This window comes from Littorina saxatilis, linkage group LG14 (genome assembly GCF_037325665.1).
Source record: "Littorina saxatilis isolate snail1 linkage group LG14, US_GU_Lsax_2.0, whole genome shotgun sequence".
NCBI classification, from domain to species: domain Eukaryota; kingdom Metazoa; phylum Mollusca; class Gastropoda; order Littorinimorpha; family Littorinidae; genus Littorina; species Littorina saxatilis.
The window spans coordinates 24,088,351-24,160,439 of NC_090258.1; the positions used below are offsets into that span (position 1 = coordinate 24,088,351).

The 72,089-nt window shown below is 41.1% G+C and overlaps 1 protein-coding gene and 3 long non-coding RNA genes across 9 annotated transcripts in view; 1 reads left to right on the forward strand and 3 right to left on the reverse strand.

Annotated features, from left to right (window-relative positions):
• Positions 1–1,798: 1,798 nt before the first annotated feature.
• LOC138947389 (uncharacterized) lies at positions 1,799–10,495 on the reverse strand. Its single transcript, XR_011449649.1, has 6 exons — positions 9,844–10,495; positions 9,189–9,257; positions 8,460–8,553; positions 7,309–7,479; positions 6,756–6,855; positions 1,799–3,225 (listed from the first exon to the last, which is right to left on the reverse strand). It is a non-coding gene; the product is annotated as an uncharacterized lncRNA (long non-coding RNA).
• A 6,863-nt stretch (positions 10,496–17,358) lies between these two features.
• Positions 17,359–20,371, forward strand: LOC138947391 (uncharacterized). The gene is made up of 2 exons (XR_011449650.1): positions 17,359–17,523; positions 18,582–20,371. It is a non-coding gene; the product is annotated as an uncharacterized lncRNA (long non-coding RNA).
• Positions 20,372–23,091: 2,720 nt separating this feature from the next.
• Positions 23,092–42,448, reverse strand: LOC138947390 (uncharacterized). Of its 6 annotated transcripts, none has more exons than XM_070318843.1 (5): positions 42,346–42,448; positions 38,249–38,357; positions 33,769–33,835; positions 32,529–32,696; positions 23,092–27,352 (listed from the first exon to the last, which is right to left on the reverse strand). In XM_070318843.1, the coding sequence occupies exon 5, from the start codon at positions 25,617–25,619 to the stop codon at positions 24,846–24,848; it is 774 nt and encodes a 257-aa protein (XP_070174944.1). In that variant the 5' UTR covers positions 25,620–27,352; positions 32,529–32,696; positions 33,769–33,835; positions 38,249–38,357; positions 42,346–42,448; the 3' UTR covers positions 23,092–24,845. The 6 variants fall into 6 exon arrangements, with proteins under 6 accessions (XP_070174944.1, XP_070174947.1, XP_070174942.1 ...); XM_070318846.1 differs by having other exon boundaries at positions 32,606–32,696; positions 38,245–38,357; XM_070318841.1 differs by having other exon boundaries at positions 38,245–38,357.
• Positions 42,449–68,547: 26,099 nt separating this feature from the next.
• Positions 68,548–72,089, reverse strand: part of LOC138947419 (uncharacterized) — a 9,073-nt gene continuing 5,531 nt past the window's right edge. Inside the window, exon 5 of the long non-coding RNA XR_011449654.1 lies at positions 68,548–72,089. This exon is cut by the window's right edge and continues 212 nt beyond it. This is a non-coding gene — a long non-coding RNA (uncharacterized lncRNA).

Below are 72,089 nucleotides of genomic sequence, written 5' to 3' on the forward strand. Positions count from 1 at the left end.
AACCGGCTTTGTACAGCGGGACCACCTTATTTTGTCATGTATTTTTATTCATTCTGGAGCTTTATTAAATAAACTGCCCATTTCAATCACAACTCTGGTCTGGTCTTATTGTCAGTGTTGCATAAATGATTGTATGTGAGCTTGTGAACATACAAAGAAAAAAGAAAGAAACATTCTGTGTCGAAATATCTTGACTAAAAATCAGGCGGAAGACTACACCTGTTGCATTTCCTATTATGCTCAGGCAATTATAACTGAGGGCGGAAGCGACAATGATTCGTTTTCCCCCCAGATAACATTAATTTGTAGAGACGGAAAAGGAACACGCACATTCTGGAACTGATTTGTGTAAATAACTGAGAGGGTGTTTTGTCTGTTTTGTGAAACGGTCCTCACACATTTGCAAAGTTCCACAGTTAGGCAGCTGAATTAAAGCATTACATAATGCATAGTGTAAACTCTAGGCCTACTTCAAGGTCTTATTACTTCAAGATGCATACACGTGCTGTTGTATCTGTTAGTGCTTGCCGGACACCAGTGCTGATTAAAATGGCTTAGATTGTTACTAATTTGAAACTACAGTATGTCCTTTTACGCGTTGTGGCAACTGAATTTTGTTGGTACCGATGATTTATACAAAGACTTTTATCACAGGTTTCTTCCATATCAAACATTTATACTTACCTTCAAGTTCGAGTTTACCTTTACTTTCACGAGGAGAGTCTGTGTGTGTGTGTGTGTGTGTGTGTGTGTGTGTGTGTGTGTGCGCGTGCGTGTGTGCACGCTTAAATATTCTTGATTTTTGAACATAAGCAGTTTATCTGTCATGGAGTTGTGTGTGTTTTCATGTCTGCGTGTTCTTTTCCCCCTCCTTCCTCCTCTCGGCAGTCCGGCTTCAGTCATTTTATTCCTCCCCTCAAAGCAGACAGCAGCATTGTGTTAATGTTCAGAACTTTGCCAGGTTTTTTGTTTGTTTGTTGTGCTTCTTTAATTTAGGTTTGTTGTTTGTTTAAAACACTCAAACATACGCACACATCCACACGCACACTTTTACTTTTTAAGTTATAATAAGTATTGCATTCAGCCACGGTTTTTTTTCTCAGTTGATATTCTGATTTTTGCCATTTTTTTGTGTAATTTGTTTTTGTTGTGCTTGTTTGATGTAGGTTTGGTGTTGTTTGTCGTTGTTTGTTTAACACACACTCAAACACACACTAACCAGACACACACACACACCACCACCACCACCACCACCACAAGAATAGGTTTACACTCACTTTTTCCTCCACGTTTTAATTTTGGCAATATCATTAACCCAGGATTGCAAAGCAGGGATCATTTGTCAATTTCATAACAACGTACATACAATTTCAGCTGGTCACTTCAATAAAATGTGCATCATCACAGGTTTCTGCTGGAATGACAGTGTCTTATCTGTCAACACAAAATACACACACACAAAATGAGTGTGATGCTGTATGCCTCCTAACAGATCCTAACTTCACCCTCCAAACCTCCCTGCAGATGTATGTTCTGTGCACAAAAATAACCTTTTAAAATATACAAAATGCAGACGACATTTCTACATTTGTAGTTGTGCTGCAGACCTGTTTACCCCCATAAGTGTTTTGGAGTAATGCTCAGCCCCAAAAATAGTAATCCTGGCACAAAAATAGTAATCCTGGTACAAAAATAGTAATCATCCAGCATTCGTCGCCAATTACAACGCACATGACAACTGTGTCTGCGAAACGCAATCATGCACATATATCCATCATTCACAAACAAAACACATCAGTCAGTTTTTGTAGTCATCATAATGTCAAAGAAGATTACATCAAAAGCACATGCATCACTGATTCTTTTTCTTTTGCTCGTAGTAGGCCTTTTTCAGTGTGTCAAGCGCTTCTCTACTGTACTTGCGCTTGCTGAAGGTACTGAACTTGTCAAATTCAGGTGCACGGAGCCCCTGGGGCTTTTAGTCATACCTCGGGCAGCTATCTATTAGAAGAACTACCAAGTTTCATTGACTTGCACCCAAAGAGTCAAGAACTGCGATTTTTTTACGAATCAATTTCGTACTCGGACCCGGCTGGTCTTGACCTATTTTTGGATCTAAATTTAGATCAGGTAGATCACCACATCATGCACAAAAAGACACGTCACTAGCAAACTATGTCAGACATCATCATGAGTTTGTATAAAACAAAATGGAGGCCGGAATCACTCAGTTGAATCGAACTCCGACCAAACACCACGTAATAACTAGGTTAATTTATGCACTCGCGTGAACAAGAAACTGTCGAGCTTCACAGATGTCGTCGTTGGGTAGTTTTACTACCATAGGAGGATTTTTGAACTGTAAATGCACTCAGCTGCAACAAAAACGCAAAACGAAGGCTGTAAGCTGCACTGTGCCTTTAAGTAGCTCAACACAATGATCGCAGCCCAGGGTGCTAACACAGTTTGGAAGGTCAAGGTTTTATAGTATGCTTCACTAACGGGATCTTATAAAAAAAGCTAAAACATTTACCACTGAAGAAAAACCATCTCTGAACAATTCAAAATTGTCACACTACTAGTTTTACATTTTAAGGATCTTGCCTAGTGCACATCTTTTTATTATGAAACATTTGTATTGTAAACAAAAGAAAACACAATGTCTTGTGATCTGTAAATGTTCTTAATACAGGGAACTTTATACATTGTTCAAGTGAAGTACTGTACAGCCTATTTAGCTTGTTCATTTTCTCCCTATAATCTGCTACAATTCAATAAACTGCTGTAAACTTGTGTGCCCTTAAAGTAGATTTATGTCCTTCTGTGTGGGCACCTTCTTCTTCTTCTTCCTCTTCAGTGTTCAGTGTTTGCATTTGGATGTGTGCTCTCTGGCCAAGTCTTGTTGCACAGGGGTACGGGTGGCAAGAAAAGGCCACCCTCTCAGAACGTGTTGCAGAGTCTGTTCTTCCTACCCTAGCCACAGTCGCACGCTGTAGGTGCAAAACCTATCCTTTTGATGTGTACCTTCAGACAGCAGTGTTCTGTGCAAAGGCGAAAGATGGCTGTCTGTTCTGCGTGAGTAAGATGGGGCTATGGTCTTGAATGAGCTGGTAGCTGTCTGTCTTTAAAAAAAAAAAAAATAGACATCAAAGAAGCTGCAGCACCAGCCAAGTGTTGACTGTTTTCTTTATGCGTAACCTGGTCCTGGCAGTAGCTGTTGTCCATCTGTAAACAAGCAAGATCATTATTATAATATATTGATGGTGTATTTGTTTTACCCAAAAGACGATTAAAATAACATTTAATTTTTGTTTTAGTTATGTGGCATACATGCAGTGGAACGATCATATCTTGTGATATCTTCCCTCTGAGAAAAAAACTACTATTCAAAATGTACTTTTACATACTTTTTTGTTAACTTAGGCTTTTGAAGATCCACATCCAATCCTGCCACAATGTAGGCACAATCATAGGCTAAAATTGTCAGGGTTATTTACCATCGAACTGTCCTCAACATTCTATGCTGACACACACACATGCACACACACACTGGCACAGACACATAACTTGACTTCACTTAGGAAGGTTATGTGATGCTTAAATCATTTGTCTTGCCACTAGTTCATCACAAGTAACCACTGTGTTTATTGCTGGTATGTGCTTAAATGGAGGGATAGTCTTATCCCATGGTAAAACATTTTTTTTTTTTAAAAAGCCTGGCAGGTGATGTGAGATGTGAGCCAAACTGTGTTCACGAAAAGCAGCCGGCCTTTAATAACACAAAGCTGCCTCTGTACACAATTCTGCTTTTACACATGCTATCCCTTAACTTGGATTCATACCAAAAATCAAGCCTGGTTTCATAGGAAACAGTCAGAATGTTGATTCAGCATTTAGAATGATAATCTTATTTCATGTACACGCCTTGGCAAATCTGACAATTAAGTAAGCAGAAGTTTTCTTCACGGGACGGATTTGCTCATTTTATTATGTAGCAATGCACTTCACTTGGTCACATACACCCCCCCCCCCCCCCCTCTGTGCACAGTGATAGTTTTAAACAAGGAATTCTGTAAACACAGGGGTGGTCAAATACACCCCCCCCTTCCCTCTGTGCACAGTGATAGTTTTAAACAAGGAATTCTGTAAACACAGGGGTGGTCAAATACACCCCCCCCCTTCCCTCTGTGCACAGTGATAGTTTTAAACAAGGAATTCTGTAAACACAGGGGTGGTCAAATACACCCCACCCCCCCCCCCCCTTCCCTCTGTGCACAGTGATAGTTTTAAACAAGGAATACTGTAAACACAGGGGTGGTCAAATACACCCCCCCCTTCCCTCTGTGCACAGTGATAGTTTCAAACAAGGAATTCTGTAAACACAGGGGTGGTCAAATACACCCCCCCCCCCCTTCCCTCTGTGCACAGTGATAGTTTTAAACAAGGAATTCTGTAAACACAGGGGTGGTCAAATACACCCCCCCCCCCTTTCCCTCTGTGCACAGTGATAGTTTTAAACAAGGAATTCTGTAAACACAGGGGTGGTCAAATACACCCCCCCCCCTTCCCTCTGTGCACAGTGATAGTTTTAAACAAGGAATTCTGCTGTAAACACAGGGGTGGTCAAATCCACCCCCCCCCCCTTCTCTCTGTGCACAGTGATAGTTTTAAACAAGGAATTCTGTAAACACAGGGGTGGTCAAATACACACCCCCCCCCCCCTTCCCTCTGTGAACAGTGATAGTTTTAAACAAGGAATTCTGTAAACACAGGGGTGGTCAAATACACCCCCCCCCCTTCCCTCTGTGCACAGTGATAGTTTTAAACAAGGAATTCTGTAAACACAGGGGTGGTCAAATACACCCCCCCCCTTCTTCCCTCTGTGCACAATGATAGTTTTAAACAAGGAATTCTGTAAACACAGGGGTGGTCAAATACACCCCCCCCTTCTTCCCTCTGTGCACAATGATAGTTTTAAACAAGGAATTCTGTAAACACAGGGGTGGTCAAATACACCCCCCCCTTCTTCCCTCTGTGCACAGTGATAGTTTTAAACAAGGAATTCTGTAAACACAGGGGTGGTCAAATACACCCCCCCCCCCCTTCCCTCTGTGCATAGTGATAGTTTTAAACAAGGAATTCTGTAAACGCAGGGGTGGTCAAATACACCCCCCCCCCTTCCCTCTGTGCACAGTGATAGTTTTAAACAAGGAATTCTGTAAACACAGGGGTGGGACTCTCTTGTGATGAAAAAGGAGGAAATCCCTTTTTTTCCAGGGGGTTCGGGGGCATGTTACCCCGAATTTTGGTTAAATGGTACATTAAAATCTGTGCAATCTGACAAAAAAGACATTCTCCACACTCCCCAACCTCCCCCCCCCCCCCCCTCAAAATTACTATTAGTTATCAGGAGTTTTCAGTCAGCACAATTTAACTCTCAAGCCTCCAGTGTTCTGTTTCATCTCCACGTCACTCCAAATCATTCAGTCAACAAGTCATAGATATTGTAATGAAATGTGACGCGGAAAAATAGATTACTCCAGCAGAATTCGTAAGTTGTGTCCGCGGAAATCCGCGGAAAAGTCCCACCCCTGAAACAGCACTGCATGGTGCCTTTTCCAGAAATAAATTCATCAAAAAATGTCAACTCACAACAGCAAGAGTCAGTGTGTCGATTGTTCATATGTGACAAAGTTGAGGGATGAGCTTATCCTATCTTAAAGCCTGGCCAGAACTGAGACGGTGACGAGAAGTAGTGTGCCTATAATGACACAATGCTTTCTTCGTAACCAATTAGATTCAACATCTCAGATCTGGTCAGGCCTATACAAATGCCATCTCTCAACTTGGTCCATACAAAAATCATGAACCTGGCTTAATTCTGTACAGAGTGGGAATTTGTTTTTCTCTTTTTCGAAATCCAAAATAAGCAAAATCAGGTCTTAAAATCAATCAATCAATATGAGGTTTATATCGCGCGTATTCCGTGGGTACAGTTCTAAGAGCAGGGATTTATTTTATCTTTTTATTTTATGCAATTTATATCGTGCACATATTCAAGGCGCAGGGATTTATTTATGCCGTGTGAGATGGATTTTTTTTTTACACAATACATCACGCATTCACATCGGCCAGAAGATCGCAGCCATTTCAGCGCATATCCTACTTTTCACGGCCTATTATTCCAAGTCACACGGGTATTTTGGTGGACATTTTTATCTATGCCTATACAATTTTGCCAGGAAAGACCCTTTTGTCAATCGTGAGATCTTTAACGTGCACACCCCAATGTAGTGTACATGAAGGGACCTCGGTTTTTCGTCTCATCCGAAAGACTAGCACTTGAACCCACCACCTAGGTTAGGGAAGGTGGGAGAAAATTGCTAACGCCCTGACCCAGGGTCGAACTCGCAACCTCTCGCTTCCGAGCGCAATTGCGTTACCACTCGGCCACCCAGTCCAAGTCCAAATGGAGCAAGTCTTAAAATGGGAGTGAATTTACAGATGTTATGAACAAGAAGTCTGCGAAAACAGGGTCATTAATAGGAAGGAGTCTTAGATTGGGGTGTCTTAAAAGGGGCAGGGGTGGAGGCCACTGTAATGACCATGAAATAATCAAAATAATACTATCAGTCATCTTATTCTCTACCAAATTTCTAGAGGTCAAGACAATGATACAGATTATTTACTTGTGTCACTGTTAGTGTCATTCTATGAATAACAGACCGATAGAAAGAGAGCTCTGTGTCTTGTACCTGGGTTCGTGCTCAGTTGCTTGAAAATTGACTTGTCAGAGGTTCTTCTTCAGCCTTACACCAGCCTACAGCGGTAGCTTCTACTTCACCAAACTTTGTTCTGAAACAAAACAAATAAAACACATCTTCAGGGTCAAGCATATGTATCAAATCATGATCACACAATTAAACCTTCTTCTTTGGTCAGTACTATTGAAGATTTGTGAATTGTTTCTTGTTCACAAAAGCACTAATCAAAAAATTGCTCCAGGGGCTTGCAACGCAGTACAATATATTACCTTACTGGGAGAATGCAAGTTTCCAGTACAAAGGACTTAACATTTCTTACATACTGCTTGACTAAAATCTTTACAAACATTGACTATATTCTATACAAGAAACACTTAACAAGGGTAAAAGGAGAAACAGAATCCGTTAGTCGCCTCTTACGACATGCTGGGGGGCATCGGGTAAATTCTTCCCCCTAACCCGCGGGGGGTTGTACAAGATAATGAAATAGAGTGAATTTTGAAGTGCATTCATAATTAAAGCCCAATCATGTGGTTTAACCTACCTAGTCTTGAAAAGCCTGTCCGAGGAAACAGATCAAGCACCCTTCCGCAGACCTTCCTGACGGAAGAGTCTTGGTTGTAACCGCTCACTTTCTAAAGTAGTCCATAAGCAGTTCCATGTGCCTATGTTATCACTGTAACCAGCTCCTTTGTGTACCTGTGATCTGGATGAGCTGCAACACATAAAACTTTCATATGAACACTATGTCAAGTATACCAGTTAGCATCCATCAAACACTGACTGACTGAGGAGCATCACAAGATCTGTTCTAAGGAGGTAACAACTATTGTCACAAAGTGTTTATGATACAGCTGCAGGCACATGGCACTGAGTGGTCAATTGGTGAGGGGGGGGGGGGGGGGGCAGAAGTTCTGCTCAGTCTTGTCTGCTGATACTACACTTTGTGGTGGTGTAAGGCAGGGAATCACACCCCAACCACTGGCCCCGCCCACCTGGTGTCGAGTGCCTGTGGATACATCAGTCCCAGTCATGGCTGGCCCCCGGTTGACAACTGCCATGTACGTCATGTACGGGTACATTTACTTTGCAGTACAGATTAGTTTTCAATAGCAATGACATCATGGACGCACACCTGCCCAACGCAGACAAGGACAGCAAAATCAGGGACCAAACGTGATAAAGAGTAACTAATCGTCACAAACATCAAAATGCTTTGCATTTCTTGACCAGATAACAATCATTTCTGGGCAATTGAAGATTATTATTCCACCTACAGGCTATCACCCCCATGGCTGTTACTTGTAACACATTTCATTTCTTAAAATATGTTTTGTAAAGTAATACTGTAGTTAATAGATTTCTCTGAAAGGCACATTCCTTCTCATGAAAACAATTTGGCTCACCGTCTAAGATCTGGTCAGGCTTTAAAATGGGATAAGACATGATCTCTTAACTTGTTCACATACCCACAATGAACGGTCTGGTTGCTCTCTGCGCCAAGTGCGATTGTGTTATGAATAAATGCTGTAAAAGCTACAACTGTACTAGCTCATTTAAAAAAAAAAATCACAAAATGTCATTTCACCACAGCAAGCAAACAGTGTGTTTATTTCTGGTATAGAACAGACACACACATACACACACACACACACACATACACCAAAGCAACACAAAAGCCCAAAACATGCCTACCATCTAAATGAGGAATCCAGTTCCAACTGTCTTCTGCCAATATAACACTGCCAGAGACACCATGGTGTAGAAAGTCAGTTTAAAGAGAGACTACCTGAAAGAAAAATGATACAATAATAATAAAACACCCAGTGCAATAGACATACTTGCTCGTTAAAGGCTTACTTTACCATGTAAAAACATTTTGCTTCACAGTCTCAGATCTTGTCAGGCTTTTACTTGGGATAAGATCATCCCTCTACTTGGACGAATAGCAACATAGATCAGCTTGAATGCTCTCTGTGCAGAGTGGTTTTTGTTTGTTTGTTAAAGAATTAGTTTTGTTAACAACACTGGTACCTTTTTGTGAAAATATTTCATCACACATTTTAACTCACCACAGCAAGCAGTCACTGAATATATAATTTTTTGTATGTGGCCAAGATGAGGGATTCCAGAGCATAATATAACATTGATTTCTTCATGCCATCTGATTTGCAGTTGAATTCACAGGGCGAGAAAAATTCTAGACTGTCCTCAACATTCTATGCTGACTGTAAATTGTAATTATATAATACATCCACCCTAGCTAACTGGTACACTAATCACTTGCTCTGGCTTACTTCTTTTTCCAACATAATAAATCTGTTATTTGTACTTTAGCCTTTTGTGGTAAAATATTCTCATTACCACCAGTTGCACTCACAAGCTATTGCACTAGTGTATTTTGGAAATGATCAAAGGACTTACTTGTGTTCTACAACAGCACCATGTCAGTGTTGCGGGAAGAATGAGGCAGGGCTTGGTAATAACTGAGACCTGCAAGTAAACAGAACATATTTAGAATCCCAGCATGTGTTATAATTTGTGTATATTTATATTATAAGGTCTTACATTGCAATAACAAACACACACACACACATGCACACACTCATTCAATGTGCTCTATGTGCTAAGAATAAGAGTGATTGTTTAATGAATTAACGCTGAAGAAGCTACTAGTTGCTTAAACACATTCATAGCAAAATGTCACTTGATCACCACATCAAGCACACTGTATCTTCATTTCTGGTTGTATACATTGTATGCAAGTGGAGGGATGATCTTATTCCATGTAAAATCCTAGCTCAGCTGATCTCTCTCAACTTGGATTCATACCAAAAATCAGGAGCCTGGGTGTTTCTGTTCAGTGGGCATTTCCCTATTTGTTTTATTTGAATGCATTTCTTAAAAAGAACACTTCCTCTGCATAGCCGTCAGGATGTTGGTTCCACCTTTAGGAATGTGTCTTAGTGGACGGACAATCTTATTCCATGTACATGTTCCATTCCTTCGTGCATTATGTGATTCTACTGTATTTTAGTCATAAACAATGACCTTCATTCTAATAAGAAGAGACTATTACCTTTCACCTCGGACGTGTCAACTCATATTTTGCCGCTGAGTCGGTGGACAGTTGCTGGAAACCGAGTCCGTCGTCACACTTCGGGCTTTGGCAACTAAGTTCACTTTGCGGGTCTTTCCCCTTGTAACACCATACTTGTTCGATCACAGTTTCTTTGTTCATCGGCCGAAGCAGGCCCCTCCTTCGCTCCCGTCTCGGCCACAGTTTCCTCAGTGCAGTCGCTGAGTCGGGCATGAGAGCCCGCCCTTGAACGCACTCTCCCCTGTACCGCATAGTTTTAAACCTCCCCACCTTTTTAATCTCCCTGTTTGCCGGAGCTAACCACTATCGGTAACAGTGACTCAACCGCAGGACTCTGAGACGTTCGCAAGAACCCAGTCCTCTTCGGAAGAAGATGATGATCAAAGATGCATTGCCGACGCCGGCCATGTTGAATTAGTGAAAACCGAAACGTGGAAGCGAAACTAACTTATCTTCGGGAATCAATTAGGAAAACTATATGTGTAGTAGGTAGAAAAATGGCATTTAATGAGACAGATAAAACTCGGATCAAATGAGAAAGAAAGAACTATCCAAACTTGCAAGCACAGCCGCGGTAGTCCTAAGTACGTACTGAAGTTCCCGATCCATGTTTTAGTCTAACCAGCGCTGTCTCTAGATGCGCAACAGGATAAGAGATACCCTGAGGTTATAAGTGATACTCCCACATACGTTGCACAAGCATAGTTTAACGTTACCTTATGTACGGTCCAACCGGTGTGCAATGGGTGGTGAGAGAGAGAGAGAGACAGAGAGAGATGGCGAAAGAGAGAGAGAGAGAGAGAGAGAGAGAGAGAGAGAGAGGGGGGGGGGGGGGACGAGGAAATTACAGAACGGGTGTTTGTATGTGTGTGTTTGTTTTTTGTATCCCTGTCGGTTTGTCTGACTCAGTCTCTGTCTGTTTGAAGCTTAAACCCATCAGCAACCAGTAAGGGTGGAGTTCGCTGTTAGACACAAGGTACTTGGCTTTCTTGCTCAATGTTGGGCCTTTACGATGCAATCACGGTATACCAATAAAACACATAAGCACAAAACAAATAACAACATTAAAAAAAAAACATTCTCATGTAATCCGCAACACAGGTTAGGTTTTTGTACTGCTAAAATCAAGGGCAACATTTTAACTCTTTTTACATTTAGTCAAGTTTTGACTAAATGTTTTAACATAGAGGGGGAATCGAGACGAGAGTCGTGGTGTATGTGTGTGTGTGTGTGTATGTGTGCGTGTCTGTGCGTGTGTGTGTGTGTAGAGCGATTCAGACCAAACTACTGGACCGATCTTTATGAAATTTTACATGAGAGTTCCTGGAAATGATATCCCCGGAATTGTTTTTCATTTTTTCGATAAATGTCTTTGATGACGTCATATCCGGCTTTTTGTAAAAGTTGAGGCGGCACTGTCACACCCTCATTTTTCAATCAAATTGATTGAAAATTTGGCAAAGCAATTTTCGACGAAAGCCGGACTTCGGTATTGCATTTCAGTTTGGTGGCTTAAAAATTAATAAATGACTTTGGTCATTAAAAATCTGAAAATTGTAAAAAAAATATTTTTTTTATAAAACGGTCCAAATTTACGTTTATCTTATTCTTCATCATTTTCTGATTCCAAAAACATATAAATATGTTATATTTGGATTAAAAACAAGCTCTGAAAATTAAAAATATAAAAATTATGATTAAAATCAAATTTCTGAAATCGTTTCAAAAACTATTTCATCTTATTCCTTGTCGGCTGGGACAGGCTGATCTTTCTTAACCCAGTGTGGGATTTTCAGTGGGGCGACCACCCCCAACCCAGCGCGTCCCCGGGTGGCGGATAGGGGAACGGTCTTCAGATATGGAGATCAGCCGCTTGCGGCCGCGGACCAAACTGGCTCCGGGTGGGATCCCGGAAAATCCTCCCCCCTGTGCTCTCAGGGTAGGACGTACGGGCCATGAGCTAAGGGTGAGGTAACCCCGACAGAAAACCCCGAATGCTGAAGACGGAGGACCCGGGCCGCACGGCGCATTCTAACAAACCACGGGTACACGCACTTACGCAAATGATGACACAATCAACCAGCACAGATGGAAATGGCGCTCGCCCATTGAGGACCCCCCAGGGTGGAGCAGCGTCGGGTCCCATGCCTCAAAGGGACCCAGCCCCAACTACTGGAGGTCCCTCCCGTCCGTCTTGTCACGCCAGGGGACGCGGGAGGAAAGTGACTGGCACCACCACAACCAGGAAGAAACCCAGTCAGCAGCGACCTTTTCAGGTCATGCACTGGAACGCAGAAAGTATCCTGAACAAGAAGACAGAGTTGGAGCATATCCTGCATGAGAAGAACATCAACATCTGCTGTATTCAGGAGACGCACCTGACACCCCAAAAGTCCTTCAAAGTGAGAGGCTACCAATGCTTTAGGTCCGACAGAACAGACCGAAGCAAAGGAGGAATCCTGACCCTCATCAGGAACAACATCAATGCCTGTTTGATAGAAACGCACATGGAGGACTCCGAATATCAGGTGATTCGAATCCAGACGAAGACATCAGAATTCCATCTTGTCAACTTCTACTGCCCCAATGATAGACACCTCGCCCTTGACACGATCCCCGCAAAGGCCTCCAACTTCATCGTGGTGGGTGACTTCAACAGTCATTCACAGAGTTGGGGATATGACCACCTGGATCGGAGAGGAGAAGAGGTGGAGAACTGGCAGGACGACAAAGGTCTCATCCTTTTGAACAGTCCCTTTGACTGCCCTACATTCTACTCCAGAAGATGGCACACTACATCAACTCCTGACCTAGCCTTCTGCACGGAAGACATGCACCAGCTAACCAGCAGAGAGGTCGGAGAACAGCTAGGTGGAAGTGACCATCGGCCAGTCTTTTTGACCCTGGGCATGGAGTCCTGCACTGAAGCTTCCTTCCCATGGTGGAACTACAAAAGAGCGAACTGGTTCCTCTTTAGACACCGCACCAGCGAACTCACCAAAGACATCAGAGTCGAGGGTCGAGACATCAACATGGTGGCGAAGGACTTCAACATGAGCATCCTCAGAGCAGCGCGTGAGTCCATTCCCAGGGGTGCCAGGAGAGACTATAAACCCTACTGGAGCAATGAATTGCAGGAACTGGATGATGATCTGGCAGACGCCAGAAGGGAAGCAGAAGTCAACCCGTCACAAAACAACAACATCCGCCTCCAGGAAGCCAAAGCCAAATTTCTCAAAAAGAAGCTACAGGCAAGACGGAGAAGCTGGCAAGAGAAAACAAGCTCTCTGAACCTTGAGAAGGATGGCAGAAAGCTCTGGAGGCTCACCAAGCAGTTGAATGATGAGAACACCAGCAGAGGAAAGATCACATTAGAAGAGAACGGGAAGGTGCTAATTGGAAAGCATGCTGCCAACCAATTTGCTGAAAGCTATGCAGCTGAGAGCAACCTCCATGTTAGCCCCGAGAAACAGAGAGAAGCAAGAAGAGAGAAAAGAGAGAGACCTGCCAGACAGTCGACAGTGGACGCCATGAGTCAACCACTCACACTCCACGAGCTGCACTCAGCTCTGAAAAAGTCAAAGGCGAAGAAATCCCCTGGCCCAGACAGCATCACCAACGAGATGCTAACCCACCTTGGTAGTGCAGCAGAGAACAAGCTACTCGAGGTCTTCAACAGCAGCTGGCAAGAAGGATCGCTACCACAACTCTGGCGAGAAGCAATCATGATCCCCATCTTAAAAAAAGGGAAGGATCCAAAGAAGGCCACCAGCTATCGCCCAATCAGCCTCACCAGCTGTGTTGTGAAGACCCTGGAGAGAATTGTGAACGAGCGCCTCAGGTGGTACCTGGAATCCAGGAACCTCCTCGCCCCTGAACAAGCTGGATTCCGACAGTTCCGCAGCACTGAAGATCAGGTCACTTACCTGGCGCAAGAAGTTGAAGATGCCTTTCAGGAACAGAAGCTTGTCTTCGTCACCTGGATAGATCTTCAGAAGGCCTTTGACAAGGTCTGGAAAGATGGACTCCTTGTAAAACTGCTGAGGAAAGGCGTGTCCAGCAACATGTACCAGTGGATTTGCTCTTACCTCTATAACCGCAGGGCAAGAGTTAACGTCGACCAGACCAAAAGCAAGAAGTTCCTCCTTCGTCATGGCGTCCCTCAGGGCGGAGTCCTCTCCCCCACACTCTTCCTTCTCTTCATCGACGATCTGGTGTCTGAGATGCCCAAGGGGATCAAAGCTGCTCTCTACGCAGACGACCTTGTGATCTGGTGCAAGGAGGAGCACGCAAGTACTGCCACCTACAGAATGCAGCAAGCGGCAGATAGGCTGAACGCATGGGCAGAAGATTGGTGCGTCTCCATCAACAAGGAGAAATCCTCCACCACCCTATTCACACTGTCGCCAAAGCAGAAAGCCGGAACCATTAGGCTTGGTGGAACTCCTCTGAGAGAGGATGAAGAAGCAACGTACCTTGGTGTCACCTTTGATAGACGGCAGACCTGGAAACCACACATTGCACAGGCAGAGACGAAGGCCCGGCGCAAGCTAGCCATACTCAGGAAGCTGGCAGGTACCACCTGGGGAGCGAACGAGAAGATACTGAAGACAGTATACCAGGGAACAATCAGACCCCACCTCGAGTACGGCTCCACAGCGTGGTCAACCTCAGCCAAGACAAACCTGCAGACCCTTGACCGTGTGCAAAACCAGGCCCTCCGACTCATCACCGGTGCAATGAAATCCACGCCCATCAAGGAAATGGAGAAGCTTACCACCATCCAACCCCTCTGTCAGAGAAGAGAAGCCAAGACTATGGTACAGGCCGAGAAGCTCAAGTGCCTACCCGACCACCCCATGAAGCACAGACTGAGCAACCTCACCAAGAACCGGCTTAAACGGAGCAGTTTTGTACACGAGAGCAAGAGACTTTCTCGACAGTACAGGGAAGTCCTTCCACAGAACACTCTACCTCTGACTCAAGAAGAAGAGGAAACCCCCAAGGCAACAGAGAAACCAGGCATCCAGATCTGCACCAGTGTTCCACATGTTACCTCAGGAGAAGATCAGAATGACACAGCTCGACAGGCACTCACCTTAGCCCTGATCGACGAACAGTACCCAAAAGAGGCGTGGATCCATGTATACACCGATGGATCAGCAACTAACGCCGTGCTCAATGGAGGTGCAGGCATTCTCATCCAGTTCCCTGGGGGACATACAGCTACATTCAGCGTTGCCACTGGCAAACACTGCACAAACTATAAAGCAGAAGCAGAAGCTCTCATGCAGGCCGCCTCCTTCGTTCAGGACTCCGCAGACCCTTGCTACCAAGTTGTCTTCCTCTCAGACGCCCTTTCAGTCCTTCAGGCCCTAGAGAACGACAAACTCCCACAGCTGGCCAAAGCATTACAGATGGTCAGACAAACCAGAAGAGTTGTCCTCCAGTGGATACCAGCACACTGTGGGATACCAGGAAATGAAAGGGCAGATGAGCTGGCAAAAGAAGGAGCCGTGGAAGACCAACCTGAAAACAGTGTCAGCTTTAGTGAGCAGAAGACAATCATCCAGGCATTGATGAGGCCAAGGACAAACAGAGATGACTACCACACAATGTCCAGAGAGCAGCAAGTCAACCTCATCAGGCTGCGTACTGGCCACAACAGGCTCAATGCTCACATGAACCGAAAGTTCAAGCTGGCGCCATCACCAACCTGCGCCTGCGGTCAAGAGGACCAAACAGCGGAACACATCTTACAGCGATGTCCCTTACTAGATGAGGAACGAAAAGAAGTGTGGCCGTTACCAACTCCCTTGCAGACCAAACTATACGGCAGTCGACAGGAGTTGGAGTATGGAACGCCAAAAGGCCCACAGTATCGAGACTGAGTCTCGATACTGGGAGTATCGAGACTTAAAGTCTCGATACTCCGAGTATCGAGACTCGTTCATTTCATTGGTCTTCCCTCGATACTGCGAGTATCGAGTATGGAAATGAACCAATCCGTGGTATCGAGTATGGTTGCTATGCCGCCCTAGTTCAGTATCGAGTGTCTACAAAACGATTGGTTAAATTCTGATCTCGAGTGTGAACAGCACCCTGGTGCGCCAAAAGGCCCACAGTATGGAGACTGAGTATCGATACTCAAAGTCTCGATACTCAAAGTCTCGATACTCCGAGTATCGAGACTCGTTCATTTCATTGGTCTTCCCTCGATACTGCGAGTATCGAGACTTTGAGTATCGATACTCTGTAATTTCATTGGTCGGACTCGAATTTCAAGAGTATCGCTACTGCGCATCTCGATACTGGTTGCTATGCCAATCGATCTGATCAAGAACGTAACAAGACAAGCGATTGGTTCAGTACTTGAACTCCAAAAGGAACTGGTAAATTAAAAAGTGAAACCAATTTTTCTGCTTTTATTGCCTTCAGTGGAATAAGGTTAGTTCATGCTTTGCCGGCAAGCGGTTATTTCTTTTATTTCCTGTGTGTGTTTGCGTGCGCGACAGATCATCGAGTATTTTCTATGGCATCAGTATTACAAAAATGAAATTGACGTTCATCGGCGCTTCAGTCAGTTTCTTTCATCGGCATGGCCCCTGATGTCATGTTTAAAGAGATCGAACCTGAACTTGATTATTGTATTGAGTGAAAATGCAACCAGAAGTATTCAACTGGTAGGTAAAATACGATGTTCCATAATGACTAACATAAGCTTACCCTTCTCTTCTCCCAATGCCACCCAGCCAGGTCAAGTTGTTGCATTGTTGATCTGTTCGGTATTTTAAAGCCAAGTTGTATTCCAACACTCACTCGATCTACCTCTTCTGTATTTTGGGGGGTATTCATCGTGCTCCTTCGGGTACTATATAGGAGATATTTCTTTAGCCTATAAGTCTCATGCTTTTGGTATTAGATCTAATCAGCATTTTCAAAATCTTCAAGCCACAAACAATTTTCCTCCTGTTGATACACTTGTTTAGATTTTTTCATTTTAAATTCCGATCTGGATTGCTTGTTTTCGAAGATGACAACTGTTGGACGTCAGCCAGGCTTCTGACAAAATTAACTCTAGACTCACGTACTGCTTCCCTGACAATTTCAAGGGGCACAATGATTTGAGGTAGAAAAGATCGAATGTCAAGGTCATATATGTCGATTTATTCGAACACGCTGAGCTAGATTACGTCCCTTGAATGAAAAAAAAGATTTTGCGACGAAGCGCTTACCTAAGTCAAAATACATTTGTTCACCACAAATTAGATAAATGAGTGGAATACATGGTCCAAAGTTCGATTGGCAGTACTTTGGCGGGTAAGGGGATAGTCAGTATGGAGTTTATGCGACAATGTTCAACTAAAATGTATAAATTTGTTTTTGTAGCCCCACTCCAACAAAGAAGCAAAATAGTGTTTGCAAATCTGTGTGTGTGTGTGTGTGTGTGTGTGTGTGTGTGTGTGTGTGTGTGTGTGTGTGTGTGTGCGTGTATGCACGCGTGTTTGTGAGTGTCTTAGGGTTGTTGTGGTTAGCTTAGCTTCTTTGGTTGATCGATCGGTACTTTGTGCTCCGATTTATTCTTCAGGAAAATGAGTTTTCAACTGTCCAGCACACCAGTGATATCTGGAAGGATGCGAGCGACATTGTTAAAAAAAGGTCAGTCGTAACTCATACAGTTGGGCCCTTCTGAGTTGTTTCACCAATCCATGTGAAGTAATCTTTATTTTCCAAATCAAAGAACATGTACATGAATTTACAACGATAAGTCCATTATTGTATGCCAGCTAATCATAAATGGGTATTTGAAATACGACTCACATATTTGTTAGATTCAGCTGTATATTTTCAAAACTCTATGAACAACAATAAAAGACAGATGAAGTCTGGCAGGAATGTCAAAAGTTAAAAACTAATGTTCAACAGTGCCTCAACTGTAACCATGCGTGCGCCTGGGCACGGACCAGACATAATCATGTTCTGTACTAGTGCCAGTCATGCAACACTGCAGCAAGACTGGTTCTGTGCAGAATTAAAGTCGTAATCCCACCCCTCCTGTTTAATACTTGCTTCTTGGTATTTTACTTTTTATTGTACACTTATTATTTTGGGTGGTTGTAAGCTTTGAACGTTTACGTTTTATGATGGATTGAATTTGATGAATAAACATTTGGTGCTGGTAGGTCTGTTTGGTTGTTAATCGCGTGCTTGTGTTCGAAATGTTGTGTCCAATGCAGCGCTACGAGACCACAGTCTGGTGGGGAACAGGGCTAGAGAACATTTTTAGTATCACTTTTACAAGGCTGCTAACAGAATAATACTGAGTGTCTCTTGCATGACACCCAAAAAACAAAACAAAAAAGCATACCAACTAACATGTATAGCAGACTGGCACAAATCATCAGATGACCTTTTTGGGGGCGTTGGTTCAGGTAATAAAAGAATTATTTATTTAAGTAAGTGAATTAAATGTATTTAACGCATTGCCATAGAAACTGATTTTACAAACACAATGCAGACACACACAGAGACAACCAGGCAAACAAATATTAGGTTTATTCCATGACATTTTTGTTAAAGACTACACATACAAATTATACATTTGCCCACCATCTCACTAAACAGATACATGTAAAAATAGGTACACATTAAAAAAATAATACTAAGTCATGTGAATCATGATAGTTCAATGATAATAAATGTGAATATTTGCCCAGATTTGCTCAAGAGGTGTGCAACCTGACCATGGAGAGTGCAGCCATGGAGAACTGATGGCAGAACAGCTGAAACCTTCGCTGAAGTATACCAATCCTGCCCTACATGTTCCTTATGCTACCTTGCTGAACACATTGATTTTTGGGTAAACACACACAAAAATTGAGAGTCCATGAGTGATAATCTGCAGTCTGAAATGATTCGCTTTGCTTTTTTATCAGACGCGTATCATTGTGATGGTTTAATATATCTATATATATATACGACTTGTGTCTGTCTGTGTGTTTGTGTATCTGTGTGTTTGTGTATTTGTGTATTCGCCATGCACGCCCAAAGTTCTCGATGGATCTGCTTCAAATTTGGTGGGCTTATTCAGAGAGACCCCGGACACAACCTCATCGATGAGATATTTCAACACGTGCTCTCAGCGCGCAGCGCTGAACCGATTTTGGTTCCACCTCAGCTATTTTGGTTCCACCTCAGCTACCCGGGCCCCCATACCGACACACCATAGCCGCTACACCACATCACAACGCCAAAGTTCTCGGTGGATCTTTTTCAAATTTGGACACCGTATTCAGCTACACCCCGGACACAATATCATCGATGAGATATTTCAACACGTGCTCTCAGCGCGCAGCGCTGAACAGATTTTTGTTTTTGTGTTCATTTCACCATTATAAGTAACTCTTCCTTATCTTCTCCAGTGTTTGGCGTTTATCTCCCTTCCTTCGTGTGGCTTTCCCGTTCAGTTGTAAGTTACTACACTGCGCTGTCCACTGCGCTGAGCGTCTTCGCATATTCCCGGCGTTCTGTTACTGTTACTATTTTTAGAAGGTCAACGCAATGTACAGAACGTAAATTGGACCCGTAAATTATCCTCACTGTAAAAGTGCAAAGGTCGAATCAATTTATAGCCACGCGAAAAATACACTGTCATCTATCTCTCTATAGATACGGCTTCTCTGTGTTTTTGTGTGTGTGTGTGTGAGTGTGTGTGTCTCTATGTAAGCAACACCTGTGCATTGTTCAGTTCTGTTTGTGATGTGGTCTGGCGGCTTTTGTGTAATTTTATGTGAAACACTCAAGTCCTTAATGGCTCAAAACCGTAGGACTTTTAATATTAATTTTAACGTAATTTTATGTACTGGCCTTCCTTTGAGAAGCCATAACTTGCTCAGTCCTGTTTGAGTGGAGTTCGCCTCCAAAGGTGATTAACACGGTTACATTCGTCGACAAGGATGGGACTCGATATGGTCAGGAATGGCATTTTAGCCACTGAATCATTTTCGTGCTGTTCCCATTCCACGAATCTGGGAGGGACCTAAGCTTGGCGGGTCCATTGTTCGGACCCGGCGAAGCCGGCGTACGGCTCTAAGTACTTCTTTCCGGCGAAGCCGGCTACCCGGCGAAGCGGGTATTCATTCTAGTATGATATATATAAGATATATTTCAGCGAACAAAACATAAACTGAAACAGTAAGTTCAGACTTGATCCAAACACACATTTTCCTCAACAATAGTCCAATGCAAATATGTTGTGGATGTGTCCTTAAATCATTTATAGAATCAAAGAGACACAGGAATTGCTTGCTCGAATGGTTGAAACTGTAAATTTAGACAAATAAAGAGTCTGATCAAAAATACTGTGTGGAAATGTTTAGGTAATTCTGTTATGGTCATATATGTAACACTAATCAGTTGATCAATTTGCAGACGATTTGTCTTCAGTCAATGGTAAGTAGCAAAGGGCTTTATGTTGCCTGAATGGCGGGGTAAAAATAGTCATACAGGTAAAAACCCACTCGTGCTAAAAACATGAGAGAACGTGGGAGTCTAAGCCCAAGAACGAAGAAGAAGAAGAAGAAAAAGAGTGTCTGGGGGTTGATTATAAGTTGGGGTTGATTCTTGCAGCAGGTTCTTTAGCTGCAATATCCCCCATATAATCAAGAGGGTATAAATAAGATATTCTATGGATATGGAAATGGATATGTAAAACCTATGGAAACCATTGGTACAAAACGAACACAGTTAAAAATTATATGAGACTGTATAATTATGTCTACTGGCAGGAACAGCAGCTTGTCCCTGTGAATTTTAATTTTTCTCTACTGAGACTGTTCCCAAGATATATTCTTGCCTTATTGGCTTTGAGAGCTAGCAGGTTGTAGATAGCACCCTCAAATTAATTCTCCGAGTGATTGTTTGAAGTTGCGCCCCCGGCCCCTTGAAAGTGGAACAAATCAAAAAGCTGTATTCATACACAGCTTGGTGGCCCTGAGATTAGACAAATTAGGAAATCACATTCTCAAATTTTGATTGCCCACATTTTTTGTGAGGAAAGGGTAAAGGGTCAACCACTAAATCAATGACAATGTCTGTATAACCCTCAGTACTATAAAGGTAAAAGGTCAACCACCAAATATATGTCTTTAGCCCTCAGAACAAATGAAGCCCAGGCATAGTATTGATCTATGACTTCGAAACACAAACCATCTGCAGTGTGATCAAATAACCATTTCATCTTCTTCTTCTTCGTTCATGGACAGAAACTCCCATGTTCACTCATGCTTTTGCACAAGTGGGTTTTTACATGTACGACCGTTTTGACCCCACCATTCAGGCAGCCATTTGCCGCTTTTGGGGGAGGCATGCTGGTTATTTTCATGTTTCTATAACCCACCAAACTCTAATATGGATTACAGGATTTTTTCCATGCGCACTTGTTCTTGTGCTTGTTGTTTTGGATGGACACACACAGGGGAATAAGGCACAAGCAGGTCTGCACATAAGTTGACCTGGGAGATAAAAACAAAAATCTCCAGCCTCCACCCACCAGGAGCGGGAGCTTGGATTCGTAACTGTGACCTTCCGTATAGGACTATATAGGAGGCCGATGGCTTATCCACTAGGCCACTGCGCTCGTCAATTAACCATTTAATATAAATCATTTAAATCAATGTAAATACAACACTGAGACTTTGACAGACACCTACTTCTGACCAAATGTACACAGTTTTGACCAATCCAATAATGGATCAAGCATGCTCTTCCTGTGCGTAACTTGGTTCAAAAAGAACATGTATCCACAAACATTTATGTTTCACTATTTCTGAGAATGTTTGTGTTTGAATGGAGTGTCCAATTACTGTTGGAATGTTTCTAAGGTTCATATTTGTATTCTCTCCCTGCATTCTGCTGCCCTATTCGCTTTGGACAAGTTATCCCCTGTGTATCATTGCTCCTTCAGTTTATTATCTCCTAATTTGTACCTTCAAACTTCACAAGATCAATAAAGCTGTACTCTCTCTGTAAGACTATCCTGTGACAGATTCTTTTATATAAAAAAACAAGTCGCGTAAGGCGAAAATACAACACTTAGTCAAGTAGCTGTCGAACTCACAGAATGAAACTGAACGCAATGCAATGTTTCAGCAAGACCGTAGCATCGTCAGTCCACCGCTCATGGCGAAGGCAGTGAAATTGACAAGAAGAGCGGGGTAGTAGTTGCGCTGAGAAGGATAGCACGCTTTTCTGTACCTCTCTTCGTTTTAACTTTCTGAGCGTGTTTTGAATCCAAACATATCATATCTATATGTTTTTGGAATCAGGAACCGACAAGGAATAAGATGAAAGTGTTTTTAAATTGATTTCGAAAAACAATTTTTGATAATAATTTTTATATATTTAATTTTCAGAGCTTGTTTTTAATCCAAATATATGTTTTTGGAATCAGCAAATGATGGAGAATAAGATGAACGTAAATTTGGATAGTTTTATAAAAAAATTTTTTTTTTTTTTTACAATTTTTCAGATTTTTAATGACCAAAGTCATTTATTAAATTTTAAGCCACCAAGCTGAAATGCAATACCGAAGTCCGGGCTTCGTCGAACATTACTTGACCAAAATTTCAACCAATTTGGTTAAAAAATGAGGGCGTGACAGTGCCGCCTCAACTTTCACGAAAAGCCGGATATGACGTCATCAAAGACATTTATCAAAGAAATGAAAAAAACGTATGGGGATATCATACCCAGGAACTCTCATGTCAAATTTCATAAAGATCGGTCCAGTAGTTTGGTCTGAATCGCTCTACACGCACGCACACACACATACACCACGACCCTTGTCTCGATTCACCCCTCAATGTTAAAACATTTAGTCATAACTTGACTAAATGTAACAAGTCGCGTAAGGCGAAAATACAATATTTAGTCAAGTAGCTGTCGAACTCACAGAATGAAACTGAACGCAATGCAATTTTTCAGCAAGACCGTATACTCATAGCATCGTCAGTCCACCGTTCAGGCAGTGAAATATTGACAAGAAGAGCGGTTTAGTAGTTGCGCTGAGAAGGATAGCACCTCTCTTCGTTTTAACTTTCTGAGCATGTTTTTAATCCAAACATATCATATCTATATGTTTTTGGAATCAGGAACCGACAAGGAATAAGATGAAAGTGTTTTTAAATTGATTTGGAAAATTTTATTTTGATAATAATGTTTATATTTTTAATTTTCAGAGCTTGTTTTTAATTCAAATATAACATATTTATATGTTTTTGGAATCAGAAAATAATGGAGAATAAGATAAACGTAAATTTGGATCGTTTTATAATTTTTTATTTTTTTTTACAATTTTCAGATTTTTAATGACCAAAGTCATTAATTAATTTTTAAGCCATCACGCTGAAATGCAATACCGAAGTCCGGGCTTCGTCGAAGACTACTTGACCAAAATTTCAACCAATTTGGTTGAAAAATGAGAGCGTGACAGTGCCGCCTCAACTTTCACGAAAAGCCGGATATGACGTCATCAAAGACATTTATCGAAAAAAGGAGAAAAACGTTCGGGGATATCAATCCCAGGAACTCTCATGTAAAATTTCATAAAGATCGGCCCAGTAGTTTGGTCTGAATCGCTCTACACGCACGCACGCACGCACACACACACACACACACACACACACATACACCACGACCCTCGTTTCGATTCCCCCTCGATGTTAAAATATTTAGTCAAAACTTGACTAAATATAAAAAGGACCACTATCACTACAAGGCATTTTCAGTGTCTTAACCAGCCACGCCTAAGTGAGCAAATTCTTTCCAATAAGGGGAGACAACACCCACACGCATCTTTTTGATCACTGCAATACATTATCTAATAGATTTACATATACACTCTTCAAAAAAAGTTAAGGATCACTTTTTGATAAGCACACAACACAAAACAGACAAGACCGAATTCTTTCTTTTTTTAAAAATTATATAATTGAACAATCAAGGAGTAATGACAAACAAAGCAAAGATCGAACGCGGCCGCCACAATTTAGCTAGAGTGGTACAACAATGTGAATCAGTGTGCCCTCCGTTGTGTGTCAGGCATTCAACACATCGTTGGCGCATGGAGTGGATCAGGTTGCATATGAATGCTCTGGGAACTCCATTCCACTCCTGCTGGAGCCATTGCAGCAGTTGACCCAGATTGGCAGGAGGAGGGTGATGTTGCTGTACCCGACGACAAAGTTCGTTCCACATGTGCTCTATGGGGTTCAGGTCCGGGCTGTTGGCTGGCCACAGCATCCTGTTGACCCTGGCCTGCTAGATGAAGGTGTTTACTGCTGCAGAGCGATGGGGAGGTGCGTTGTCATCCTGAAGAATCGCAAGAGGGCCGATCGCTTGGAGGACTGGAACGACTAGGGGTTGCAGGATCTCATTCTGGTAGCGGACACCGGTCAAGTTGCCCACTACATGGTACAGAGGTGTCCTTAGACGTGTGCTGATCCCTCCCCAGACCATCACAGAGCCTCCGCCAAAACGCTGTTGTTCCAGAACAGCGCCTTCTGAAAAGCGCTCTCCGCGACGCCTCCACACTCGGATGCGACCATCAGCAGGTTCCAAGCAAAAGCGGGACTCATCTGTACACAACACCTGAGCCCACTGCTGACTTTGCCACCTCACATGTTGAGTGCACAAGGCTCAGCGAGCTGGTCTATGATTAGCAGTCAGGGTTGTTCCTCGGACTGGACTCCTTGCACCCAAGCCAAAGTTGTGTAAGCGGTTTCGGATCGTCTGACCACTAACAACAGGTGTTTTTTGTGTGTTTTTTTTCGTTTATGGGCTGAAACTCCCACGGCTTTTACGTGCATGACCGTTTTTACCCCGCCATTTAGGCAGCCATACGCCGCTTTCAGAGGAAGCATGCTTGGTATTTTTGTGTTTCTATAACCCACCGAACTCTTCTTCTTCTTTTCGATCGCCGATCACACTTGGAGTCCAGATCTTGAGATATAATTAGTGGTCCTCTGCAGCGCAGCCACTGGCCCGTACAGCTTGTTGTGCAGGGACTCCGGCATTGGCCAGACTTCCTCTCTCAGCACCTGGTGGTTCCTGCAGTCTCGTAGGATGTGGGCCGTGTCCTGCTCTGCTTCCCCACAAGAACACATGGGGGAGGGCACAACATGCAGCTTCTTGTGGAGATGCTGGTTAAGTCTGTTGTGTCCCGTTCTCAGGCGGAAGATGACCACCTGCTGTGGTCTGGATAGCAGGTGGTAGCTGTCCTGTGGCTGGGGCGTCCTGTGCAGAGACTTAATGATGGTCTTCATCTCTGTCAGGCTCACAGGGTTGTTCTCTTGCTCATCTTCTGCACCCAGCTTTGCCATCCTGTCCGCCTCTTCGTTTCCTTGTACACCACAGTGGGAGGGGATCCATTGCAGTACTGTCCTCAGGCTTTTGATGTTGTGTAGAGCGTGTTCCAGCTGAGGCAGTTTGCTACTGGTCATTGCTTGTAGTACTGACAGAGCGTCAGTCAGGAAGACCACCTGGTTGTCATGGTTGACTCTGTCGTTGATGGTGTATGCTGCATGGATCAGTGCCTGTACCTCAGCTCTGTAGTTTGTACAGTGGAGGCCTGTTGGTATAGCCTCTGCTTGCCTCTCTCCACTGGGGTACTGGACATACACCCCCGCTCCTCCATTTTTGACGGCCTCTGTGGCTGACCCATCAGTATACACCCGTATCCCACCGAACTCTGACATGGATTACAGGATTTTTTCGTGCGCACTTGGTCTTGTGCTTGCGTGTACACACGGGGGTGTTCGGACACCGAGGAGAGTCTGCATACAAAGTTGACTCTGAGAAATGAATCTCTCGCCGAACGTGGGGACGAACACATGCTGACAGCGGCCAACTGGATACAAATCCAGCGCGCTACCGACAGAGCTACATCCCCGCCCCACTAACAACAGTGTTGGTGGTAGCTTGTAGGCGTTGCCTAATGTTGTTTGCCGTAGCCATTCTTTGTTGCATGGCCTGCCTCTGAATGAAGCGATCCTCTCTTTGTGTGGTGTCTCGATCTGGGCCGACCAGAACGTTGTCGCTCCTGCACTCTTCCAGTTGCGTGGAATCTCTGTTTTAGTCTGATGATGACAGAGGGAGCCACTGCAAGCCTCTGAGCCACTTGCCTGGCAGCAACACCGTCTTGTAGCCATCCTATTGCCCTTCCTCTATCCAAATCGCTCAGTTTTCTTCGTGGGGGCATGTTGCTACTGTGCATAATTGTGTCAGCGTGTCAACCTTTAAACACAAGCTGGTGAGCGATGTTCATAGCCAGGACCCTGTTGTAGCACGTGCATCACAACCTTTTGCCCTGGCATGCGTTCCTCAAATTTCATGGAGCTATACAAAACACCCCTTTTCTTCCAAAATGCAGCTTTTGAGAAGTCCCACAAAGGGAAATAACTCTGCCTGCCAAACAAAATTGTAAGTCAAGACTCATTGTTCATTTGTTAATTCAAACACATTAATCTTTTAATTATTATGTCGATGTTTAATTTTTTGACAATGTTTTATAATTAGATCAGTTTTTTCAACCGATCCTTAACTTTTTTTGAAGAGTGTACATGCATTGAGGAAAGTGACAGATTATTCTCTTATTAAAATTCCGTTGTAACTTGTATGCACTACAAAAATGACCTTTGTAATTCCTAGCTGTTATTTCACAAACACATTTCATGGTATTCTGCACAGTGCTTGTGTATCCGCCCTCATGATTATAATGCTTAGGATTGGTGTCATATGATTGCTCTAATTCCAAAAAGTAAATGAGAAGATATTTAACTAAATTTGTCCACAACTCTTCGCAGTAACACGTAAATGAGAAGATATTTAACTAAATTTGTCCACAACTCTTCGCAGTAACACGTAAATGAGAAGATATTTAACTAAATTTGTCCACAACTCTTCGCAGTAACACGAACGAAGAGACAGCTGCAGAAGAAATTGTTACATTTACTTGTGAGCAGCGCAGCACATGGACAGAGGAATAAAGGGTTGCTCCAGGAAACCATGATAAATATAAATCCAACAACTTTTTGATTATTTTACAACTGGTTCAATGATGAAGTGGTTAGATCCTGTTGCGACATTCTCAGTTACTTAACCTCCCCCCCCCCCCCCCCCCGATAGTCATAGAGAGATCTCAGCTTAAATCCAAAATTCCAACAAGTAATAATTGTAATAATTATATCCAGCGGGGAAGTGAGTTTACCCAACCGAAGGGTTGGGAATATATCTGGTTGTGTACATTCTCAACTACGCTATAGGCGAGCAGCCATACATCCACAAAATAAAGTGTCTTTCCCTTTCAGCAGCTCATCTACGTGTGCAATGTGCTGGTGTACTCTCACTCCTCTTCTTCTTTCAGGGCACATCTTTTCTGGGTGTTTGAAACTGAGAGGAGGCTGTCATCCAATACCAGCGCCTTGGATTCCTGAAGAACAAAAAGATCACAAAAATCACAAATTTGTTTCAGTAAAATCAGTGAAATCTTATTTTGCAACCAAGGGCAAAGAGTGCTGTCTGCCATTGTCAAAGGAAGACATTACACAAATCGAACATGGTTTTCAGATATAGCACTTGATAACCTACACATTGATACAGTATTTAAATTTCCTGTGAATTTTTTTAATGATCATATGAAACTTGTTTGTAATCATAGGCAATTGTTTCAATACTTTTTTTTGATAAATTTAAAGGTTTAAAAGTTAATTCTTATCAGGCGTTTTCGTCTTTACTTATTGTTTTTGTATCTGGCTGAAGTTGGCTTATGCAATGTTTTGTTCAGTTCTAACACTTCTCTGGATGGGATGTATGCTATTTTTTGTTCTGCCCCGGAGATCTTTAACTGCTTTCTCATTTGTTCAGTTATGGTAATCATCTGCACTTCTTTCCACAGTGACATTATTTTTGTTTTATTTGGATGGAGAGAAAAAAATGTACTGACAAAATTGTCGTCTTTTTTATTTTATCTCTTTTTACATTCGATGCTATGTTAAAAGTGCATTTGATTTCTTTCTGTCTGTGCTTTTTGTCTTGAAATTGCTAATAACTTCTGCATCTTTTGACCAAATTACTTCATACTAACCTTCACCCTGCTTCGTGGGTCGTGGACGACCCAGAGCCTCACAAAATCGTATTTATATCTCTGAAACTATTTGGAGTTTTTAAAGGCTGACATAGTCCTATTTGATTAGTTTAATTACATCCAGGGCTTTTCCAATTGTTGCGGGGTTGTATAAATTAAGCTTCCTGCAAAGTTTTAGGTTTGAAGTCCTCACCAATTACGAGAAATAACTATTTATTGCATTGTTTAGCAACAGTTCTCCAAGACTTGGGCTACTTTTAGACCGTTGACCTCACTTCGTGACGTTTCGTAAACCAAAGACTGGAATTTGAGACTGTTCTGTTTACATTTGACACTATCAACACCACTTTGCAATACTGAAATAATTTTTTCTGTGTTTGAAAGCTACAGCCAATCGTTATTATATCCCCTTAGATACAGTTTTATAACATTATTGGCACATGTAAACAATATGAATTAATTAATGAACGCTACGAGTATGGCAGCCTTTAATTGAGATTTCATGTAATCTCCAATCACCATGCGACCTTCCCATTGCCCAACTTTTGAAAGACTATCTTTCTAATCTAAACAAACAAATAAACGATGACGCAATTTGAACTACACAGTCCGGATGATGTTGGTCGTGGACGACCCATATGGTAAGGAATTTTAATAATAATAATAATAATACGAGAATTTATAACGCGCACATATCTCACCACAAGGCGACTCAAGGCGCACTCATACACATTCTTTCGCATTAACAACTCATGCACACTCATATAAATATAATAATAATACGAATATTTGTAACGCGCACATGTCTCACCAACAGGCGACCGAAGGCGCACATACACTCATTCACACACACGGAGACTTAAAGTCATTAACACACACACACCATCAACCATTAAATATGTACAGTTATTCAGGGTGGGATGGGGGTTGGCAGTGTAGAATGCATGGATTATTTGGAAAAAAGGAATGTCTTGAGTGCAGATTTGAATGATTCGAGGGACTGTTGTTGACGGAGCTGGAGGGGGAGAGGTAGTGTGTTCCATTGGCTAGGTGCGTGGAAAGAAAATGAGCATTGACCTGCTGTTTTGAGTTTGGTGTGGGGGATGTTGAGCTTAAGGGAGTTGGCAGATGATCTGAGTGCTCGTGAAGGGACATATAGAGAGAGAGAGTCGGAGAGATAGGCAGGGGCGAGACCATGGAGGCATTTGTAGGTGAGAGTGTTGATTTTGTATGTGATACGGGCAGGAACGGGCAACCAGTGGAGCTGATTTAGGAGGGGGGTGATATGGTCTCTCTTTTTCTTTCGTAAGACAAGACGGGCAGAGCTATTTTGAATGCGTTGGAGACGAGAGATAGAAGAAGAGGGAAGACCAGTCAAGAGAGAGTTACAATAGTCAAGACGTGAGAGAATGGTGGAAGTGACCAGTTTGGCGGTAGCATCTGTGGTGAGGTACTTGCGGATAGTGGTGATGCGGCAGAGTTGGAAGTAGCAGGTGCGAGAGACAGAAGAGATGTGTTGTTTCATGGAAAGGGTGTTGTCTAGAGTGACTCCGATATTTTTGACAGCAAAAGACAGCGGGACAGAAGAGTCAGAGAGTTGAAGAGAGTACGTGGCTTTGGAGAGTTTGGATGTAGTGCCTATTAGAATGGCTTCAGTTTTGTTGCTATTGAGCTGAAGTTTGTTTTCTGTCATCCAATTCTGCACGTCAGTGATATAGTGTCAGAGATAGAGGAAAGAAGATATTCAGACTGGTCAGGGGAAGAGCTGTTGTAAAGTTGAGAGTCGTCGGCAAAAGAGTGGTGGAGAACGTTGTGTCGGTCAAAGATGTGGTCAAGAGGTTGAGTGTAGAGAGTAAATAGTACAGGCCCAAGGACTGAGCCCTGAGGGACTCCGCACTCAAGCCTGATGGGGTCAGATTTCAGTTTGTCAATCGAAACAGTCTGGTAGCGGTCGGTGAGATAAGAAGAGAACCAAGAAAGAGCTGTGCTATGGATACCAAAGGTGTGCTGAAGGCGTTGAAGGAGGATGTTGTGGTCGACTGTGTCAAAGGCCGCTGATAGATCAAGTAGGGCGACGGCAGAGATTTCAGCTTGGTCAGTGGCAAGGAGGAGATCATTAGTGATTTTGAGAAGGGCAGTTTCGGTGGAGTGGTGAGGACGATAGGCAGATTGAAGCGGAGAGAGAAGATTGTTGCAAAGAAGGTGAGAGGTCGAGTTGTTTCAGGAGTTTGGAGATGAAGGAAAGGTTTGAGACAGGGCGGTAGTTGCTGAGAGTGTTTGGGTCAAGCGATGGTTTCTTCAGTAGAGTAGAGGTTTGACAATAGCAGTCTTAAAGGAGTTGGGGACAGTGCCTGTTTGCAGAGAAGTGTTGATGATTTTGAGAATAGAAGGGAGGGGGTCAGGAAGACAGTCAGAGTAGAGTTGTGTGGAAAGAGGGTCAAGGTCACAGGTTTTCAAGGTCATTTTTTTGAGGACTTTCTCCAGGTCAGTGAGAGTGGGGGCTGAAAGTGTGTGAAGGGAGTGCCTGTAAATGCAGGAGGAGTTTCAGAGTTTTACGTTGTTTATCCCTATTCAGATGGCGTGGGTCGTGTATGACACATACTTTTTACGTTGAATCCTTAGGAAATTATGGGTCGTACACGACCCACATAATCCGGACTGTGTAGTCCAAAGCATGATCTGGTGAAGGTTAATGTACATTAACTTCAGCTATGCAGTCCGCTGATTGACACTTTTATAGGTATACAACCCACACACCCCCTTTCCCAGATCATTGGTGACCTAAAAACAGCAGTTATAGCTAGGTTCAGGACAAACCCTAGACATGAAAGTGCTTTTCATTCACAATTTAGGATGGATAATTTAAATCGGAACACATTTGTTTTACTTTCGGACAGGAAACTTTGTGGAGTGGTCATGAACAAATTTAAATTCATGCACAACTACCAAAAATGCAACCCTAAAATTAAAGAATGCTAATAACTCTACATCTGTTGACCGAATTACTTTATATTTGGAAGACATAAATATCAGCCTATGCATGACCCTTCCACAAAGTGACAATTATATAGATCAAATGGTCTGACGTTTGTGCAATTTCAAAAAAGGTTACCGAATTCGGCGATCGACTCAACAGAACAAGGTTTGACATTGAGCGGCAGCAATACTTACCTAATCTGAACCCTCCAGACCTTAACCTTTCGGATTATCTGAATTTCCGAGTATACACAAACACCCCTTAGATCATCAGTGACCTGAAGAAAGCAGTTACAACTAGACTCAAGGCATTCCCCAAGCAAGAAAACTGTCGTCTGATTGACAATTTCGGAGGTGTAATTTGGAACACATTTTGGAGAAAAGGTACATGTCGTACCATTTTACCTACAGACTCAAAGATGTGTAGAATGGTCATAGACGAACTAAAGTGCATGCACAACAACTATAAAAAATATTTGCCAAACTAAAATGAATGGAAAATGTAACCCCTTTGTTGTGAAGTGACACTTCATCCATGGGAAATGCCCTGATCCTGCCTGTAATTGCTGCAACTAAGTCACTGATTGTCTAATGTTGATTAAGGTATACTATGTTATACGAATTACCCCAAAGGTAACAATTTGGAGGGCAAAAATTGGGCAAGTTCGGCTACCGCTCAATGCCAAACCTCGTACAAATGAGTCAATCCCCGAATTTGGCAACTTGTTTTTTAAATTGCACAAGAGTCAAACCATTTGATTTATAGAATTTTCACTTTGTGGAACTGTCATGCATACGCTGAAATGTATGTCCCTCAAATATGAAGTGATTCGGTCAACAGATGTAGAAGTTATTAACATTTTTGAGGGTTGCATTTTTGGGGGGTCACCCTGTATAAAGATTTTTGCTGAACTTTAATGACCCCCTTCATTGTAAGGTTACACTTGCGCAATGGCGCGCAAAATTCATCAATGACATGAACTCATTCCTCTAAGGCAAATGCCCTGATCCTGCTTAATTGTAACGGCTGCATTCAAGTCATTGATTGTCTAGAGTTGGTTAGAGGTTACTAGGTACTAACAATCTGGAGGGCTTAAAACCGGTTAGTATAGCTCAGGCTCAGTTTTCAACCTGGTAATGTTGAGCCAATCCCCAAAATAAGATTTGTTTTCCGAAATCTCACAAAAGTCAGATTCTTTTAGGCTACCATTCTTTTACCTACAAACTGGCAACTTTGTTGAGAGGTCATACATAAGCTGAAGTGAATATACACCAAATATGAACTAATATGTGATCGACAGATGTGGAATTTATTACAATGAGAATTGTTTTTATGGGTTACATTTTTGGGGTTACCCTGTACAAACTTCAGTTTTCTTTTTGAATGTTACGTGAGAGAAAATGTTCTTTCATCAAGTACAAATGAAATTCAGAAAGTAAAAATACTTAACAAATTGCTTTAAATCCAAGAGAAGGTGTGTGAAGGATTGGGGGGTTTGAATCAATAATATTAAAATTAATAAAAAGCACTGACTCGACCACGTACCATATATATTCTTACTGGTTGATGAGCCTTGAATGTGTGCAGACATGTGAAAGGTTTGTGAAGAGCAACAACTCAACTGAACCCCTGGCGCATAGGCTCTTCCTTCCTTTTGTTCAGTGAGACTCTTCCATTTGTGTGGATCAGCAGCATTACCGGCATGCCAGGCAGCTACAAAAGATGGAGAAAAATAAAACATTAACAAGAAACAATGGAGAAAAATAAAACATTAACAAGAAACAATCAGCAGTATTATTTTCAAGGTAACATAAATGTTCTCTGAGCCTGTGCCAAAAATAATTTCTCTTTGTAAAAGCAGCAAGTTACTAATAGCACCATACCTTCATAAAGTAAACCCTTCAGAGTGATAGTACAAATAATTTCATCAGTTTTTATCAATTGGAAAGTCTTGAAAATGTTATAAGAATGCCCAAAAATGGCAAAATCAGACACTTTCACAGAGTATGAGAGTTACTTGCCTTGGGAGTTTGCTTGCACTTGCAAGAGATCTAAAGCGAGTTTCTCTGCACTGATCGTTAGATTTGAATTTAGAAAACAACCAAACTCATCGATTTTATATGGAGATTAATGTGTTCAAGCCTGTAGTTGCTAGTTTAAATGCAGTATGTTTGTATTGTTTCGTCTAGAGATGTACATTTCGTACATTAGAGCGTTCGGAACCTTTCAATCGCTAGCTCATCAACCTGTGAGCTATCGAGGATTCAGGCCCATTGTTGGGTAAGTAATTTTGGTTGTTGGTTAAGTTACCAAAAATGATTCCCCCCTCTGCTTCTTTCTCTCTGTAAATGAGTAGGGCTAGTTATTTTTCGGTAACTTACCCAACAACCAACCCAACAACCAAAATCACTTACTCAACAACGCCCCCCAAGACATTTATTTATTTATTTATTTACGAGGATTTATATCGCGCACGTATCTCAAGGCGACTCAAGGCGCATGTTACCTATTGACATTTTCAAGACCCTGTTTTCTAAGATATTCTGGTCATAACTTATGTAAGTTTACCCCCATTGTAAGACCTGATTTTTTCAGGGTTTTGAAAATCTTAAAAGGAGGATTTCACTACCTATGACCGCCACCCCCAATCCCCAATGTTCAACGTTAAGCTTTTTGTCCACAGCCGGCCGGCCATTCGTCCGGCCAGACATACCGACTGACAGTGAATCCTAATACTAGTAGTGGATTACTCCTTTTAACTTAAGACATGTTTTATTTTACTCACCTGAGCAATAAGATAATCAATGTGCCCTGAAGGACCTCTATCGCATTGGTACTGGTAGCTCTCTCACCTATGACGTAAGATAAGACAAACTATGAAACAGCAATATTTTGTCTGATTTATTTTACGTATGGCGAAGGCGAGTCGAATGAGCATTTGCTTTTCTTGTTGAAAAATTCTAAGGACACAGATTTTCCTCTCAAATCAATGCAATAGAGAAAACTAGAAAGACAAAGTGTGTTGAGATCTTCACTTTTATTTTTAAAAAGGATACATATATCACTATGCAATTCTAACGTTTTCAAAAATTGATATCACTGAGGGTGCCCAGGTTATGCTATCTGCATGTAGTAATTCTTTCTTTCTTTCTTTGGTGTTTAACGTCGTTTTCAACCGTTCAAGGTTATATCGCGACGGGGAAAGGGGGGAGATGGGATAGAGCCACTTGTTAATTGTTTCTTGTTCACAAAAGCACTAATCAAAACAAGAAGAGCAAACGCTCGATCGAGTCACTTTCGCAGTTCTGAATATTATATGAGGCATCAGATGGACAGGAAGAAATTGCTATTCACAACACAATGAGTCACGTTCACATAAAATTTGAGCCCGGTCACTTTTATAGTTTCCGAGAAAAGCCCAACGTTAAGTTGTGTGTTGCCGAACAGAAAAGGCTAGTTATCTCCCTTGTTTTTCTGATAACGTTCGTAAAAGGCTACAGATGTAAATACTTTGATGTAAAGAATAATCCTACAAAGTTTCAATCACATCCGATGAACTTTGTCAAAGATATAAAATGTCTAATTTTTCCTTTGATGCTGACCTGTGACCTTGAAAAAGGTCAAAGGTCAACGAAACCATCGTTAAAGTGTAGAGGTCATTGGAGGTCACGACTAAACAAAATATGAGCCCGATCGCTTTGATAGTTTCCGAGAAAAGTCCAACGTTAAGGTGGTGTCTACGGACGGCCGGCCGGACGGCCGGCCGGCCGGACAGACTAACACTGACCGATTACATAGAGTCACTTTTTCTCAAGTGACTCAAAAATTGCTCCAGGGGCTTGCAACGTAGTACAATATATGACCTTACTGGGAGAATGCAAGTTTCCAGTACAAAGGACTTAACATTTCTTACATACTGCATGTAGTAATGACCTAACACTTCTTACATACTGCATGTAGTAATGACCTAACACCACAGGTGTAGCAGTTCTCTAGTCTGGTTGGCCCAGTTATATTTTGTTTGTTTGTTTGCTTAACGCCCAGCCGACCACGAAGGGCCATATATCAGGGCGGTGCTGCTTTGACATATAACGTGCGCCACACACAAGACAGAAGTCGCAGCACAGGCTTCATGTCTCACCCAGTCACATTATTCTGACACCGAACCAACCAGTCCTAGCACTACCCCATAATGCCAGACGCCAGGCGGAGCAGCCACTAGATTGCCAATTTTAAAGTCTTAGGTATGACCCGGCCGGGGTTCGAACCCACGACCTCCCGATCACGGGGCGGACGCCTTACCACTAGGCCAACCGCGCCGGTCTCCCAGTTATATGACAGTAAGCGTACATGGTAGAGTGATGCCCTGTCAATGTCATGTAGTCTCAAACTTGAACAGAAATCCCAAACATCATTATCATCATTCCCATAACAGTTATAGTCAACAATAATGTCAGCTCTGAATAAGAGTTAAGACAATGAAAAATAAAACGAAAAAAAACAAATGACCTGTATCCATGAACTTATGAAGAGCAGCTAAGATTCTCCCTAGCTGTAAGCTGTAAGCGTTCAAACAAAAGGATGGATTCGTTGTATGTAAAAGCTCGGTGGTCTGAGATCAGATTCTGGCCGTGCACAGGATGCGGATGGTAACATAAATAATTTGTGTAGAGTAAAAACAATCACAACTGGCCATACATTTAAGGCTGGAGTACACTTTGGAAAGTACGTTGGAGTAGCCTCCCTTCCCGGATTTAGAACGTGTTTCGTGTCGTAACAGATTATCCACTTATTAGCCATATCCGTATGCAAAATAATGAAACAAACATTAGGAAATGGCAGACGTTTACAAATATCGACATTCTCTATCGATATATCAGTGCAATAAAAACAAGTCGCGTAAGGCGAAAATACAACATTTAGTCAAGTAGCTGTCGAACTCACAGAATGAAACTGAACGCAATGCAACGCAGCAAGACCGTATACTCGTAGCATCGTCAGTCCACCGCGCACGGCAAAGGCAGTGAAATTGACAGGAAGAGCGGGGTAGTACTTGCGCTGAGAAGGATAGCACGCTTTTCTGTACCTCTCTTTGTTTTAACTTTCTGAGCGTGTTTTTAATCCAAACATATCATATATATATGTTTTTGGAATCAGGAACCGACAAGGAATAAGATGAAAGTGTTTTTGAATTGATTTCAAAAATTTAATTTTGATAATAATTTTTATATATTTAATTTTCAGAGCTTGTTTTTAATCCGAATATAACATATTTATATGTTTTTGGAATCAGCAAATGATGGAAAATAAGATGAACGTAAATTTGGATCGTTTTAGAAAAAAAGAATTTTTTTTTACAATTTTCAGATTTTTAATGACCAAAGTCATTAATTAATTTTTAAGCCACCAAGCTGAAATGCAATACCGAAGTCCGGACTTCGTCGAAGACTACTTGACCAAAATTTCAACCAATTTGGTTGACAGAGCGTGACAGTGCCGCCTCAACTTTCACGAAAAGCCGGATATGACGTCATCAAAGACATTTATCAAAAAAATGAAAAAAACGTATGGGGATAACATACCCAGGAACTCTCATGTCAAATTTCATAAAGATCGGTCCAGTAGTTTGGTCTGAATCGCTCTACACGCACGCACGCACGCACACACGCACGCACACACACACATACACCACGACCCTCGTTTCGATTCCCCCTCGATGTTAAAACATTTAGTCAAAACTTGACTAAATGTAAAAACAATCGTTAGAACTTGCATTTACGACATGTCGTGCGTGAGAACGTGTCAGTAAACAAGCACTTGTTGCCTGGCTGACGAACCCTACGAGTCAATCTAAAACAGCCAAGTAATGGAAAGCAGTCTGCCGATAAACATAACAAACTACAGATGAAAAAGTGTGTTCATCCCTGCTCTGGATAAAAGACATCGGACTGATGACAACGTGGCAGCGTTCACGCGAAAATATTTTTTTCAGATTATCCATTCTACATTTTATTGCACGTACTTGGGGCAGATCTGAATTTCACACTAGAAGATGACAAATCGGTCTTGTGAGTTGAGAACTACATGTTCTTTGCCGACAGAAATCACGATGGGACAAGATGCAGATTGTGTTGAAGAGATGTTTGCAGATCATTGCATCTAAATTTTATTGCTCAGATCAATGCACGTAGTTGGGGTAGATCTGAATTTCGCAATGGAAGACACAAATCCGTCTTGTGAGATAAGAACCACATGTTCTTGGGCGGCAGAAATCACTATGGGACAAAATGAGGATTGTGTTGAGGGGGTTAATACTGACTGACTTTAGATGAAGAGTTCCTAGACCTGGTTTTTGTAAAGAGGCATCATGATGATATCCTGGTTTTTACATTTAGTCAAGTTTTGACTAAATGTTTTAACATAGAGGGGGAATCGAAACGAGGGTCGTGGTGTATGTGTGTGTGTGTGCGTGCGTGCGTGCGTGTAGAGCGATTCAGACCAAACTACTGGACCGATCTTTATGAAATTTTACATGAGAGTTCCTGGGATTGATATCCCCGAACGTTTTTTCTTTTTTTTTTTGATAAATGTCTTTGATGACGTCATATCCGGCTTTTCGTGAAAGTTGAGGCGGCACTGTCACGCCCTCATTTTTCAACCAAATTGGTTGAAATTTTGGTCAAGCAATTTTCGACGAAGCCCGGACTTCGGTATTGCATTTCAACGTGGTGGCTTAAAAATTAATTAATGACTTTGGTCATTAAAAATCTGAAAAATTGTAAAAAAAAAAAAAAAATTTATAAAACGATCCAAATTTACGTTTATCTTATTCTCCATCATTTGCTGATTCAAAAAACATATAAATATGTTATATTTGGATTAAAAACAAGCTCTGAAAATTAAATATATAAAAATTATTATCAAAATTAAATTAATAAAAAAAAACAAAAAAAACCACATAATTTATATACATGTAACCCTCCACCACGGAATGAGTTGCATGTCACCTTTGCATGATTTTCATATTTTTACATTTATAATCTAAAGAGTTTTTTATTTTATGCTCTATCCAGAGGTGAAAACCGTTTTAGAAAAGAGCGAAAACTGTTTGAGTTATAAGCCTGTGACTAAGGTGACCCTCACACTGTTACCAGACACTCCCCGGACTTATATTTAAGCCTAGCGCAGAACCGCGCGAGGTGACATGTGACTCATTTCGTGGTGGAGGGTCACATATAAGCTACTTCTAAAGAGAACTTACCTACATTTTTAGAGCAAAGGATGATGTTGATTCTTCACTGGCTCAGTATATAAACCCCTGTCTGCAGATCATCTGTCAACTTTGAAACAAATAGCACTGCAGACTGACCGGCACTGCAAAATAAATGTCATTTTCAGCTGCCAAACATATCAAAACAATAAAAACATCCCTGTGACAACAAACACAAGTTACACCGCTTTACAATTTATTTCAGTGTCTTGTCACTGTAATAGAATTCAAAAGAAAAACACGCTGTGGATGGCACTTAAACATTTTATTGAAAAATTGCATCTATCTATATATAGTGTCTGTGTGTGTGTGTGTGTGTGTGTGTGTGTGTGTTCGCGATGCACGGCCAACGTTCTCGATGGATCTGCTTCAAATTTGGTGGGCATATTCAGGTAGACCCCGAACACAACCTGGTCGATGAGAATTTTCAACACGTGTTCTCAGCGCGCAGCGCTGAACCGATTTTGATTTTTCTGTTCATCTTCCCAGATCCATTCCCAGTAACTCTTCCTTATCTTCTCCAGTGTTTTGCGCTTATCTCCCTTCCTTCATGTGGCGTCAATCCATATTCCCGTTTCTATTTTTAGAAGGTCACTGTCGACAACGCTCATTCCATATTCCCGTTATACTATTTTTAGAAAGTCACTGTCCCGGCGAAGCCGGGTATTACTCTTCCTTATCTTCTCCAGTATTTTGCGCGTTTATCTCCCTTCCTTCGTGCAGTGCGCCGGCAAAGCCGGCGTACACCCGGCAAAGCCGAGTCCCCGGCGCGGCCGGGTATTCGGCTTGACTTCTTCCCGGCGAAGCCGTACCCGGCGAAGCGGGTATTCATCTAGTATATATATATACTAGAGGAATACCCGGCTTCGCCGGGGTGAATCGCGAGACAGAGACAGACAGCGTGGCGGTTCATCACAATCACCTCTGCAGGCGAAGTCCTGTCAAACGGGATTGAGAATTTTAGAGCTTATTTCTTAGCCCTATATTATCTGTTGTGGCTTCTCAAATGCCAGAACATACAGACAGACAAAAGCCGCTAGACCCCATCACAAACAGAACTCTACAATCCACAGGTTTTTGCCCACACACACACACACAAACAAGCCGTATATATATATATATATATATATGTATATCTATATCTATAAATATATAGAGATAGGTGAGAGTGTATTTTTCGCGTGGCTATAAATTGATTCGACCTTTTCACTTTGACAGTAAAAACAACTTACGGGTGCAAGGGAAGCGTTCTGGACAGCGCAGTGACATTCTAACAAGAAGAGCAAACGCTCGATCGAGTCACTTTCGCAGTTCTGAATATTATATGAGGCATCAGATGGACAGGAAGAAATTGCTATTCACAACACAATACAGATGTAAATAATTTGATGTAAAGAATAATCCTATAAAGTTTGAATCAAATCCGATGAATAGTTTCAGAGATATGATATTTCAATTTTTTTCCTTCAAGACATACCTGTGACCTTGAAAAAGGTCAAAGGTCACCAAAGCAGACGTCAAAGTGTAGAGGTCACTGGGAGTCACGTTCACATAAAATTTGAGCCCGGTCACTTTTATAGTTTCCGAGAAAAGCCCAACGTTAAGTTGTGTGTTGCCGAACAGAAAAGGCTAGTTATCTCCCTTGTTTTTCTGATAACGTTCGTAAAAGGCTACAGATGTAAATTATACTTTGATGTAAAGAATAATCCTACAAAGTTTCAATCACATCCGATGAACTTTGTCAAAGATATAAAATGTCTAATTTTTCCTTTGACGCTGACCTGTGACCTTGAAAAAGGTCAAAGGTCAACGAAACCATCGTTAAAGTGTAGAGGTCATTGGAGGTCACGACTAAACAAAATATGAGCCGGATCGCTTTGATAGTTTCCGAGAAAAGTCCAACGTTAAGGTGGTGTCTACGGACGGCCGGCCGGCCGGACGGCCGGCCGGACAGACTAACACTGACCGATTACATAGAGTCACTTTTTCTCAAGTGACTCAAAAATAGTTACTCAGAAACGGGAATTTGGGGTGAACGGCGCGAGACAGAGACAGACAGCGTGGCGGTTCACCACAATCACCTTTGAAGGGGAAGTCCTGTCTAACGGGATTGAGAATTTTAGATCTTATTTCTTGGCCCTATATTATCTGCTGTGGCTTTTCACATGCCAGAACATACAGACAGACAAAAGCCGCTAGACCACATCACAAACAGAACTCTACAATACACAGGTTTTTGCCCACACACACACACAAACACCCACACACACAGAGAAGCCGTATATATATATGCATATCTGTATCTATAAATATATAGAGATAGGTGAGAGTGTATTTTTCGCGTGGCTATAAATTGATTCGACCATTTCACTTTGACAGTAAGAACAACTTACGGGTGCAAGGGAAGCGTTGTGGACAGCGCAGTGGACAGCGCAGTGACATTCTAAAAATAGTAATAGTAACTTAGAACTGAACGGGAAAGCCACACGAAGGAAGGGAGATAAACGCCAAACACTGGAGAAGATAAGGAAGAGTTACTTATAATGGTGAAATGAACACAAAAACGAAAATGAGTTCAGCGCTGCGCGCTGAGAGCACGTGTTGAAATATCTCATCGATGATATTGTGTCCGGGGTGTAGCTGAATACGGTGTCCAAATTTGAAAAAGATCCACCGAGAACTTTGGCGTTGTGATGTGGTGTAGCGGCTATGGTGTGTCGGTATGGGGGCCCGGGTAGCTGAGGTGGAACCAAAATAGCTGAGGTGGAACCAAAATCGGTTCCGCGCTGCGCGCTGAGAGCACGTGTTGAAATATCGACCAGGTTGTGTCGTGTCCCGGGTCTACCTGAATATGCCCACCAAATTTGAAGCAGATCCATCGAGAACTTTGGCCGTGCATCGCGCACAGACAGATACACAGACAGATACACAGACACACAGACACTAGTCGTATATATATATAGATATGCTAACAAATGGCTCTCATTCAAATAGCCGGTGATAACCCAAAAGCATTAGGTTAAATAGAGAATACTAGTTACTACATGGCTTACTGTGTCGTACCAGATTTACACTCGTTTTTGTAAATATTGAACAGCGAGCGAAAGCGAGATGTTCACTATTTGAAAAAGCAACGAGTGTAAATCTGGTACGACACAGCAAGCCATGTAGTATTCTGTTGATCCTACATACTGTACTTGCATGTATTTGACTGAAAATGTCTTGCAGTCGAGGCAGCTAAATTGAAGATGCTTGTTTTTGAACCTCGATCTCTTCTAAAGCCTCGTGCAATCTATTACGTCAAAGCAAAGGAAGTCACTCATTGAGGGTAATTAGCGAGCACAATTTTTGTTTCTATTATGACGTTTGTCTCGGTGACTTTGGCATCATAAGCAGTGGAAAAACAGGTCCCTGCCAGACTTGCTTGACGTCACATGACCTCATTTACATGATATAAACACGTGTGATTTGAACGATTATTATCTCACGGGTGTCTCTCTCACGTATACAGTAGGATAAATGGAAATACATACAGCAGGGCCGGACTAGGCTAAGAGGAGGGGGGGGGTTGCCAGTGGGGGTCAGGGTGCTTCGCCCCCTGAAGCTGATGGGTAGGTCATATTCTGAGATAGCAAAATGGTCGCTCCTTGCATGAAACGGCATAAAATAAACAATAATAAAAAATGTTTTAAATAAGTGAGGTACATGTTTAGGCTAGGGGAGGGGGGTTGCGCAACCCCCATAACCCCCCCGGTAGTCCGGCCCTGTACAGAATAAAGATTCATTACACACTTGCTGTAGATAAATGAAAAGTGATACAATTTACAAAGAACACAAGATTGAAATGTGAATACAGACTGACAAATTCATCAAATTCAGCTAGTTTCACTCAGAATCACTGCCTTTGTGGAATTACCTTAACACACTGGTACCAATAGTATTGGGAACATATTTTAACTTTTAAGGCATTATTAACATTATCAATCAATTCAGAGTTTAGTGATAGTGATACTGTTATGTTCTTGTTAAACTTAAAGCAATGAATGACCTGCACAATCATGTATAAGTTATAATGATAAAATTGAAAAGTACCTGAAGAAAAATCAGACAGCTGTGCTGTTTTGATGAATGATGAAGCAGCTCTGGTTCATCTGGAGGTGAGATCATCATCACAGCAGGATCAAAAGTCCAGGACAACTGTACATAATATAAATAAAAAACCATCTGAATTGCGCTGACCATGATGCATGTATACATGTATCACCAGGGTTCGACACTAGCGGGGGCGGAACGCCCCAGAGTTTTGTGTTCCGCCCCAAACATTGCCGAAGCTTGGGGCCCACTCCGCCCCAGGATAAATTCCAACAATAACAAACCGAAAATTCTAATGCCAGAGCCAATCACTAAAAATCGCCAGTCAAAGTCGTCACTGAAATTTGCGTAACGATCAATGCCGCAGTCAAGAAAAACAACATTGAAATCGTCGAAGGACAATGCCGCAAGGGAAATAACTCCCAGATTGCGCTTTTTAGCGTGAGAGATAAGTATCGCCTTCAAATGCCAAACGCAAAATGTGGCGACACATCCCTAGTGTAAAAAGACATGGAAATGAAGATGAAGAACAGGGTGGAGAGAAACGAAAAAAGGAGACCGATGCAGCCAAAAGCGCGAAGCGCTGTCGTAATTTCAATGTCAAATGGTTAAAAGAATTTCCCTGGCTTCAGTACAATGAAGAAAAACAGACAATGCATTGCCGCCCGTGCAGATCTTATAGTGGAGAACCACTTGGAAAAAGTGGGGATTCTGAAGGTATATATATGTGACCCTCCACCACGAAATGAGTCGCATGTCACCTCGCGCGGTTCTGCGCAAGGCTTAATAAAAGTCCGGGGAGTGTCTGGTAACAGTGTGACGGTCACCTTAGTCACAGGCTTAACTCAAACAGTTTTCGCTCTTTTCTAAAACGGTTTTCACCACTGGATAGAGCATAAAAGACTCTATAGAAAATGTAAAAATATGAAAATCATGCAAAGGTGACATGCGACTCATTCCGTGGTGGAGGGTCACATATATACTTAGCATGAATAACAGTGGGCCCCAGATTTTTGTTTTCCGCCCCAGCAATTTCCATCTCCGGGGCCAGTGTGGCCCCAGGCCAAATAAGTTAGTGTCGACCCCTGATCACTATCAATGATTCATTTACATCAATTGAAAAAACAAACATTTTAGACATTTTAAAGTAACTTAAAACAACTGAGTCAAATTAGCAGGAAAACATAAAATACTCACACAGATAATCAAACTTTATTTCCTCGATTATAATGATCCTGTGAATTATGAGTCAGTCACACACACACATACTTGTACAGAGTGCAACACATACATCACAATTAATTCACATTCACACGCATAAAGTGACAAGTGTGTGGAACTTTACTAGTTGTACATGCCTTGACCTTGTGACACTGACACCATCGGCAAGGGCCACTGCCAACAGCACACCGTATTCAGTTGCCTTTAGAAGCTATGTATACTTACGTTGTGAAATATGATGAATACTTACCATTCTGGTCACTGACAATTCCAAGCAAAATGTTCCCATGGTGATACTGGTCGTCATTTGCGAACATCCGCAGTTTGCATGTAGTTGGCGTCCAAAAGACAACAGTTCAGCCAGTACTTTGCCGGGATCTGTGTTGGCTTTTCGTCTGAGGTGAACACGAAGAACTTGCTCATTTCAACGCACTATACATTCACAGCATGGCCGTCAAAAACAAACAGTGGGCTTTCTACTGCCAGCAATGACTTCAGCTCCTCAGTTTCAGTCGAGAAATTAATATATATCATCGATGTCGCACGTTTACTTTCACAAAATAATGAGCTTACCAAAGGGAAGTCACTCACGTCGTTGGACTGGCTATTTACACAAGCAGTTGTGCAACATAGACCGTGTTCGTCGAAGCCAGGCTATCTACACAAGTGTGAAGTGAGCAATCAGCGTTCGAGCTCAGCCGATATTCGTGATTTCATGGCGTCATTTTCTGAATTATTTGTGTTGTTCAACTTGAAGCTGAATAAAAAGTGCCGTGTGTGTGTGTGTGTGTGTGTGTGTGTGTGTGTGTGTGTGTGTGTGTGTGTGTGTGTGTGCCAGTGTGCCGTGTGTGTGTGTGCCAGTGTGCCGGGTGTGTGTCAGTGTCACGGTGCGTGTGTGCGTGTGTTACATGTCACTATTGCCGGGACGTCAGCCAGGCTTCTGCTAAAATAAACTGTCCAGACGGAATGCTTTCCCGCCAAGTTAAAGAGACGGTACAATCATCTAGAGAGACTAAGAAACGCGGCATGTTAAGACTGATTTTCATAATATATTTAAGCAGATTTGTGCTGACTGACACTGATTTGAATTCATCAGTGTTAATTGAATGATCAGTCAATAGCATTCGAAAACGGAGAGTACGTGTTACGTCACTTGGCCGCAAGTGTCAGCATTTTTGTAGGGAGAGGGAGCCAGAGTGTGTGCGTGCACTGTGAAACTTGTAGGTTTTTTGTTCATTTTATAGTATTGTTTACTTTCCAGGCTAAATTTCAGTGCAAACAGACTGCACAAATTCAAAAACCTCTCCCCACTTGTGTTAATAGGCTGGATAATGTATGTACCCACATTAATTTATGCTTGAGGACAAAGAAAGCCACTCTCCCTACTTGTGTAAATAGCTTAGCCTTGTTGAAAACAATATACACAATTACTTCTGTATGTATAGCCTTTGTCACAGGGACTAAAGCCGAAAATGGTATAGATTTTGCATACATGATAATGCAAATGCAGCAAATAGACCGATGTTTACACAAATAATCAACAGTTTCACACTCTGCAAGACAAAAATTGTAATTGTTTGGGTTTTTTTAAACTGGAGGATCGAAAAATCACTGAGGCTTCGCTGCCATGCCGGCCGAATCAGGAATCAGGAATCAGGAATTTTACGCCGCTTGGAACCTTTTTAGGTTATTTGCGCGACGGGGGTGAGAGCGCACCGCCTATACGTTAAAAACAAACTAAGGACCTATCAATTTTTGTGTGTCCTCATAAAAACATCTAACATGTTACTTCAAGTAACCCCTAGTTTAGGACACCCCATAACCTATACAATTTCCTATCATTGTTTGGGTGTTTGAGGAGCTGGGGGGTAACGAACGTGCCGCTATCGATCAGTTAAAAGTATCTGTGTCTTAGGTTAATAACTGATTCGAATGCACTCTCATACAAAGTCATTCAAGGGAAAACACAGCGTCATTTCACTTGTACGATATCAGTCTAAAGTACTTTTAGTCTAACTAGATTTTTTGGGGGGTGATCTCGCATCAAGACTTAGTAGATCTATGGGACATTTCAGTGTCAGGCGCATAAAACACACCCACAAAATAACTTGAACTGTGTTTGTTTGTATTCATGTTTTTTTGTTTAACTTTTTAACTTACCAGCAACGAAAACTCAAACATAATTTATCAGTCTATAACACTGAATACACTTCACTGAGTCTCTCAGTCCGCCACGATTCACGGTAAAAAAACAACAACAGTTTTCTGGTTATACTTTTTAATTTACCAGTTCCTTTAGGAGTTCAAGTACTGAACCAATCGCTTGTCTTGTTACGTTCTTGAGCAGATCGATTGGCATAGCAACAGTTCCGGGATGCGCAGTATCGATACTCTTGAATTTCGAGTCCGACCAATGAAATTACAGAGTATCGATACTCAAAGTCTCGATACTCGCAGTATCGAGGGAAGACCAATGACATGGACGAGTCTCGATACTCGGAGTATCGAGACTTTGAGTATCGAGACTTTGAGTATCGATACTCAGTCTCGATACTGTGGGCCTTTTGGCGCACCAGGGTGCTGTTCACACTCGAGATCAGAACTTAACCAATCGTTTTGTAGACACTCGATACTGAACTAGGGCGGCATAGCAACCATACTCGATACCACGGATTGGTTCATTTCCATACTCGATACTCGCAGTATCGAGGGAAGACCAATGAAATGAACGAGTCTCGATACTCGGAGTATCGAGACTTTAAGTCTCGATACTCCCAGTATCGAGACTCAGTCTCGATACTGTGGGCCTTTTGGCGTTCCATATTGGAGAAAACGACAACATTTATCACCAGTGCTGGACTGATTGTGTAACCTCTGCGAACGCCAAGAAGAAGAAGAAGATTCCTTGTCGGTTCCGGATTCCAAAAACATATAGATATGATATGTTTGGATTAAAAACACGCTCAGAAAGTTAAAACGAAGAGAGGTACAGTAAAGCGTGCTATGAAGCACAGCGCAACCGCTGCCGCGCCAAACAGGCTCGTCACTTTCACTGCCTTTTGCACTAGCGGCGGACTACGTTCAGTTTCATTCTGTGAGTTCCACAGCTTGACTAAATGTAGTAATTTCGCCTTACGCGACTTGTTTACATTTAGTCAAGTTTTGACTAAATGTTTTAACGTAGAGGGGGGAATCGAGACGAGGGTGTGGTGTATGTGTGCGTGTCTGTGCGTGTGTGTGTGTGTGTAGAGCGATTCAGACCAAACTACTGGACCGATCTTTATGACATTTTCCATGAGAGTTCCTGGGAATGATATCCCCGGAAATGTTTGGATTTTTTTCGAAAATTCCTTTGATGGCGTCATATCCGGCTTTTTGTAAAAGTTGAGGCGGCACTGTCACACCCTCATTTTTCAATCAAATTGATTGACATTTTGGCCAAGCAATCTTCGACGAAGGCCGGACGTCGGTATTGCATTTCAGCTTCGTGGCTTAAAAATCAATTAATGACTTTGGTCATTAAAAATCTGAAAATTGTAAAAAAAAAAAAAAAATTTTAAACGATCCAAATTTACGTTCATCTTATTCTTCATCATTTTCTGATTCCAAAAACATATAAATATGTTATATTTGGATTACAAACAAGCTCTGAAAATTAAACATATAAAAATTATGATCAAAATTAATTTTTCGAAATCAATTTAAAAACACTTTCATCTTATTCCTTGTCGGTTCCTGATTCCAAAAACATATAGATATGATATGTTTGGATTAAATACACGCTCAGAAAGTTAAAACGAAGAGAGGTACAGAAAAGCGTGCTATCCTTCTCAGGGCAACTACTACCCCGCTCTTCTTGTCAATTTCACTGCCTTTGCCACGAGCGGTGGACTGACGATGCTACGAGTATACGGTCTTGTTGAAAAATTGCATTGCGTTCAGTTTCATTCTGTGAGTTTGACAGCTTGACTAAATGTTGTATTTTCGCCTTACGCGACTTGTTTATATTTTTGTTTTAACCTCAGTTGCATGCAGGCTGCGTCAACCCTTTTTATTTTTTTTTACTCCATATCCTTTAACGGATCGGTGTGCCTTACTGTACGTAACCTGTTGCTTCCGTCTACCCGCCTCTGTTCCATCCCGACACCCCCCACCTCCAAACTACACTGCTGGTCCAGTCAAAACGCAAGCTTACATGGAAACTCCTACCCGCACACGCGCGAACACACACACACACACACACACACACACACACACACAATCACACTCACGCGCGCACGAACGCACGTACGCACGCACATACACACACACACACACACACACACACACATCACACAAACAAAGCACACACATACACGCACACACACACACAGACACACACACACACACACACATACACACATACACACATACATTTACACATACACACAAACAAAGCACACACACACACACATACACACACACACACACACACACACACGCACACACACACAAACACACAAACGCACACGCACGAACGCACACAAACACGAGTACAAACACACACATACACACACATAGGTGCAGGCAGCAGACTTACAAAACAGTCTCACACATCACACATGTCTCACACATTGTATATAATTATATGTATATTTTCAAGAAAAAACATGTCGCGAAATAACAACATTTAGTCAAGCTGTCGAATTCACAGAATGAAACTGAACGCACAGCTTTTTTCACCAAGACCACATACTCGTAGTTTCATCAGTCCACCGCTCGTGGCAAAGGCAGTGAAATCGACAAGCCATGCAGAATAGTGCTGTAGTTGTCGCGCTGAGCAGGATAACACGCTTTTCTGTATGTCTATTCTTTTTAGCTTACTGAGTTTGTTTTTAATCCAAACATATCATATCTATATGTTTTTGGAATCAGGGACCGACAAGGAATAGGATGAAATTGTTTTTAAATCGATTTCGGAAAATTAATTTTAATTATAATTTTTATATTTTTAATTTGCGGAGCTTGTTTGTAATCTAAATATAACATATGTATATGTTTTTGGATTCAGAAAATGACGAAGAATAAGATGAAATTGTTTTTGGATCGTTTAATAAAAAAAACAATTTTAATTACAAGTTTTCGATTTTTAATGACTAAAGTCATTAATTAGTTTTTAAGACACTAAACAGAAATGCAATACCAAAGTCCGGCGTTCGTCGAAGATTGCTTTGCCAAAATTGCAATCAATTTGATTGAAAAATGAGGGTGTGACAGTGCCGCCTCAACTTTTACAACAATCCGGATATGACGTCATCAAAGGTATTTATTGAAAAAATGAAAAAAACAGCCGGGGATATCATTCCCAGAAACTCTCACGTCAAATTTCATAAAGATCGGTCCAGTAGTTTAGTCTAAATCGCTCTACACACACACACACGCACAGACAGACAGACAGACAGACAGACAGACAGACACACACACACACACACACACACACACACACACACACACACACACACACACATACACCACGACCCTCGTCTCGATTCCCCCTCTATGTTAAAACATTTAGTCAAAACTTGACTAAATGTAAAAACGAACAAGATGTGAGATACAAAAAGTGTCCAACACAAATCTTTAAAACGTTATCAACAGTTTCCATTTCCCAAACTTGCAGACGCATTGTAAGCATTGCGGTTTAAAAAAAAAATGTCGCGTAGTCCATGTGTATTAAATCCCTTGATATGCAAATGAGCATCCAGGGACTCGAGACCGGCATCGCCATCTTGGTCGCCATCTTGACGACATGTTCTGAATACAGAATCACCTTTCCAAACTATCCAATTGTGGGCTAGTTGTGTGAGTATGTCAGCTACATTATGGCAACAACATAACGCTACAAAAAAGAAATATCATGTTTTCATGAGTTATTCGAGAAATACGGTTTCTGCAAAATCTGAGTCCATTTTAACAATATTTTGGGTTTTGTCTGTTTGAATTGTACAGAATCAATAAACAACAAAGGTATGTTTTTGGAACGTAAAATAATTGACAAAACAGTGCAATAAAAAAAACACGTAATTGCATTTTGAACGTGGATGTTTGTTTAATTTGCTCATGAACTTTTAGAAATAAGCCAAATGATAACAATTATAAAATAATGTAATAGTGACTGAAGAATCAATCAATCAATCAATCAATCAATCAATGAGTCTTATATCGCGCATATTCCGTGGGTACAGTTCTAGGCGCTCTGCAGTGATGCCGTGTGAGATGAAATTTTATACGGCCAGTAGATTGCAGCCATTTCGGCGCATATTTACCTTTCACGGCCTATTATTCCAAGTCACACGGGTATAGGTAGACAATTATTAACTGTGCCTAAGCAATTTTGCCAGGAAAGACCCTTTTGTCAATCGTGGGATCTTTAACGTGCACACCCAATGTAGTGTACACGGGGGGAGGTTCGGACACCGAAGAGAGTCTGCACACAAAGAGGGCCCCAAAGGGGGGGTATCATCACGATCACGGGAAGGGAAATTTTAGCTTTCACGATCACAGTTACCTTGATTTTTTTTTTCACGATCACGAACACCAGTAGCAAATCACGGTCACGGTAAAAGTTGCATGTACAGAAAGCACGTGTCAAAGTAAACACAACCACACAGTAATTCGCTCCTCTGGATCTATTGTTTATTCAACACAAAGTGAGAACTGTTGCACTTTTTATTATTATTTTTTGAATTCTCTTTCATACACACATAGAAATACATATCATGATTTGTTATCAGTAACAAGAATGTTGTTTTCATTGTTTTTTCTCTCTCTCTCTCTCTCTCTCTCTCTCTCTCTCTCTCTCTCTCTCTCTCTCTCTCTCTCTCTCGCTCTCTCTCTCTCTATTTCGTTATCTCTCTCTCTCTCTCTCTCTCTCTCTCTCTCTCTCTCTCTCTCTCTCTCTCTCTCTCTCTCTCTCTCTCTCTCTCTCTCCACTCATACACATTCAACTCACACACCCTCACTCACACACATGAATATATACTTGCACAATTTGACATTTCCAGAGCAAAATCTTGAAAACCCATTTTCTTCCCAACTATTGGGTGGATTGAAATTAAAGTACATGAATGTGTGATGGGGGTACACCATCGCCTGGTGTCATGTCCTTGAAAAACAAACAGGAAAGCTACAGGCCAAAAATGGTTTTACCTGAAAGAAGCGCGCAGTGCCAGTGGCGAAGCCACAAGCCCGAGCCTGCGAAGCAGGCGGGCCAACTAGGGGGGTCCGGGGGCATGCCCCCCCGGAAATTTTGTCAAAAAACGGTTAAAATCTGTGCAATCTGGTGCATTCTGGGCATCATTTTCCGGGCTGTAATAGTGTTGTGATCTTGTTAAAAATCCCATTTTAGCCTCCCCCCACCACCATTCAACACACCTCCAAACTGGTGAAAACAACACTACTGTGCGCTGGCTTCATTGAGACCGGCGCCTGGTCGCGTTGCGCGATATTCACACGGATCGTTTTTGCGGATATTTTTTAACTTCACCGGAAAAAATTTGACTTTACCGGATTTTGAAAACGGCTTTATCGAATTTCCGTTAATTACCGGAAAAGTAGCATGCCTGACAAAATCCCCAACGAACATGACTTTGATCGTCTTTGACATGAGGATCAAGTGATCCAAACTGGCACGTCTCCCCGCCATTGTTTCTGAATTTAACCCATTGTTGATATTAAAGTTTACAGGCGCTAATATAAATCCAAGCTTAATGCAAAGAAGCGACAATTAGAATCTATGCCAAGCGTGTCCACGTTGCTGGGATGAAAAACACATTTCTAGTTTCGGTTTTGGCTACACGCAGACTCGATCTCGAGCCAGTCGAGGACACACTGAGCGAGTGACAGCCGGACGTGGCAATGTCGACAATGTCAATGATCTCACTCAAACTCAAAGATCTTGAACAAATTTCAAGATCTTTGCCTACATTCAGAACAGTCATAGAGCAACATAGATCAACATACCTTGATATTTCGTCTTCGGAAAGACCGACCCGTAGCCTGACCTTTCCACCAAGGAAGGCATTCTCGCCGCCTGCTTTGGTCTGGCTTGAATCCACAAAATATAACAGAAGTTCGATGACAGTACCGCTGCACGCCATGTTTGATCTTCGAATTCGAATTTGACTGAATGCACTCAAAACTTTTGCACGAAGCCCTTCCATTGGATGAAGTTTGGAAGACTTTTGCAATTTGCCTTCTGATTGGATCTCTTTTTTGTCAGTGTGTGATTGGTTCTTTTAAAGGGAAGCAATCGCTGTCAAAATCATATTTCTGAATGTGTTGTTGCTTCCCTTCAATCGGAGTTGGCTCCTTGACGAATAGACTAGAGGATCATAGAGTGATACAGCTGTGAAAAATGTACGTTGAAAATAAAATGCTTTGCAATAATGCCCATCACGATCACGAAAACAAATGACGATCACGATCACGAGACTTGATTTTTTTGTCATCACGGATCACGGGCAAAGTCCCATCACGATCACAGAAATGGAAATTTCGGCAATCACGGTCACAGAAAGGTCAAAAAACGCCAATCACGATCACGGTTTTAAACCCTTTGGGGCCCTCCACAAAGTTGACTCTGTGAAATAAATTTCCGCCGAACCTGGGATCGAACTCACGCTGACAGCGGCCAACTGAATACAAATCCAGCGCGCTACCAACTGAGCTATATCCCCGCGTGGAATGTGGAAAAATAAGAAAAGAAGTCGGTGATGAGTTGATTCTTTACTGAAAACAAAAAACAAACATGACGTTTCGGATCATAGATCCTTCTACAGATCAAAAAAAGTGAATGAAAATACGTCACAGCAAAACGTCATTACTCTCTCCTGCTATAGACGTCATACACACACAAGTCTTACGTAATACGTCACGCGCGCTCTCTCTCTCTCTCTCTCTCTCTCTCTCTCTCTCTCTCTCTCTCTCTCTCTCTCTCTCTCTCTCTCTCTCTTAGTTAAACAGTTACAGTTTAATAAGACTGTAATGATGTATAAAGTATATCATGGCGAAGTGCCCATCTATATTCAGGACCTATTTCACAGAGTCACCGAAAGGTACGGGTCTATCAATTTTCTACCACCAATACCCAGGATTGATTTGTTCAAAACTAGTCAAGCCTTCTCTGGCGCTATGGTGTGGAACTCCATTCCGTCTGTAATAAGATCATTAACCTCACTAAAGAGTTTTAAACAAGCTCTGCATAATCATTTTATGTCTACCTAGATGGCTATACTAGTCTTAACACGTGCAAGTAGCTGTCAACAATTGGCAAAGCTTTATGAATTACACAAATATGTTCTTTATTATATGTATTATGTGGAATTTATGTTGCGATTTTCCATCATCACTTCATCATCATCATCATCATCATCATCATCATCATCATCATCATCATCATCATCATCATCATCATCATCATCATCATTATCATTTACACCATATAATCATTATTAGCATTAGTGTAAACGTTGGTATCGTGTGAATTTTACCGTCGATCACTTTACATGTGTTAACATGTTGCATGTTTCGCTTTCGATTTGTATGTTGCTTACTTTGCCATTTTATTGTTTATGTTTATTTGCTTGTTTGCTTACTTGTCGATTGTTTGCTGGTTCGTTCGTTTACTTTGTTTATTTGTCATGTTGCTTTACTTGTTTATCATAATTTATTAGATATTTGTATTAGAAGTAAGGACCGGTTGTAAGAAAAGGCGTCGCCTTAAACCTCTATCCTTGAAAAATAAAGTTCCATCATCCATCATCCATCATCCATCCACCACCACCACCACCACCACCACCACCACCACCACCACCACCACCACCACCACCACCACCACCACCACCACCACCACCACCACCATCACCTCTCTCTCTCTCTCTCTCTCTCTCTCTCTCTCTCTCTCTCTCTCTCTCTCTCTCTCTCTCTCTCCTGGGATGTCTTTGACGAGGGTTGTCATTACTCTCTGATGTTGAGACCAAGAGGCTTTGTTGTTCCTAGCCTCATGATCAAGTTTGTCTCTAGAAATTTGCGATGCACAACATCGGTGTGGTTCTCCCATACAGCAGCGATGGACATGTGCTGCAGATGATGAAAGTTACTGTTGAAATGGTTTCCCACTGGGGTGTCCGTTTGGCACCTAACTGCTCTCACATGTTCCTCCAGTCTTTCAGCCAGTGTACGGTAGGTTTCACCAACGTACATTTTGTTGCACTGACTGCATGTGACGATGTACACCACGTTGGTGGACTGACAGGTAAAGCTTGATCTGATCGTGAATGAGTTACCACTTGGTCCGTTGAATGTTTTTTTGTTTTCAGTAAAGAATCAACTCATCACCGACTTCTTTTCTTAATTGTAAAATAAACTGCGGTTCACATAAATAACAGTAGGGCCTATTTGCAGTAAAGTTGGACACTTTACTTACATTACGAGAGAGAGAGAGAGAGAGAGAGAGAGAGAGAGAGAGAGAGAGAGAGAGAGAGAGAGAGAGAGAGAGAGAGGGGGGGTAGAGACAGACAGAGAGGTAAACAGACAGACAGACAGACAGACAGACAGGAACAGAGGCAAAGCTTTGGTAATAAGAAGTATAATTGTGCAATACTCGTGGGTGGTTTTTTTTTTCTCGGAAAGATCAAAAGATTATCAACATTAGTTATTATTGGTTTTGCTCCGTGTAATAGGCCATTGCCACGGCAATAAATAAGAAACGTAACCGCCCTTGTAATCTCAGTTCTTTAGATTTAGCTACAACATAAACATTTCTTGCAGGAAATTAGCCAAACATGAGAAGTTTGCAGTTTTCGAACTGTACGTTTGTCTCTTTGTGAATTATTTGTCCCCGCTTTCTTGCAGGAAATTAGCTAAACATGAGAAGTTTGCAGTTTTTGAAGTGTATATTTGTCTCTGTGTGAATTAGTTGTCCCCGCTTTCTTGCAGGAAATTAGCTAAACATGAGAAGTTTGCAGTTTTTGAACTGTATATTTGTCTATGTGTGAATTAGTTGTCCCAACTTCCTTGCAGGAAATTAGCTAAACATGAGAAGTTTGCAGTTTTTAAACTGTATATTTGTCTCTGTGTGAATTAGTTGTCCCAACTTCCTTGCAGGAAATTAGCTAAACATGAGAAGTTTGCAGTTTTTAAACTGTATATTTGTCTCTGTGTGAATTAGTTGTCCCCGCTTTCTTACAAGAAATTAGCTAAACATGAGAAGTTTGCAAGGTTCGAATTGTATTTTTGTTTATTTGTGGATTGTTTTTCCCCACTGTCTTGCATGCACATAATTATGTGGTTCAATTCGATACTTGTAACTTTATTTCTTGTATTATAGTCTTGCTTTTTACATTTTAGTTAAGTTTTGACTAAATGTTTTAACATAGAGGGAGAATCGAGACGAGGGTCGTGGTGTGTGTGTGTGTGTGTGTGTGTGTGTGTGTGTGTGTGTGTGTGTGTGTGTGTGTGTGTGTGTGTGTGTGTGTGTGTGTGTGTGTGTGTGTGTGTGTGTGTGTGTGTGTGTGTGTAGAGCGATTCAGACTAAACTACTGGACCGATCTTTATGAAATTTGACATGAGAGTTCCTGGAAATGATATCCCTGGACGTTTTTTTCATTTTTTCAATAAATACCTTTGATGACGTCATATCCTGCTTTTTCAGTCAAATTGATTGAAATTTTGGCAAAGCAATCTTTGACGAAGGCCGGACTTTGGTATTGCATTTCAGCTTGGTGGCTTAAAAACTAATTAATGACTTTGGTCATTAAAAATCGGAAACTTGTAAGCCTAATACAAATTAATTTTTTATTAAACGATCCAAATCATTTTCATCTTATTCTTCGTTATTTTCTGATTCCAAAAACATATACATATGTTATATTTGGATTACAAACACGCTCTAAAAATTAAAAATATAAAAATTATGATTAAAATTAATTTTCCGAAATCGATTTAAAAACAATTTTATCTTATTCCTTGTCGGTCCCTGATTCCAAAAACATATGGATATGATATATTTGGATTAAAAACAAACTCAGTAAGCTAAAAAGAATAGACATAAAGAAAAGCGTGTTATCCTGCTCAGCGCGACCACTACCGCACTATTCTGCATGGCTTGTCGATGTCACTGCCTTTGCCACGAGCGGTGGACTGACGAAACTACGAGTATGTGGTCTTTGTGAAAAAAGCATTGTGTTCAGTTTCATTCTGTGAGTTCGACAGCTTGACTAAATGTTGTTATTTCGCCTTACGCGACTTGTTTTTATATTTAGTCAAGTTTTGACTAAATATTTTAACATCGAGGGGGAATCGAAACGAGGGTCGTGGTGTATGTGCGTGTGTGCGTGTGTGTGTGTGTGTGTGTGTAGAGCGATTCAGACTAAACTACTGGACCGATCTTTATGAAATTTGACATGAGAGTTCCTGGGTATGAAATCCCCAGACGTTTTTTTCATTTTTTTGATAAATGTCTTTGATGACGTCATATCCGGCTTTTCGTGAAAGTTGAGGCGGCACTGTCACGCCCTCATTTTTCAACCAAATTGGTTCAAATGTTGGTCAAGTAATCTTCGACGAAGCCCGGACTTCGGTATTGCATTTCAGCTTGGTGGCTTAAAAATCAATTAATGACTTTGGTCATTAAAAATCTGAAAATTGTAAAAAAAAAATAAAAATTTATAAAACGATCCAAATTTACGTTTATCTTATTCTCCATCATTTGCTGATTCCAAAAACATATAAATATGTTATATTCGGATTAAAAACAAGCTCTGAAAATTAAATATATAAAAATTATTATCAAAATTAAATTGTCGAAATCAATTTAAAAACACTTTCATCTTATTCCTTGTCGGTTCCTGATTCCAAAAACATATAGCTATGATATGTTTGGATTAAAAACACGCTCAGAAAGTTAAAACAAAGAGAGGTACAGAAAAGCGTGCTATCCTTCTTAGCGCAACTACTACCCCGCTCTTCTTGTCAATTTCACTGCCTTTGCCATGAGCGGTGGCCTGACGATGCTACGAGTAAAATGGCATTGCGTTCAGTTTCATTCTGTGAGTTCGACAGCTACTTGACTAAATATTGTATTTTCGCCTTGTAAACGCGACTTGTTTTATTTCTCGTTCTTTCTTTCCACACGTACACGTTTACTTTTTTTCTGTAACTTTCCTTGTGGCTTTTTTATGTCGTTTTTCTGTTATGTTTTTCTCCTTTCTCTTCTTTAGTTTTCTTGACACCTTTCCTCTTTGTAAAACCAATTGAAAACGGGGTCAGTTGTATTCCATTGTCCATTACGCTCTTAAGGCGTAAGGGTCACCCAGATTGTCGGACCAAAACTGTTATTTTTTTATTCAGTCACTTGCAATCAATGAATTGGCTTGATGTTTGGTAGTTTTCTTTAAAAATCATTATATTTTCAGAAAACATCAAGTTTGAATGTCTAAATTAAATAGAACAACTGAAAGAATTATTTAGTTCGTAACAAAATGGGCAAAATAAACCTGCAAAAATGCTAATTTTAGCATTTTTCAATGCACTCTTGGAAAACAAGTATGTGTCCAATTGAAAAATAAATTGGCACTCATATTTAAAGCATCATTACCTACATTATGTTCTAAAAGCTTTCTGTTTTGTTGGAAATTTTGCTTTTAGTAGCATTAGAAAAGAATACTATAATTCTATATATTATTATGATATATCACACAATCAAACAAATTATATTTTTTTGATTATCAGCTTTATTTTAGAACACAATATAGCCAGTCAAGTGAACATTTGATGTGCAAAGTTTCAATGGAATAGGTGAATATTTAAACAAGTTGATCATGCAGACAGTGTAGCTGCCTGTGATTTCGCGCGAACTTTCACCACATAAAACAGCAAAAAGTTCAACATCTATCAGTCTATGTCCTTTATGGGGGGGTCATCAAGAGATTAGAATCAAAACTATCTTCACTTGAGCTACTGTCTGATTCATCATCTGTGTCAGACTGTTCTGAGCAGTTTTTGGAATCAAATTCATCATCAGAACCGATAATTTCATTCAACAGAGGCCTTGATTAAAGGGATTTTTAATTCCCACCAACCTACTTTGACCACTTATTGCAAGAAAACTATGTATGCTAGAGACAAAATGTAAACTGCACATGAAAATAGAGATATTGTTCTAGCTTTTGGCAACATCATAATTTAGTATATCTGAAAAACGATTTTTTTCCAAATTCTGGGTGACCCTTACGCCTTAAACAAACAGTAATGTTTTTGTGATTCCGATGCTGCTGTTTTTGGTTTGGATTGTATGAGGAGGAAGTTCTCCTGTTGTTGTTTTAGAGGGATTAAATAAGTGTTGGTGTTTATAACTCTTGTTCATCTTAACGGCATATAGTTCCTATGTGATAGTTTGTGATTTGTAAACGGAATTGAACGGCATTTTTTGTGTATGACTCTTTTACATCTTTGTTTTAAATCTTAACAGTGACAGATTTGTATGCAGATATGTGTTTTAGTTGCGAACAATGGTATTAATTGGTACATATATTCAAATATAATAGTAATGTTGTAGTCTTTCGTTTGTCTTTATGTTGTATAATTGTACCACCGCTGCAATTTCTCCGTGTGAGATAATAAAGTTAATTTGATTTGATTTGATTTGATTTGAGTAAAACGTGATCGTTTTGCAACGTGCTCTACCGTTTAGAGATGCAGTGCTTCCTACAGTAAAGAGCTTAGACTGCTTAGGATTTGTAAATGTATTTTAGTGCAACTCTAAATTCTTAGTAAATGTGATACGGTTTAGTGTTGTTGGTTTTAAGTGTAATTCTTAATTCTTAGTAAATGTGATGTATTTTATGCCTGTAATCGCCTGACACTGCATGGCAATTGTCCTTGTTTTTATAAGGACAGTAACATTTTGAGTCTTTGAGTCTTGAGTCTTGAATTCATATGTTCGGACCTATGTACACTGGACCTATATATGCTTTGAAAAACAACAACCGTTCTTCGTCCGCTTTAACAAAATGTAGGTCGTATCTAACCCTACATGACCACGCAAATAGCTCGGGATGAGGGGGGGGGGGGGGGGGTTAGAGTTTGCCATGAAGATAACGGTAACTGTAGATGCTGCTTTATTATCGATACAAGATGACCATAGAGTATCCGATTCTAAATGCATTCCTGCACGTGCTAGCAATGTTTTTTTATCACCGCAAAAATGCCCAGGTTTTTTACGGAATAAGAGCATTAATTGTTCACCTTAAGGCGTAAGGGTCACCCAGAATTTGGAAAAAAATCGTTTTTCAGATATACTAAATTATGATGTTGCCAAAAGCTAGAAAATATCTCTATTTTCATGTGCAGTTTACATTTTGTCTCTAGCATACATAGTTTTCTTGCAATAAGTGCTCAAAGTAGGTTGGTGGGAAATAAAAATCACTGGCCGAAATATCTAAAATAACAACAATCCTATTTGCGCTGAGCTGCTGGAAAATAATAAGCCTAACCTGTCTCTCTGGTTTACAACAGCCGTACAACGACTGCTCCCTACAGTTGACGGCAAGATGGCGGCTTTCGTGCATTGAAAGTGAATTTCGCAGCGAATTATCGAGCCTACTGTGAAAAGAGTCATCTTTTTGAGAAAATCATCATGTTTTATGTGGTGAAAGTTCGCGCGAAATCACAGAGCAGCTACACTGTCTGCATGATCAACTTGTTTAAATATTCACCTATTCCATTGACACTTTGCACACCAAATGTTCACTTGACTGGCTATAGTTTGTTCTAAAATGAAGCTGATAATCAGAAAAATAGAATTTTTTTGATTGTGTGATATATCATAATAATATATAGAATTATAGTATTCTTTTCTAATGCTACTAAAAGCAAAATTTCCAACAAAACAGAAAGCTTTTAGAACATACTGTGGGTAATGATGCTTTAAATATGAGTGCCAATTTATTTTTCAATTGGACACATACTTTTTTCCCAAGAGTGCATTGGAAAATGCTAAAATTAGCATTTTTGCAGGTTTATTTGACCATTTTTTTTACGAACTAAATAATTTTTTCAGTTGTTTTACTTAATTTAGGCATTCGAACTTGATGTTTTCTGAAAATATAATGATTTTTGAAGAAAACTACCAAATATCAAACCAATTCATTGATTGCAAGTGACTGAATAAAAAAATAACAGTTTTGGTCCGACAATCTGGGTGACCCTTGCGTCATATCAAAAGGATATATCTTGTAATTCCATGCAAAAGCCTGAAAAACTATAGAGGTCAACATGGTCGTGTACGTGGAAACGCCGGTGTCCTCAATACATAGATCTCTATAGCATCATCGCAAGAAGAGGAAAATATGAAATAAATCATCTGCAAGCATTTCCACTAATCACCGGGACTCATGCACCACTAATTGCAGCAAAATAATTGATATCGAAAATATACTGCTGAATACGTCGAGAGCTTGTTTCTATACATTCGTTTTCTGCGAGGTTAAACTTTGATTTTGTGCTTGTTCTTGCGTGCCGTTATGCATTCAAGCAAATACATTAATAGAAAACTGTTCTCGTGAATCAATAAAGATAGCTACATATATATCAAATATAATGACACCATCATCAGACGCAGCATAAAACGATGGTGATGCATAATGAAGCACAGCGTTTTTACATTTAGTCAAGTTTTGACTAAATGTTTTAAAATAGAGGGGGAATCGAGACGAGGGTCATGTGTATGTGTGTGTGTGTGTGTGTGTGTGTGTGTGTGTGTGTGTGTGTGTGTGTGTGTGTGTGTGTCTGTCTGTCTGTGTGTGTGTGTAGAGCGATTCAGACTAAACTACTGGACCGATCTTTATGACATTTGACATGACAGTTCCTGGGAATGATTTCCCCGGACGTGTTTTTAATTTTTTCGATAAATACCTTTGATGACGTCATATCTGGCTTTTTGTAAAAGTTGAGGCGGCACTGTCGCACCCTCATTTTTCAATCAAATTGATTGACATTTTGGCCAAGCAATCTTCGACGAAGGCCGGACTTTGGTATTGCATTTCAGCTTGGTGGATTAAAAACAATTAAAGAATTTGGTCATTAAAAATCGGAAACTTGTCATTAAAATTGTTTTTTATTAAACGATCCAAAAACAATGTCATCTTATTCTTTGTCATTGTTTGATTCCAAAAACATACATATGTTATATTTGGATTACAAACAAGCTCTGAAAATTCAAAATATGAAAATTATGATTAAAATTAATTTTCCGAAATCGATTTAAAAAGAATGTCATCTTATTCCTTATCGGTCCCTGATTCAAAAAAACATATAGATAAGATATGTTTGGATTAAAAACAAACTCAGTACGCCAACAAGAATAGAGATACAGAAAAGCGTGTTATCCTGTTCAGCGCGACCATTACCGCACAATTCTGGCTTGTCGATTTCACTGCCTTTGCCACGAGCGGTGGACTGACGAAACTACGAGTATGCGGTCTTGGTGAAAAAATGCAGTGCGTTCAGTTTCATTCTGTGAGTTCGACAGCTTGACTAAATGTTGTTATTTCGCCTTACGCGAACTGTTTCTATTTCTCTCCTTCTCTATATTCCTGAGACAGACGGACACACAGACAAACAGACATACCCTCTCCCTCTCTCTCTCTCTTCTCCGCATCCTCCCCTCCTCCGACCTTGATGGTTGACTCAATTCTCACTTGAATCAGTTTCCAAGAACAATCCACAGATAACAAAGTTATCATTCAATTGTATGGCTTTCGTGCATATGCCAGAGTCTGGATAGGAAGTTGGACTCAAAACGTAGCCTCATATTTCATTCACTTTTGGGCGGACATGTCAAGTCCAAGAAGACCCTAAAGAGAGATGACCGCTATTAACACACAAAAACAAAACAAAGGAAAGCAATGGCAAGTTTCCAAGTGGGTTGACATATGTGTTGATATACAACTTGTTCATGACCTTTACCTCAAAGCATGCCAATAATATATTGTTTTTGTTCGTGTCCCCGTCAATGTTTTACTGTTAAGTCTGTTCGCTCATCAACTCGTAGCAGGGAACGAGAGAGAGAGAGAGAGAGAGAGAGAGAGAGAGAGAGAGAGAGAGAGAGAGAGAGAGAGAGAGAGAGAGAGAGAGAGACACACACTGACACTGACACTGACACTATAGAGAGAGAAAGAGAAAGGTAGAGAGAGAGAGAGGGAGAGAGAGAGAGAGAGAGAGAGAGAGAGAGAGAGAGAGAGACAGACAGACAGGCAGACAGACAGACAGACATACAGACAGACAGAGACAGGAACAGAGACAAAGACAAAGAGAGACAGAGCGAGAGAGATACACAGACAAAGACAGACATGCACACAGACAGACAGAGACACAAAGACGGATTGAAAGACACGGGGACACCGATACACAGCGACAAACAGACGGAGGCGGAGGCAGGCAGACAGACAGACAGACAGACAGTCAAACAGAGACAGATACCCAATGAGGTTCCCCACCTTTATCTGCGGCTACCACTCTCCGCTCCTCCTTTCATATTACCCCCCTCCCCCCTCCCACACACCCCTAAATCCACCCCACCCCTTGCCACAATCCATCTCTAGACGACACGTGGTAGATTTGCATGGATATTGTTCACAGAGACTTCGTCCGACAAAATGCTGACACAAAAGGGAAGCCCAATTTTTCATTAACGTTTGGGGACACCAATGTCACATCGCAGTAAAACGATCTGCTTCCTCGGAAACCCCAAAAGAACAATGGCAGTTTTACGGGATCAAATGGGATCTCTTCCGTATTTGAATAACTGTAAAGTATTGCTGTTACCTTTCTCCGCATCCGGTCTCCCGCATCTGGTCTCTCTCTCCCCTCCACTCCATCCCCCTTCCTATTCAAATGTCAGTTTCTACACAACAATGCATAGACGAGAGATAATTTGTTTAGCTTCTGTGCATAACTAAATCATCAGAGAAGAATAAGTACACAAAGTAAAGGTCGAATTTCTTATTAACTTGTTCGCAGAAGTGTCAAACCGCAGCAGAACGATGTCATTTTCTTTGGAAAACCTGAAAAAACCAGTTACAGTTTCACAGGAGAAAGTGAAAGTTTTTGAATCAGTTTTTAACAAAGCTAGCTAGTACACAAAGGGAAACCTTATTTCTTATCAACCTGACGGCACAAATGTCAAATCACAACACATCGATCACATTTTCTTTCGGAAACCTCAAAAGCACAATGGCAGCTTTATAATTATCTTGTGTTTCAGAACAATGTTAAAGTACTTCTTTACCCACCTCCTCCCCTTCTCTCGCCGAGGGCCTCCATCAGAGTTTCCTCTTGCGTCGTTCTACGCAGGCATAATCAAACAAGTCGAGTAAGGCGAAAATACAACATTTAGTCAAGCTGTCGAACTCACAGAATGAAACTAAATGCACTGCATTTTTCACCAAGACCTCGTAGCATCGTCAGTCTACCGCTCGTGGCAATGGCAGTGAAACCGACAAGCCAGAAAAGCGTAGTAGTAGTTGGGCTGAGCAGGATAGCACGCTTTTCTGTATCTCTATTCTTTTTAATTTTCTGAGCTTGTTTTTAATCCAAACATATCATATCTATATGTTTTTGGAATCAGGAACCGACAAGGAATGAGATGAAATTGTTTTTAAATCGATTTCGGAAATTTTATTTTAATCATAATGTTTATATTTGTAATTTTCAGAGCTTGTTTTTAATCTGAATATAACATATTTATATGTTTTTGGAATCAGAAAATGATCAAAAATAAGATTAACGTAATTTTGGATCATTTTATAAAAAAATAATTTTAATTACAATTTTCAGATATTTAATGACCAAAGTCATCAATTAATTGTTAAGCCTCAAAGCTGAAATACAATACCAAAGTCCGGCCTTTGTCGAAGATTGCTTGGTCAAAATTTCAATCAATTTAATTGAAAAATTAATGAGAGTGTGACAATTTTTATAAAAAGCCGGATATGACGTCATCAAAGACATATATCAACAAAATGAAAAAATGGCGGAGGATATCATTCCCAGGAACTCTCATGTAAAGTTTCATGAAGATCGGTCCAGTAGTTTACTCTGAATCGCTCTACACACACACACAGACACACACACACACAGACACACAGACACACACACACACACACATACACACACACACACACACACACACACACACACACACACACACACACACACACACAGATACATATACACCATGACCCTCGTCTCGATTCCCCCTCTATGTTAACACATTTAGTCAAAACTTGACTAAATGTAAAAACAAGAAAGGTAGGTTGTTGGAACGTTTGGTTATTGACAAAACAATACATTCACACATTTTAACAAGAATACATTTATGTCATAAATGTTACGTTCCAGCAACCTGCCTTTCTTGCGTTTTTTTATTTTGAATTTTGGAACGTTGGCAGTCTCTTTGGTTTTACATTTAGTCAAGTTTTGACTAAATGTTTTAACGTAGAGGGGGGAATCGAGACGAGGGTCGTGGTGTATGTGCGTGTGTGTGTGTGTGTGTCTGTCTGTCTGTGTGTGTGTGTAGAGCGAGTCAGACTAAACTACTAGACCGATCTTTATGAAAATTGACATGAGAGTTTCTGGGTATGAAATCCCCAGACGTTTTTTTCATTTTTTTGATAAATGTCTTTGATGACGTCATATCCGGCTTTTCGTGAAAGTTGAGGCGGCACTGTCACGCCCTCATTTTTCAACCAAATTGGTTGAAATTTTGGTCGGGTAATGTTCGACGAAGCCCGGACTTCGGTATTGCATTTCAGCGTGGTGGCTTAAAAATTAATTAATGACTTTGGTCATTAAAATCTGAACATTGTAAAAAAAATGTGACCCTCCACCACGAAATGAGTCGCATGTCACCTTTGCGTGATTTTCATATTTTTACATTTTCCTAAAGAGTTTTTTATGCTCTATCCAGTGGTGAAACCCGTTTTAGAAAAGAGCGAAAACTGTTTGAGTTATAAGCCTGTGACTAAGGTGACCCTCACACTGTTACCAGACACTCCCCGGACTTATATTCAGCCTAGCGCAGAACCGCGCGAGATGACATGCGACTCATTTCGTGGTGGAGGGTCACAAATAGTTTTTTATAAAACGATCCAAATTTACGGTTATCCTATTTTCCATCATTTGCTGATTCCAAAAACATATAAATATGTTATATTCGGATTAAAAACAAGCTCTGAAAATTAAATATATAAAAATCATTACCAAAATTAAATTTTCCAAATCAATTTAAAAACACTTTCATCTTATTCCTTGTCGGTTCCTGATTCCAAAAACATATAGATATGATATGTTTGGATTAAAAACACGCTCAGAAAGTTAAAACGAAGAGAGGTACAGAAAAGCGTGCTATCCTTCCCAGCGCAACTACTACCCCGCTCTTCTTGTCAATTTCACTGCCTATGCCGTGAGCGGTGGACTGACGATGCTACGAGTATACGGTCTTGCTGCGTTGCATTGCGTTCAGTTTCATTCTGTGAGTTCGACAGCTACTCGACTAAATGTTGTATTTTCGCCTTACGCGACTTGTTGGGTCTACGCAGGCATAGTTCACCATGTTTCGGCTCCCGAACGACGGGCGCAGTGGCGTTGTGGTTAAGACATCGGCCTCGAGTCCTATTCGGAAGGTCGTGAGTTCAAACAGACCTGCTTGGTGCCTTATCCCCCTTCGTGTGTACATACAAGCGCAAGACCAAGTGCGCACATAAAAGATCCTGTGATCCGTGTGAGAGTTCGGTGGGTTATAGAAACACGAAAATACCCAGCATGCTTCCCCATAAATCGACGTATGCTGCCTGAATGGCGGGGTAAAATCGGTCATACATGGACAAATCTACTCGTGCAAAAACATCAGTGAACGTGGGAGTTTCAACTCTCAAACGAAGAAGAAGAAGAAGGCTCCTAACATACGCGCCCATGGTCCGCCTGACCGACAACGCGGACGAGATGGGACGGTGGTCCGGAATCTACCTGAACACGTCAAAAACGGACATCGCTTTCCCTTCTCCTTCGGGTTTCATAGTACTACTTACCCAACGACACAAGCGTGTTTGAGATACATAAACGGATGACTGGATACGTTCGTACGTTTGTTTCGTCGTTTTTCGTTTCCTTGTTCTTCGGTGCAGTTAGCTTTTTACGCACCCCGGTTTGTGACGTGTTACAAAGTGCGCATGATGTTATAGTTGTTACAGTAAACGGTGTGTATCGTATGCGAACGATTCTATGGCCGCATCCATACGTTATGTCTATTCCCTTTTCTTCCGTCTTTTCACTGCCGCTCGGGTCATCCCTTTTCCTCTGTGTTCAATCTACCACCTTCCCCCGTCCGTCCCCCCCCCCCCCCCCCACACACACACACACACACTCCGGCCCCTTTGTCTCCACCCCTCACGACACCTGCGCGTGCGATCTTTCGTACCAACATAAATATATTTCTGCATGTTGTGTAAGCGTCTGTTCAGATGAACCTAAAAGCTCTAAATAGTAGAAGGCGAGATCTTATCGAAAAAATGTCACAGACCTCGAAGAATATAGACAACAACGTGACATTAATCTGATAAAAAAAAGTCGCGTAAGGCGAAACTACTACATTTAGTCAAGCTGTCGAACTAACGTGATGAAACTGAACGCACTGCATTTTTTCACCAAGACAATACAGCTTCGTCAATCGCCGCGAGAAGGAAATCGCTGACCTCCCACGTGCAAAACGCATTGTAATAGACAAGCAAGAATAGCGCGGTAGCGTATTGGGCTTAGCAGGAAAGCGCGCTTTTCTGTATTCTTGTTAACTTTTTGACCTTGTTTTGAATACAACATATCATATCTATATGTTTTAGGAATCAGGAAGTAATAAATAATAAGATGAAATCATTTTTCGATCGATTTTATAAATTTTAATTGTAGTACTAATTAATCTATTTTCGTTAATTGTGATCACATTTTAAGAGTAAACGTGACATATGTATCTATTTTTAGATTTAGAAATTGATGAAGAATACCATGCAATCAATTTTAAATCTGTTCGCAATAATTTGATTTTAATGACAACTTTAATGAGCAAACTCGTCAATTATTTGTTAAGCCTCCATGCTGATATGCAATACCAAAGTCCGGGCTTCGTCAAAGATTACTTGACCAAAATTTCAACCAATTTGGTTGAAAATTGAGAGCGTGACAGTGCCGCCTCAACTTTCACAAAAAGCCGGATATGACGTCATCAAAGACATTTATCAACAACATTTAAAAAAAGTCTGGAGATAACATACTTAAGTTTCAGAAAGATCGGTACAGTAGTTTCTCGGAATCGCGTTATACACACACACACACACACACACACACACACACGTTATTGAAGATGAAATTCACTTCCTGGACGGATGTCAAAAGTTCACTGAACTGCGAAATGATTTTATAAAGGATCTATCAAATATAGATGTGAGCTTGGGAACGAGTTACGGTACACATGCACTTGTGTGCATCCGTGTGAACTCGTGGTACCTCTGTACTATCGGGGATCCATTAAGGTTTCCGAGACTGAGTTTCATTTCTATTGAATTGGTCTCGCGGAATAGCCGATTCTAAAATTTGCATAGGTAAAACGATTGTTTTTTTTGATACAAGCCTCTGGAGTTAATTTTGTGATTAATGTTTTTGTGAACAAGAAACAATTGACAGGTGGCTTTATTCCATCTCCTTTTTTCCCTCCGCCGCGATGTAAAGTTGAATAGTTGAAGTTGACGTTAGGCACTAATTAAAGAAAGTGGGGCTGCCTAACACCCCTCGAGTGGAATGGGTTAATCTTGTGACACCGGTGCACAGGATGTGAACGCTAAAACTGTGCTTTTGCTTGGAATCTTTGAGGGAAGAAGAGCGTGTATTTGGTGCGGCGTGTTTTTAATGCCGTTGTTTTGTGACATGTCTGTCACGGCCGGAAATCTTTCCGGAATGTGAGGATTCTTTTGCTGGTAGGTTAAAACAATTTTCTTTCTGTAAATGGGTAGGCGGTGAAAAGAATAATATGCTGCTTGGGGGGAGGATATATTTGAATGTTCAAGTAGATTGTTTTGTGAGTTGGAATGGTGGGGAAGATTTTTGATGTGTGAATGCTTTAGAAGACCGTTGTTTGAGAGAACGGTATATGTATTGTAGGCATGTTATTTGGTAGGAATGATCACTGGGCGAAAAGTGGCGTTTTGTATCTTACAAAACTACTCAAAATCCCAACAAAACTTCAAGTTTCAATGGGTTTATCACATTTTGGTGTTCACGACAACGCCAGATTTTGATTGGATTTTGTTGAAGTTATCGCTGCGAAATTGCCTGGAATTTCAGCGCGTTTTGCGACGGTCAAAACATCATGTTAAACCATGTTACAGCATGTCTGTAACATGCAAAAATGTCAAGTTTTGATGGCATTAAAGCTTTGGTTTAACGCCAAGTAACATCATGTTATCGTAGACTTAACTTGCAAAACTGCTTGTTTTGGTGGTGTTACAGCTTGCTTGTAATGTGATTAACATCATGTTATTGCTGGTTTAACATGCAAAACCCCATGTTATGTTGGTGTTAAAGATTGCTCAAATGCCTATTAACTCCATGTTATGTTGGTGTTAAAGCTTGCTCAAATGCCTATTAACACCATGTTAGTTGGTGTTAGGCTTGATTATTAATGTAAAAAAACACCATGTTATGACGTTCACATAATTGTTTTCACCTGGATGGAATTTTGTGGAAAAGAAAGCATGTTGTTTGGGAATTGTGTGTGGGTTTCATGCTTGGATATTGCACTTTGCTGACTTGTCACAGGTCAATTGACATTTAACAATATTAGTTTTCAAATGCATCATCCTTCACACATTATGTAAACATCTTTAACATTAACACTTTGGTTGTAAAATTATTGCACTTTATTCAAACAGGACAAAAACAAAAATGCTGATTCACAATGTACAATAGCAAAGGACTATTTTGAGTGGAGACAGTGTTCATCCACACTATAATTGGATAAGCTAAAATAAATTATTCAAATCGGTGAAGGCCACATGAAATGAAAACACACCATCAGTAAATTACTTCCCTTGTGATTACGAGCGTCATACCCATAAAAGCCATGTAAGTTTTAGCCCATGTGAGTGTGTGTTGGGTGGGGAGGGGGGGGGCAGATGCCCTGTGAAAACATTGGCCATAGATATATATGTGAATTACTTCCCTTGGGTATGAACATTTATGAATGATTAAATGGGTGAAAGAAGGCCATACAAAATAAAAATCAGCAAATAACTAAATCACTTCCCTTGTGAGTAAGAACAGTCACACCAATGTTCCAACTTTTTGCTAAAAATTCGCCTACAATGTGACCTTCAAAGTTGAAAAGGGGTAACTGAACTTCATGTTTGGATGTCATGGAGTCCAACATGTCAGTAAATTTTGAAAGCCCTAGATTCATAAACATCTGAAAACTGCTCAACGTCTTTGCATCACGGCACATTAATAAAAGTAAGAGTTAGTAAGACTGGCCTAACTGCTATGGTGAGGCAGTAATCACTCGTTGATGAATTCTTTTCTTTCTTTATTTGTTGTTTAACGTCGTTTTCAACCATTCAAGGTTATATTGCGACAGGAAAAGGGGGAGATGGGATAGAGGAAAGGGGGAAGATGGGATAGTGCCACTTGTCAATTGTTTCTTGTTCACAAAAGCACTAATCAACAAGAAGAGCAAACGCTCGATCGAGTCACTTTCGCAGTTCTGAATATTATATGAGGCATCAGATGGACAGGAAGAAATTGCTATTCACAAAACAATGAGTCACGTTCACATAAAATTTGAGCCCGGTCACTTTTATAGTTTCCGAGAAAAGCCCAACGTTAAGTTGTGTGTTGCCGAACAGAAAAGGCTAGTTATCTCCCTTGTTTTTCTGATAACGTTCGTAAAAGGCTACAGATGTAAATACTTTGATGTAAAGAATAATCCTACAAAGTTTCAATCACATCCGATGAACTTTGTCAAAGATATAAAATGTCTAATTTTTCCTTTGACGCTGACCTGTGACCTTGAAAAAGGTCAAAGGTCAACGAAACCATCGTTAAAGTGTAGAGGTCATTGGAGGTCACGACTAAACAAAATATGAGCCCGATCGCTTTGATAGTTTTCGAGAAAAGTCCAACGTTAAGGTGGTGTCTACGGACGGCCGGCCGGACGGCCGGCCGGCCGGACAGACTAACACTGACCGATTACATAGTCACATTTTCTCAAGTGACTCAAAAAACTGCTCCAGGGGCTTGCAACGTAGTACAATATATGACCTTACTGGGAGAATGCAAGTTTCCAGTACAAAGGACTTAACATTTCTTACATACTGCTTGACTAAAATCTTTACAAACATTGACTATATTCTATACAAGAAACACTGCTTAATATGTAGGTAAATGCACAACAGGTTGTGAACAGAAAATCCAAAAACGTAAGGTCTTAAAAGCGGGGAAGTTTGAAAAGGGGGGGAGGGGGGGACCTAAAATGTGGCGATCATAACAACCGGCATGGGTGGCCGAGTGGTAACGCACTTGCGCTCGGAATCGAGAGGTTGCGTGTTCGACCCTGGGTCAGGCCGCTATTTATTTCTCCCCCCTTTCCTAACCTAGGTGGTGGGTTCAAGTGCTAGTCTTTCGGATGAGACGAAAAACCGAGGTCCCTTCGTGTACACTACATTGGGGGTGCACGTTAAAGATCCCACGATTGACAAAACGGTCTTTCCTGGCAAAATTGTATTCTTTCTTTATTTGGTGTTTAACGTCGTTTTCAACCACGAAGGTTATATCGCGACGGGCAAAATTGTATAGGCATAGCTAAAAATGTCCACCAAATACCCGTGTGACTTGGAATAATAGGCCGTGAAAAGTAGGATATGCGCCGAAATAGCTGCGATCTGCTGGCCGATGTGAATGCGTGATGTATTGTGTAAAAAAATTCCATCTCACACGACATAAATAAATCCCTGCGCCTTGAATATGTGCGCGATATAAATTGCATAAAAAAAAAATCAAAACAAAATCCCTGCGCTTAGAACTGTACCCACGGAATACGCGTGATATAACTATAAGCCTCATATTGATTGATTGATTGATAATTTATCTAACAAAGTTCAGGTATGGATATATATATATATCTGTACACACAGTCACTATGTACATTGCATCTGTTCTCATTCGGCACATATCCGCATCCTGCCTAGACGGTTAGCTTCAGTCGCTTCCTGTAACGTTGATCTAACGCCAGCATTCTAGCCTGTTGATACACAGTTTCTAGAATTCTGAGTGACCTGCTGCAGCACAGCTGGTCTCGGCTTAAAAAATCTTGGTCAACAAAGATGGGGTACAAAGTGTTATAAAATAAAGCGTCCTTCCAAAGTCGATGACAGGTCCCCAGAGTATTCCAGGGATGCAAACAAAAAATTAAAAAAAAGAGGAAAAGTGGCGGGGGTCTGGGGGCCGCCGAAGGCCCCCAGTGGGGTCCTGGGGCAACGCCCTGGCGGAGGTTCAGGGGGCAGCGCCCCCTGAAGCTGAAGCATAATGAACAAATTAATGACCAAAAACATGCATAAACGGCAATATTACCCTAAAAAAAATTTATATTCACAGTGTCTAAAATAATGTACAATACTTACTGTTTTACTAAATTTACTTTAGAAAAATTACTGCTTATAGAGTTTAGTACCACTAATATTTTTACCAAATGAACAGTCATTAGACTAGAGTGTTCTGTCTTCTGATCATTGAAAATATGGACAATCATATACTTGTACAAAGCAGCCACATGACATTGCTTGGAGAGAGTGGGACAGGGAGACAGAGATATGTTGACTCACTCGTTTTTGCAAGCTGTATCAATCCATGGCACTGACAAGAAGGCATTGGCAAGTCACAAAGTCTGTAATGGCAACTGTAAAAATCCCTTTGCTTTGGATGTATTTGAAACTTTAAAACTTTGTCTCTGACAGACAATTAAAAAAATGGTTGTGTCTTAGCAGTCATAGTCTCAAATCCCTGGCACACAATGCAGATCGTATCCTTACTGTCACTGAAGCCACTAAACACCTTCTCTAAAGTGACACAAAATGCGTTTCCGGCTTTTTCAATTTTGCGGATGACATCGCCTACTCTTTGCTCGTTGACGTTTCTGTCCAACCACTCCCATTTCCACTCGTTCTTTGCGTGCGTTTTCCTTGATTTTCTTTTCAAACCCGCGTTCAACGAACTTCATGCACGAAGCCATTTTTCGGGAAGGCACAAGTTTAACGCGCCCGCGCTCACGTGTTTGGAAATGACAAACGGTTTACAGTTTCGCCCGTTTAAGAATACGGCTTTCGGATTCGCCCGCTTGAGAATAAACACCGAGAGGCATGCTCGGTTTACATTTTTCCTCTTTTTTT

Bases quoted from the DNA above. Each gene is read 5' to 3' on its own strand.
- LOC138947390 (XM_070318847.1), bottom strand. From the start codon at position 25,619: ATGTCAGAGTTCGGTGGGATACGGGTGTATACTGATGGGTCAGCCACA.